At 46.1% G+C, this 72089-nt stretch overlaps 1 protein-coding gene across 2 annotated transcripts; it reads right to left on the reverse strand.

Moving 5' to 3' along the window:
• Nucleotides 1-30456: 30456 nt before the first annotated feature.
• Nucleotides 30457-58704, reverse strand: LOC308535770 (zinc finger protein 551-like). 2 transcript variants are annotated; one of them, XM_081114776.1, is made up of 4 exons: nucleotides 58368-58704; nucleotides 57507-57629; nucleotides 34416-34539; nucleotides 30457-33373 (listed from the first exon to the last, which is right to left on the reverse strand). In XM_081114776.1, exons 2-4 carry the CDS (start codon nucleotides 57588-57590, stop codon nucleotides 32292-32294), a joined length of 1290 nt encoding a protein of 429 aa, XP_080970902.1. In that variant the 5' UTR covers nucleotides 57591-57629; nucleotides 58368-58704; the 3' UTR covers nucleotides 30457-32291. The 2 variants fall into 2 exon arrangements, with proteins under 2 accessions (XP_080970902.1, XP_080970903.1); XM_081114777.1 differs by lacking the exons at nucleotides 57507-57629; nucleotides 58368-58704 and adding an exon at nucleotides 37559-42970 and having other exon boundaries at nucleotides 34416-35404.
• Nucleotides 58705-72089: the final 13385 nt, after the last annotated feature.

Raw genomic sequence — 72089 nt, forward strand, 5'->3', positions numbered from 1 at the left:
GGCCGCAGCCTCGCCGCGCGTTGTGGCGGACGGGCGGGACCGCCGCCGTGCGTGCCGCGGCTCGGGGTGGGCGGCCCGGCCCCCGGGGGCGGGCGGGGCCGGGGCCACATCGGGACCAGACCTCAGCCCCCAGCCCCAGCCACATCCTGGCGGCGCAGGTTACTGGCGCCGGCGGCGACCGCGGGGCGCTGCGCGCGCGGAGGGGGCGGGGGTTCCGGGAGCGCGCCCCCCGCGCCCCAACAGGGGGAGTGCCCAAGGGTAGGGGCGGTCCCCATTGGTCTCCACGGCCCGACCAATCCCGGCCGCTGGGGGAGCCCAGACCCCGCCTCGGGCCCGACGCGCGGCCATGGGCGTGCCCTCTGGCCCAGCCGGAGGAGGGGCGCACCTTGCAGTTGGGAGTCCAGCTCACCGACGCGCGTCACCCGCCCGCGGTGGGCCCGCCCTCCACCGCCTCGGGGACCCCGCAGGGTATTTTCTTGCCAGACCTTTTGTACTGTCACGGCCTGGACCCCGGTGTGGAGGCGAGCGCTGGGGAGGGAGAGGGGGGCACCCCTTTGTCCATCCAGCCCCTCTGGCCAGGGGCGCCGGGGTGGGTGAGCCTCCGCTGCTCCTTCCCCTCCGGAGCGAGGTTTGCACCACGAGGAGGCGCGGCCGCCGGGGTGGGTGCGGGGCCCTCGGCCGCGCCTGGGGCGGAACCACTCCCGCCGCCCCCGCTCCAGAAGGGCTCCTGGGTGGCCGCGCCCGGAGACTCAGACCGATCGCCTCCATCACGCTCGAGCCCTAGTCGCGTCCCGGTCTGGGGCGGGGCCGCGAGCGAGAGGCACCGGGAGCTGCGCCGACTGGCCCCGGGCGGCCGGGGACCTGGTGCGGGCCGCGCGCCCTGGAGGCGGGGGCCGCCGGAGCCGGACGGGCCCCGGAGCCGCGGCTGTTAACCTGGCGGCGTGGGGGTCGCGCCCACCGCCGCCCTTTGCTGGCGGGAGTGGACCTCGTGCAGGGGCGGTCGGTGCGCCGTTAGGGGAGTGCAGGGCGCCTTCCTCCCGCTCCCTCCCCCCCGCTCCCTCCTCCCAGTCCCAGGCCCGCAGCCACCTTCTCCTGGCCGCCCCTCTCCCGCCCCGGTCGGTCAGTGCCAGCGGCGGGGACTCCTCCCACTGCGCGCCACCCATCCGCTCCCCGTGGAAAGGCTCGGCTGCGCCCAGCTCTCCGTCTGCCCCACCCACTCCCGGGCCCCGTCAACTCGCCCTTGACTCTCCAAGGCGTCCGCACTCGCACCCCCTCCGCCCTCGCCGTTCAACTCCGGGACTGGGCTAGCACCCGAGGGGCCGCTGCCTAACTTTGCAGCGAGCCCCTTACCGGACCCTCGCCCGCAGCTCCTGACCCTGCAGCCCTGGATCATTTTTCTTCTCTACTTTTATTTCTTTAATATGTTTTTATTGATTTCAGAGAGGAAGGGAGAGGGAGGGAAACATCAACGGGAGAGAATCATGGATAGGCTGCCTCCTGCACGACCCCCACAAGGAGTGGAGCCCACAACCCGGGCATGTGCCCTGACGGGGATTCCAACCATGGCCTCCTGGTTCCTAGGTCGATGCTCAACCACTGAGCCACACCGGCCAGGACGGGAGTCAACTGTGTGTTTAATTCCCCGGGGTCTCAAAACATGTACCTCCTGTGCCTTCTTTCTCGGGTAGGAAGCTGCCAGAGATAACGCTTCACGAAAAGTGGAGACAGACGTTAACCCAGAAAAGAGAGGCAGGTGATCCAGGAAGCCGGTGTTCACCCCAGGAGGGTGTGGGGGGCGGTGGGAGGACAGAGGTACCACCAGGCCAGACTGGGGCCGGTCTGCAGCTGCAGGGACACGTCTCCAAAAGGTGGGAGAGAGAGGATTTCGGAGGAGCTGGGACATGTTGCCGCATCAGCGACTCGCCAATCCCAATGGCTTCTTCCTGGTCCTGGCTCGGCATCTGTCCGTCCATCTGACCGACCGACCGTCGTGAGGCACCTGGGGACCCAGGTTGGTGGAGCAGCCAGCGGTCGCCAACCTTTCAGACCTCAAGGACCACCGGTTGGCGACTGCTGAAAGGTGAGGCACACACCCACAGGGGGCAATTTGATGTTTAAGGGGGGCAACTGGAGAATGCGTTAATAACTGAATGTTTTGCATTTCTTATGGTTCGAGGGGCCTCGTAGACAGTCTATAAATACATACTGTGACATATTTATGCATCTCAGTTATCTATTATATGTTTTAAAACTTTATTTGCTATTTTTATATCACTTCAGATTATTATTTTTTAAACAATTTCTTAGTGAGTTCTTCCTCACTTCGTCCACTGTCCTTTCGTTCTTTTGTTTTTCTCTTTCATGGATGCCATGTTCTTTGGCAGCTTGTTTAGACCAAGTTCATGGCCTTTTAGGCTTTCTCCACGTGAAGGGGAGTTCACTTTTTTAAAAAAATATATATTTTTATTGATTTCAGAGAGGAAGGAAGAAGGAGAGAGAGATAGAAACATCCATAATGAGAGAGAATCGTGATGGACCGGCTGCCTCCTGCATGTCCCTCACTGGGAATCGAGCTTGAAAGCCAGGCATGTGCCCTTGACCAGAATCCAACCTGGGACCTTTCAGTTCACAGGCTGATGCTCTATCCACTGAGCAACACCAGCTTGGGCGGGAGTTCACTTTTTTAAAAAATTAAATCTTTATTGTTCAGATTATTACAGTTGTTCCTCTTTTTTCCCCCCATAGCTCCCCTCCACCTGGTTCCCACCCCACCCTCTGCCCTTATCCCCCCCTCCACTGTCCTCATCCATGGGTGTACGATTTTTGTCCAGTCTGTTCCCGCATCCCCCATATCCCTTCCCCCACCCCCTGAGAATAGTCAGTCCACTCCCTTTCTATGCCCCTGATTCTATTATAATCACCAGTTTATTTTGTTCATCAGATTATTTATTCACTTGATTTTTAGATTCACTTGTTGATAGATGAGTATTTGTTGTTCATAATTTGTATCTGTACCTTTTTCTTCGTCTTCCTCTTCTTAAAGGATACCTTTCAGCATTTCATTTAATACTGGTTTGGTGGTGATGAACTCCTTTAGCTTTTCCTTATCTGTGAAGCTCTTTATCTGACCTTCAATTCTGAATGATAGCTTTGCTGGATAAAGTAATCTTGGTTGTAGGTTCTTGGTATTCATCACTTTGAATATTTCTTGCCACTCCCTTCCGGCCTGCAAAGTTTCTGTTGAGAAATCAGCTGACAGTCGTATGGGTACTCCCTTGTAGGTAACTGACTTTCTTTCTCTTGCTGCTTTTAAGAGTCTTTGTCTTTTGCTCTTGGCATTTTAATTATGATGTGTCTTGGTGTGGTCCTCTTTGGATTCCTTTTGTTTGGGTTCTCTGCACTTCCCGGACTTGTAAGTCTATTTCTTTCACCAGGTAGGGGAAGTTTTCTGTCATGATTTCTTCAAATAGGTTTTCAATATCTTGCCCGCTCTCTTCTGACACCCCTATAATTCGGATGTTGGTACGCTTGAAGTTGTTCCAGAGGCTCCTTACACTATCTTCATATTTGTGGATTCTTTTTTCTTTTTGCTTTTTCGGTTGGGTGTTTTTTGCTTCTTCGCATTTCAAATCTTTGACTTGATTCTTGCGCTCCTCTGGTCTGCTGTTGGGAGTCTGTATAATATTCTTTATTTCAGTCAGTGTATGCTTAATTTCTAGTTGGTCCTTTTTCACAACCTCGAGGGTCTCCCTAGACTTATTGAGGATCTCATTAAATTTATCGGCGGTCTCACTAGATTTCTTGAGTGTCTTACTGAGTTTATCGGCGGTTTCCAGAAAATTCTTGAAAAACCTTAAAAGTGTGGTTTTGAACTCTATATCCAGTACAGTGGGGCCTTGACTTACGAGTTTAATTCATTCTGTGATGGAGCTCATAACTCAAATTACTTGTATGTCAAATCAAAAAGTGAACGAGTGAGACATGTGATGCTGGGCTGATGTTGTGGCATTCACTGTGATGTTCGCTGTGCCAACTAACGGTGGGGTATCTGAAGCTGGCTCGTAACCCGAATTTTAGCTCGCAACTCAAAGCAAAAAATCGGCCAAGAGACGGCTCGTATCTCGAAAAACTCGTTAGTCGGGACACTCGTAAGTCAAGGCCCCACTGTAGTTTGCTTTCCTCCATTTCTGTCATTTGTGACCTGTTTCTTTGTGTCTGCATTTTTTATGCTTCCCTATGTTGATAGAGTGGCTTTCTGTGCTAGGTGTCCTATAGGGCTCAGTGGCTCAGCCTCCCCAATGCCCCTTATGGGGCAAGACTTGCTTCAGTGGGGCTTTGGTGCTCACTGAGTCTGCCCCCTGAGTGTGTCCCTTATGGATCTGAGGAGATGTAATCTGGATGGTCTCACTCTGACCACTGGGTACACTGGCTCTTGGATCGCTAAGGAGGTGCTAATTTAGCCTCTGCCTGAGGCTACCCAGCAGGAGCTCAGCTGTGAAGGAATGCAAGCTGCTGTGGGGCCTTGGGCCAGCTGCAGTTCGTTAGGTAATTTTCAGATTGCAAAGTGCCAGGCCTTCCTTCTGCAAAAGCGGGTGCTCAGATTGGGCGGGGTGGGGTCCCAGGGTATCAACAGGGCGGAGCAAGCAGCTGTGGCTGCTCCTCAGTCTTGCCCTAAGAGGCCCCACTTCTCAGTGTCCCGGTAATCTCTGCAAGCACCTCTGAGAGAAAGCTGCCCTCGAGGTCTGACCGATGCCAGATAGTCTAGCCCAGGGGTCCTCAAACTACGGCCCGCGGGCCACATGCAAATACGAATATTGTATTTGTTCCCGTTTTGTTTTTTTTTACTTCAAAGTAACGTATGTGCAGTGTGCATAGGAATTTGTTCATAGTTTTTTTTTTAAACTATAGTCCGTCCCTCCAATGGTCTGAGGGACAGTGAACTGGCCCCCTGTTTAAAACGTTTGAGGACTCCTGGTCTAGCCTCTCCCCATATGAGTCTGGGTCCCCAGAGACTTGCCCGGAACTGGAGTTCAGAGCAGTCGGGAGCTTGAGACTCCCTCCCGATTGAAAAAGACAACTGTGTCCTCAGCCGCCAGCCCTTGCCGCGTGCGCCTCCAACCTCTGCACTTTACTTCCACACTGCACCTCTTCTGAGTCTTGGTATGCTTTTCTCTTTCCTTCTAGTTGTTGAATTTCCACTCAGCCAGCCTTCCTTTGGTTCTGGATGATGTCTGTTTTATCTTTTAGTTGTATTTTTGAAGTGGTTGTGTGAGGCAGCAATTTCCGGTGTTTACCTATGCCGCTATCTTGGTTTCTCCTCGAATTTTGGGAGTTCACTTTTTAATAACTTAAAAAAATATATTTTTATTAATTTCAGAGAGGAAGGGAAAGGAAGAGAGAGAAACATCCATGATGAGAGAGAATCATGGATCGGCTGCCTCCGGCATGCCCCACACAGAGGATCGAGCCCACAGCCCAGGCATGGGCCATCACAGGGAAGCAAACTGTGACCTCCTGGTTCCTAAGTCGACGCTCAACCACCGGGCCACCATCTTTAAAGTCGGAAGACGCCTGCTGTGAGAGGATCATCAGACGATGTCATGCACCAGGGTAGGTCCCATGGGACAGGTGTATGTGCCAGGCGGTTTGCTTCTCTCCTTCTAGTTCCCAGACACTGTTAATTCCAGGTGGACCTGGAGGCCTCATCTCACCAGTGGAGGTCAGTGAGGCTTGTCCCCCAGCCCTGTACTGGGTGAGCCCTGTGGCCCTGGCCATGTCCCTAGCAAGCACAGTGTGTAGATGGGGTGCAGTTTCGAGGCTCCTGGATGGGGACCCAGTGGGTAGATGCTGGCAGCTGCCAACTGCCCCACAATGGTTTAGGGGAGCGTTAGGGGGACTGGACACAAAGCAGCTTTGGCCAATGGCTTTTGATATGCAAATGAAGGGGGCATTTCCCAGTTCCCACCCTCCCATGCTATTTTGTGATGCAAATGGCCTGGGGCCTTTCAGGCAGGGTGGTTCCTAGTCCCCAGAGCTGGCCCGGCCTTGTCCCTACTGTCACCTCAGCCAGGCTAAGTGAGTACTGCCTGGCACCCGCCCACCCACCCACCATGCCTGGCTGGGACCTGGCTGTGGAGACCTCTTGGTTCAGCCTGGAGGGGACAGCCCAACCAGCGTGGTTCAGTGGTTGAGCATCGGCTGTGAACCAGGAGATCACAGTTTGATTCTGGCCAGGGCACATGCCCTGGCTGCACACTCCATCTCCCTGTCCCAGTAGGCAGTGTGCTGGAGGCAGCCATTCCATGATTTTCTGCCATCATTGATGTTTCTATTTCTCTCACCCTCTCCAAAAATCAATAAAAACATATTAAACACACACACACGCACACACACACACACACCAAAACAGGATGTTTTTACACCTGAAAAAAATTATATTACACTAGAGGCTTGGTGCACAAAATTTGTGCACTGGGGAGGGGGGGTCCCTCAGCCTGGCCTGCGCCCATTTGCAGTCCAGGACCCCTTGGCGGACGTCCACCTGTTGACTTAGGCCCACTCCCCGGGGGATCAGGCCTAAGCTTGCAGTCAGACATCCTTCTGGAAGCCAGGGAGCCCTCAGGGGATGGCCGACTAAAGGCTTAGGCCCCCAAGGGATCAGGCCTAAACCATTAGTTGGACATTCTTAGTGCTGCCACTGAGGTGGGAGAGGCTCCTGCCACCACCACTGCGCTGGCCAGCCATGAGCCAGCTTCTGGCTGAGTGGCACTCCCCATATGGAAGTGCACTGACCACCAGGGGGCAGCTCCTGCATTGAGCGTTTGCCCCCTGGTGGCCAGTGCACATCATAGCATCCGGCCATTCTGCCTTTCAGTCAATTTGCATATTAGCCTTTTATTATTATTATATAGGATGTCCCTATTTTCCCCCTTTGGCTCCCTCTACCCAGCTCTTGCCCCCCACTTCTCTCTGGCTATCACCATACTGTTGTCTGTGTCCATGGGTTGTGCATATATTTTCTTTGACTAATCCCTTCTTTAAATCCACTTCTTTAAATTTTTATTTTCAGATAAGTGCTTATAACTGCACTATTATATATTTTCTATTATATCATTTAGAATTAAGATATTTTTAATTGAACCCTTATAAATTTTAGCACAATTTAATAAATTATGCTAGAAGCAATTAGGAGATTTTTCATGTAATGAAGATACATTTCAATTAATATTTTATTAATTTTTAATTTTTTAATATATATATATTTTTAAAATATATTTTATTGATTTTTTACAGAGAGGAAGGGAGAGAGATAGAGAGTTAGAAACATCGATGAGAGAGAAACATCGATCAGCTGCCTCCTGCACATCCCCCACTGGGGAAGTGCCTGCAACCCAGGTACATGCCCTTGACCGGAATCGAACCTGGGACCTTTCAGTCTGCAGGCCGACGTTCTATCAGCTGAGCCAAACCGGCTTTGGCTTTTTAATATTTTAATTTGAAATAATCTCATACATGTAAAAAAACCTATAAAATACTACGGCATATTATATGTACCCTTCACCCAATTTCTTAGGTGTTAATAATTTAAACATAACCATTATACAACTAACAAAATTTGGAATATATTTTTCTTATAATCTCTTTAATGTTACTTAATCCATTTACTTTGTTTTTGTTAATCTTCACCCAAGGATATTTTTCCATTGAATTTTAGAGAGAGTGAAGGGAAAAGGAGAGACACATTGATTTGTTGCCTCCTGTACATGCTTTGATAGGGACTGGGGATCAAGCCAGAAACTGAGGTACATGCCCTTTACTGGAATCGAACCTGGGACCCTTCAGTCCAAGGACTAATGCTCTATCCACTGAGCAAAACAGGCTGCAGCTTAATTCATTTACTTTTAATCTTTATGTGTCTTTATATTTAATGTGGGTTTTGTTTTTGATTCACCCTCATAATCTGTCTTTTAATTGGTGCATTTATGCCACTGACTTTCAGAGTGCTTACTGATGGAGTTACTACCATATCTGGCAGCTTCTGGGGCTTCCGGGGCCCGCCAGTGGCCCGGGACCAATCTGGTCCTGGGCGGCAGGCAGGCGGTTCTGGCATTGCCCATGGGGGCCTGGATGGCGGCTCACGCTGGCAGCTCATGCTGTCCCACCCTGTCTGCAGTATGCAAATTAGCTGCCATCTTTGTTGGCGGTTAATTTGCATATCTTGCTGATTAGCCAATGGGAGGCATAGCGAAGGTATGGTCAATTACCATGTGTGGCTATTATTAGATAGGATAATACAATCGGCTTTGTAAAAATTGTCTGGGTTGCCCTTATGTTCTTGTTTTACCTAAATGTTTTGCTGGACCCTAGCTGGTTTGGCTCAGTGTATAGAGCATCGGCCTGCAGACTGAAGGGTCCCAGGTTCGATTCTGGTCAAGGGCACATGCCCAGGTTGTGGGCTCAATCCCCAGTAGGGGGCATGCAGGAGGCAACTGATCAGTGATTCTCTCGACATTGATGTTTCTATCTCTCTCTCCCCTCTCTGAAATCAATCAATCAGTAAATAAATGCTTTGTTGGGAGCTCTGGCTAAGCAGGCTGAGTAGCCAGTGGTGCCAGGGTGCCCTCCAGGTCCTGCTAGTTTGGGGTACTGCTGGAGGCTGCCCTCTCTCCTGGGGTCCCAGCCCAGCCCAGGTGATTCCTAGAGAGCGTTGGGCCCAGGGCCCTGGAGGGTTGGGCAGGCACATCTTCCAGCCCCAGCCTGGCATCTCCGGCCTCCAGGGCTGGCACTGCCGGCCGGCCAGGGCTTTCCCAGACATGTGAGTGTGCCCACCCAGCTGCCACACAAAGCTGCATTGTGGGCCTTGGCCTGGGGGGGCGGGCACGTGATGGCAGAGTGTGGGCGGTGGGCCTGCCGGGTGTGCTCGCCACCTTCCTCCTGAGCAGGACTCTGCTTCCTCACCTTTGACACCGAGATGCAGGAGCCTGGCCGGGCACAGTTCTGTGGGGAAGGACCAGGGGGATAGCTGTGAACACAGATGTGAAGCAAGAGGAGAATTGTTTTTTTCTTTATTTATTTTTAATACTCACCCAAGGGAAAGACAGAAAAAAACATCAATGTGAGAGAAACAAATTGATTGGTTGCCTCTTGCACACGCTCTGACCAGGGCCCGGGCCAGGGACGAACCTGCAACTGAGGTACGTGCCCTTGACCAGAGTCGAACCTGGGACCTTTCAGTCCAAAGGCGGATGCTCTAACCAGTGAGCTATACCGGCCAGGGCCAGAGGTATTTCTTCCCTTTCCCCGTGAGGACATAGAGCAGGCAGGCTCCCCTCGCCGCTCTGCCCTCCAGGCCCAAAGGACGCCTTGGTCTGGTAGGTTTTGCATCTGTCCACTCCAGGGGCTGCTGGCCACAAGCACCCATTGGTGTCGGGGAGAGTTTGCCAAAACAAAGCGTTTCTTGTAGAACTGCCCGTTTAGTGGGGGCGGGGGGGGGCCCTCCTCAAGCCCCTTGTGGTATCAGGTTTCTGAAGGAGGAAAACACCTCCCCTCCCCACCTCAGAGACTCATTAGCAGCTTCTATCACAGGCCCCACGGTGCCAAGTTCTAACGATTTATGAAAACCGCGGCTTTTCCCATACGTTCCTGGCAAAAGCATTTCTTGGCCAAACCTGACCTGGTCGGATATAAAGACAGGGAAAGGCTAAGAGTGAACATTGGCACATGTTCCTGCAGAAAAGCTTTTTAAAAAAAAATATATATATATATATATATATATATATATATATATATATATTTTAATGATTTCAGAGAGGAAGGGAGAGGGAGAGAGAGAAACATCAATGATGAGAGAGAATCATGGATCGGTGGCCTCCTGCATGCCCCACACTGGGGATCGAGCCAGAAACCCAGGCATGTGCCCTGAACGGGAATCAAACTGTGTCTTCTCTTTCTCCCTCTTCCTGCCTCTCTGAAATCGATAATAAAAACATGTATAAATGAGCCTGCTATATTTGGTCAAGCATTTAATTAACTCAGCCCTAATGCCTTGTCGGGGCCTGGCCACATGATTTCTTGGGCCTTACACGGCCCAAAGGCCGGATGCTCCCCACCCTACCCCCAAAGAGGGGACAGACATTATTCCAGGTGTCTCACAGTGAGATACCCCATTGCCAATGAAAACCACTGCCCAGCTGGTGTGGCTCAGTGGTTGAGCGTCCACCTAGGAACCAGGAGGTCATGGTTCGATTCATGGTCAGGGCACATGCCCGGTTGCAGGCTCCATCCCCTGTATGGGACATGTAGGAGGCAGCCGATCCATGATTCTCTCTCATCATTGATGTTTCTCTCTCTCCCTCTCCCTCTCTGAAATCAATACAAATAGATTGAAAAGAAAATCACTGACATGAACGTGCAGGGTGACATGACGTTGCAGGCTGGGCTGGAGGCTGGGAAGTCCCTGGGAGAAGGCAGGCAGGCAACTGGGAGGATGGGGGTGGGGGGGGGGTGGGAGCGGTTAATTTCTGGTTGTCACTGGGATCTGAGAACAACAGCGCAAACCCCTTATTTCTGTTCAGGCTAATATTAGCTTGAGAGGGATGGGAATAATGTCCTTTCCCCGAAGATGGTGTTAATACTTAAGGGTGAAGAGTACCAGCTTGAGCCCAGGCTCCTCCCCACCCCGAGCCACACCAGCTAGGGCTCATCATTGATGTTTCTCTCTCTCTCTCCTTCCCTGAAATCAATAAAAATTAAAAAAAGAAAAGAAAATGGGACTAGCATTGCTCATGCCCCGCCCCCCTGGATTACCTCCCCGCTGCCTCCCCAGAGCCCCTGCTGGGCTGTGTCCCGGCTCCCGGAGGGCGGGGCCTCCAAGCCCGGGCAGGCCCGTGGTGCATCTGATAAGGCTGGTGCCTGGTTCCTGGTGACAGGTCAGGGCAGGTGGCGCCCCAGGGCAGCAGGCAGGCTCCTGTGAAGACAGCATCCATCCAGCCAGAACCCAAAACAGCCTCCTTGTTTTTCCATGGAGCCGGACCGACCCAGGAGCCCATTCAGGAGAGACAGGCTTAACTCCTGTATAAGCGTTGATTCCAATCTTCCCGGCAGCGTCGGAGAGCCTCAGGGCACCCACAAACATCTGCTCTCTCCCCCCCACCCCCCATAAGCCAGCTGCTGATAGTGGGTAGAAGGACAAAGATTACATGGGAAGTCGGCAAAAGGGTGATGCCAAATGGGCAGCTTACAGGTGAGCTGGCTGGAGATTTGCAAAGGCCTGTGTGTGTACAAAGGCTGGGGTCCTCAAAGGCCTGTGGGTGTGCAAAGGCTGGGGGTTTGCAAAGGCCTGTGGGTATGCAAAGGCTGGGGGTTTGCAGAGGCCTGTGGGTATGCAAAGACTGGGGGTCCTCAAAGGGCTGGCAGCTCTGGTTTCTGCAGCAAAGCTATTCATCTTTCCATGATCACAGGCAGCTCCCAGTGGGGAGGACGGGCTGCGTTTCCAGGTGAGCTCCCAGGGCCCGCGTGCAGCTCCCAGCCAGGCCAGAAGGTGCCTTCTTTCATCAGAACAGCACAGCCATGGGTCACAGAGTGTGATTCATATTTCTGACAATCGAGCTGGTCCCCAACATTCTATTTCTACCCCCGTCAGCGGGACCCACCTGGGGGCCCCTCTGCAGGGAGGCAGGTTCCCAAACCACAGGGAGGCAGCTCCTCACTGAGCCCCCAGCTCCTCCACCTGCCTGGCCAGGTGAGGGCGGGAGGAGCAGGGCTCCTGGCTCAGCCCTACCCGGGCGGGCGGCCCTCACCCGAGGGATCCTGGCCCGACCTCACCGAAGGCCACCCCTTCCCCAGCATCCAGATTCCTTTTCTTTAATTTTTATTACTAAAGACTTTGTATTGATTTTCAGAGAGGAAGGGAGAGGGAAGGAGAGAGAAACGTCCATGTGAGAGTAAAACATCCATGGGCCGCCTCCTGGAGGTGGAGTCCGCCACCTGGGCATGTGCCCTGACTGGGAATCGAACCGTGACCTCCTGGTGCGGGGGATGATGCCCCACCCCGGCGGGGCTGGGATGAAGTCTTCACGTTCCCTCCATCCAGCCCGTCTCCCTCGGCCTCCGAGACCAGGCCTGGCACCCACACCGCCAGCGGAAGGAGCGCTGCCAGCTCCGGACCGCGGGGAGCTTGCGGGCGGCGGGGAGGGGAGACACACATGGCCTGGGCGCGTTTCGGATACAGTTGGGAGTATTTTTAGCAAGCTGTTCTGACTCAGTGAAAAACCTGGAAGATAGTGTTGATAACCATGCTGATCATAGCGCGCAGATGGCCCGGCTGGGCTCAGACGCCTGTTTCTGGGCGATGGTGCGGGCCCGGGAGAAGGCGGGCACCTTGCCCGCGGCAGAAACACGCACCCGAGGTGGCCCTCCGTGTTTCACGGTCCGGGCTCGGGCAAGAGGCCACTGATCGGTGTGTTTCTCTCGCATCGATATTTCTGTCTTTTCCTCGCTTTTCCACTCTCTCTAAAAATCAGTGGAAAAATATCCTCGGGGGAGGATTATTTTACAAAAATAAAATAAAGAAACATCAAGGATGAGAGAGCACCCTGGACCGGCTGCTTCCTGCACGCCCCCTGCTGGGGGTCAAGCCAGTAACCCGGGCCCGTGCCCTGACCAGGAATGGAGCTGTGACCTCCGGTTCCTGGTTTTTTCCCCAACACCACAGCTTTGGGAGGACGTCCAGGGAGCCTTGCCCGCCAGCCCTGTTCCTGCCGCTCTGACCACGACCAGATGGGCACTGACACCCCCCACAGACAGCCCCCCTCTCGTGTGACCCCCACGGAGGCCTACACATGCTGTCATGGCCTCAGAGGTCTGATGGCCATCTGGGGCTCCGTGTTTGGAGTTCACAGGACTGTGTGTGTTTCCCCCACGGGGTCTTATACGCTGAACATCAGAGCCCTAAGCCTTTGGCTCAGTGGATAGAGCATCAGCCTGCGGACTGAAGGGTCCCAGGTTCGATTCCTGGTCAAGGGCACATGCCCGGGTTGCGGGCTCGATCCCCAGTGGGGGGTGTGCAGGAGGCAACCGATCCATGATTCTCTCATCACTGATGTTTCTATCTCCTCTGAAATCAATAAAAAAATATATTTAAAAAAATTAAAAAGAGAATGCAAACAGGGTTGGGCTCTGTGGTGTGCCCGGGGCACAGGGAGTCCCCAGGGGGTCCCCCATCACTCTCCAGTCTCCTCCTCCCCTCCCCCCAGCACCTGGAGCTCCCTCGAAGGCCTCTGGGGACCCATCTCCCCTGCTTGTTTGGGTGAGGAGAGCCCTGTATTTATAGCTGAGAGCAGGTGTGCCAAGCGGGTACCCAAGCAACAGCTGGGCACAGGCTCCAAACTCCACACACGCCATGGGGGTGGGGTGGGGTGGCAGGGAGGCGGCCCTCCCCCCTCTGTCTCGGGGGGCGCTGCCTCCAAGATAACCCCTCCCTGGGCTCCAGGGGAGGGTGGGAGAACACAGCACAATTGTCCCTGGCCATGTGCTGGGGGGGTGGGGTGGAGGACCGGGGGTTACAGTGGGGAGAGCCCCACAGACCTGAGGCCTGGGGAGAGGGGGCCATCAAAACAGCCCTTTGCTGGGGCCTGGCTGTCCGCACACAGGGCTTGTGTTTCTCGGGGATGACGATGGGGTGAAACATTAGAGTGGGTATCAATTATTCACAGTCCCCTGCCAGGCCAGAGCGCAGCAGCCCGGCCCACCCCGCCCCCACGCAGAGCGGGGGAGGACGGGAAACCGGGGTGCTCCATGCCAAGAGGGAGGCTGATGATGGGGTTCAGGCAGACTCCAGGCCTCAGCCCGAGCCCCCTGCACCCCAGGTCTCAGCCGCCCGCCCCTATCGGATCTAACCTCCCTGCACCCTGCTATTCTCTGCATCCGGGTTGCACTGAAGATGATGCACCATCAGAGAGGAAGGGAGAGGGAGAGAGAGAGAAACATCCATGAGGAGAGGGAACCATGGATTGGATCGGCTGCCTCCTGCACACACCGCCTGCTGGGGATGGAGCCCGCAACCCAGGCATGTGCCCTTGACTGGGAATCCAACCTTTGGCCCTTCAGTCTGCAGGGTGACTGACACTCAACCACTGAGCCCCGCTGGTTGGACTCCATTGATTTTTAGAGAGAGTGGAAGGGAGAGGGAGAGAGAGAGAAACATTGATGTGAGAGAGACACATCGATTGGTTGCTGCCCCCAAGCACCCCGACCAGCGCTGGGGATCCAGCCTGCAACGGAGGTATGTGCCCTTGAGTGGAATGCAACCCAGGACCCTTCGGTCTACAGGCCCACGCTCTATCCACAGATCCAAACTGTCCAGAGCGCCATGGGGATTCTTGGTTGGTTGATCACATTGTAAAGGAGTGTCAGGATGGTGGTTCTCAAAGTGGGGTCCGTGGACCCCTGGGGGATCCTGAGACCTCATGGGGGGAACCACAAAGTCAAAACTCTATTGTAGGAATAACACAGAGACGTTTTTCGTCCCGTGGCCGTGGAACGGAGTTTTCCGGAGTGTGCATGATGGTGTGATATCCGATGAGACTGAAATAGAAGCAGTTGTGAAAAATCCAGCCGTCTGGTACACCAGACAGCGGCAAAGATTTCTTTAAAAAGATAAAACACGGTCGCTCTTCTTACAAAATGAACTATTCTTAGGGAAAAAATGGCTATTTTCATAACTGTTATTTGTGTTAACAAGGACTGGCTTGACTGTCATTTTAAAATAAATGCGAGCTAATTTTAAATCGGTCTCAATGTTAACTTCTATTGCAGGACATACTGATGGGTTTGCCCGTATAAATAAAAGCTTTCTGTCTGGCCTGTGTGGCTCATTGGTTGAGCGTTGACCTATGAACCATAAGGTCACGGTTTGATTCTCAGTCAGGGCACATGCCCGGGTTTCGGGCTCCATCCCCAGCGAGGGGCATGCAGGAGGCAGCGATCCATGATTCTCTGTCATCATGGATATTTCTATCTCTCTCTCCCTCTCCCTTCCTCTCTGAAATGAATAAAAACATATTTTAAAATAAAAGTAAATGGAAAAGTATCGTCAGGTAACGATTTAAACACACACACACACACCCCCCAAACAAGTGCAAGAGATCTCAGGAAAACCCCCTGGAGGAGGAGAGCAAGGCCTGCCCGTCTCTAAGAGGAACATGTCCCCGTGGCCGGGCTCCGTTCACGTTCTACTTTGTAGCCACAGGCCGGTTATCTCCTCGGATCTCCCTTCCTCCGCGTAAACCCTGGCTGAGTTCTGAGGCTCAGAAGTTTCAGGGAAGCCGATGTTGGACAATGACACCATGAAATAACCTTCCTTTAATGTCTGTTTACAGCCCTGCTGCACGTAGCAACGTCTCATTGCCCAACACAGCCGGGGGCGGCGGGCAGATACTCACGGCGCCGAGTCATGTTCCCAGGGGATGACTCATGAAAACTCCGCTCGTGGTGCATGTGTGGGAAGGGGGCCCCATGAATGCATTTTAAAAATATATACTAGAATTTTGTGCCAGAGGTTCGGCCCTCGTAGCCCCAGCTTCGTCCGGAAGGTCGTTCGGCTGTCCAGTCTAATTGGCGTATTACACTTTTATTATTATAGATATTTTTTTATTGATTTCAGAGAGGAAGGAAGAGGGAGAGAGATAAACGTCAATGATGAGGGAGAATCATGGATTGGCTGCCTCCTGCACGCCCCACACTGGGGATCAAGCCCACATCCCGGGCCTGTGCCCTTGACTGGGAATCAAACCGTGACCTCCTCCTGGTTCACAGGTCGATGCTCAACCCTGAGCCTCGCCAGCCGGGCCCCCTGGCTTCTTTAGAAGCGAGTCCCTACACATCAGTAAGTTCATCTGTAAATAGTTCAGAGTCCTGTTCCTCATCCATTGTTGTTGTCTGGTTGCTGGTCACAGCAATGGTCTCTGAGGTCCTGACTCGCGGGCTGGCAACTTGGTCTGGGCCCAGCCGAAGGCTCCTCCCGCAGGTTCTGCCCGGCTCCCTCAGGCGCGGGTGGAGTTGGCTGGTGACTTCGTTGGGGCTGGACCGACTCAATGGCCTCGCTCACACGTGCCTGACCGTTGGCCGGGAAGCCTCCGGCCTCCGCCCGGCCTTGCAGCGGGCTAGCTGGGGCTTGCTTCCCGGTGGCAAGAGAGGGCAGGCCCTGAGGGGCAGGGGCCTTACAAGCCTCTGCTCGCGTCTTTTTTGCTGATGTCCCGTTTGCCAAAACAAGTCGTGTACGGCCACGCCCAGGACCCATGTGGGAGGATGAGAGAGATGGATGAGGGCTTCAAAACGGGGGGACTCGCCTGGCCTGCCGGCATGGCTCAGCAGCTGAGCATCGACCTATGAACCAGGAGGTCATGGCTGTATTCCTGGTCAGGGCATGTGCCCGAGTTGCAGGCTCTATCCCCAGTAGGGGGGGCATGTAGGAGGCAGCCGATCCATGGATGTTTCTATCTCTCTCCCTCTCCCTTCCTCTCTGAAATCAATAAAAAAATATTTTTAAAAATAATCGAACACTGATAGAACCAGCACCCCTTAGATCAGTGGTTCTCAACCTTCTGGCCCTTTAAATACAGTTCCTCATGTTGTGGTGACCCCCAACCTTAAAATTATTTTTGTTGCTACTTCATAACTGTAATGTTGCTACTGTTATGAATCGTCATGTAAATATCCGATATGCAGGATGGTCTTAGGCGACCCCTGTGAAAGGGTCTTTCGACCGCCAAAGGGGTCTTGACCCACAGGTTGAGAACCGCTGCCTTAGATGCTGGGGGCCCACTCAGGCCAAAAGCAAGCTCCCCAGTGCATGGCAGCTCCAGAGCACCTGCAGTACCACATGCAGACACCAGAGGGAGCCAGACTGCCAGTTCCTGAAAAGGGCACAACCAGCAAACCTATGCAGTTAGCAGATCACACATGAATCCAGACAGGATGCATCTTTACAAAAGATGTTTTTTATTTTATTTTTTAAAAAAATATATATTTTTATTAATTTCAGAGAAGCAAGAAGTGGGAGAGAGAGAGAGAAACATCCATGATGGATCGGCTGCCTCCTACTGCAGAACTCGGGCGGAAAACGAAACCACACCAGGAAAGTGAGGCATGAACACAGGAGAACATCGACAAGGAGCAGGGCCACCTGTCTCTCGCCCCGTGACACGGGGGCAGGAGGGTGGCCAGATGGGCCCTGCCCCCTCGGCTCACCCTCCCGGTACAGGTGACCATCCCCAGCTTCCATTTAGGCGCTCAGCTCTGAGCTGGCCCCGCTGGCTGGCTGGCCTTTAATCCTGTGTGCAGAGGCTCCAAATGCAGGACGCTTAAGCCTGGGGATAGGCAAGAGTAATACCATTGGAGCCTCAGGGACAGAAGGGTCCTGGGTTTGATTCTGGTCAAGGGCATGTACCTCGATGGCAGGCTCCATCCCTGGCCTGGGCCCTGGTCGGGGCTTGTGCAAGAGGCAACCCATCCATGTGTTTCTCTCATATCCATGTTTCTCTCTGTGTCTCTCCTCTCTCTTCTACTCTCTCTAAAAACCAATGGAAAAATATCCTCGGGTGAGGATCAGCAACAACAGAAAATTAGAAAACAATGATAAGTGTGTTACAAAAGCTCTATGTGCACACCAAGGAAATGTGAAGAACAAATATGCATAAAAAATAATTTTTAAAAAGCAAATATGCATGTATTTACAGAAGCATGGCCAAAGAGTTAAAAATGTATTAAGCCAGACCAGGGTGGCTCAGTGGTTTAGTGTCCACCTATGAACCAGGAGGTCACGGTTCGATTCCCCGTCAAGGGCACAGGCCCTGGTTTCGTGTTCGATCCCCAGTATGGGGTGTGCAGGAGGCAGCCGATCTATGATTCTCTCTCATCATGGATGTTTCTCTCTTTCTCTCTCCCTCTCCCTCCCGCTCTGACATCAATAAGAATATATTTAGCTCATCTCATTGCCACCAAATAGACAGGGGGATGTGGACTCCTGCTGGCCAGGAGGAGGGAGCCGTGAGCTGAGGCTGGGCCTGTTATGCCCAGAATTCAAGATCCCCAAGAAACCACGCCAGGGAGCCAGTCCGATGCAAAAGCAGAAGGTCCTTTATTGAGTTAGCTAACCCGACCCGGGCCTCCAGTCGACGCAGCGACCGGAAACTGAGTGCCACCCACGAGAAAATCAGGGCCTTCAATAGTGAGGGGAGGGGAGCCGACTGTGGGCCCTCCAATTGGCCAGGCGCCAAGTTGGGTCTTGTTCCCAGGCGTGGCTAGCAGGGGCCTGGACCTACGGGAAGAAGGCACTCCTCTGCCTCTGCCCCAACATGGAGGATCCAGGGCAAGATAGAGGGCATAGCCCTCGCCCTTTCATTCCCCCCTTGTCTTGGAACTTCCGGCTCAATCATGAGACGGACTGCACTTTTATTTCACCGTCGCTAGGGGCCCATAGTGAGCACACAGAACTATCAACTGAACTATTTTATACACTTAACAAATGGTCCGGTGGAAGGGAAAGAAATCATTTTAGCTTTAACAACTTCTATTGAAATAGGATTTTTTCTTCTTAAAATTCCTCCATGGCTATCAAAAAGCCAAATCAAGATTAATTTATTTACTGTCCTGATGTTTGCATAAACACAACAAGAATGGTAACTGACTACCTTTGCTGGAATTTCATGGTTGAACCTTAATGTGCCCCGCAGGGCCAGGAAGCCAAGCCATCCAGCTGCCATCAGGCCTGCCTGCAGTATCTGCTGAGTTAGGTGAATCCCTCACCTGTAGCAACTCCACCTGAGCCCACGCTCCAGGCTTTAAGGCCCATCTCAGTAGCCCTCCTACTCGTTGCGGCCCAGAGTGTGTGGGGGTTCTGCAGGGATGCAGAGGCATCTTTACTGCTCCCCTTCTACTCTTACCAACCGCCAGTGATGGTAGGGCATGGGCCTGACGCTCCAGCGCCAGCCATCTTCAGGGCTCCCAGGCAGGATACCAGGCTTTCTTCGTGGCATTCTTAGTGGCTTCAAGTCTTTAGAGCTCAGACAGGGCTCTTTAAAACATGATACTCCAGTCAAAGTTTTCCGTTAATAAAACCACTATTAGGAACCAGTCTTACTGAATCTATGCAAAGACACGTACTTACTTAGCATTGCCAGATTTTGGAGGAATTACATAAGGAGAAAAACATACTGATTTACTCTAAGATTTTCTGATTTTCCTTGCTAATTTCTTTTCATGGATTTAAAACAAAACAGTAATTGTTGGTCCATGCCTCAGACTTTCTAGTCTAAACAGGCTTTTTCCAGCTTTAATACCCCTGACATGGGCATGGTGACTCAGGCCTGCAAGACGGTATTACAGGCTGTCAACTTAGCTGTCTCTCAACAGAGACCAAAACCTGATGGGCACCCTTCCCTGCCCAGTTGGGCACTTGTCCTCTTGGCAGCTAGACACCCTTTACTTTTGGGGGTCACCCCACACAGCTCCCTTCCAGGACAGCCAACATACATTCAAACCTGCAAAAGAATCAAAGGTTAATATAACATATCAATACAATGAAACATAATATTGGCATCATGGCCGCTTCAGGTAGCCAAATCTACCTCTAAACATGTGATCCTATAAATGGTCCTTGTCTCTTTGGAGCCATGTCCATGAAGATGCAGGCATTATCTAAGTGTATTACACAGTATTGTGGGGGCTCCTGGTGACAGGAGCGATCGCGAGTCATGTTACCGGCATCAGGCAGGTCAAGCACTCCGCAGCTTGAGCTTGAGCGGGTTGCGTTGATCTTGATCAATCGATGCTCCATTTGGTGATGAAGTCTCTCTGGATGGACCCAGGTCGTGATGCCGTCTACCTTGAGAGCGGTGGGGGTCTTCAGCACCACGGTGTAGGGACCCTTCTAACGTGGCTCTAGGGTCGCCCAGCAGTGCCTTCTGACGTAGACCCAATCCCCTGGTCTGTGCTGATGAGGAGTTGGGGTTGGGCTGGTCTCATAGATGGCACGGAGGCGCGGCCAAATGTCCTCGTGCGCCCTCTGGAGCCCTCTCAAGGAAAGAAAAACCGCCCAAGTCCCCTGATGGGGGGCTGACAGGAACAGATGTGGGGGCCTCCCTTTCCCACGTCCCAGGACGGGATTCTTGACCTATGTCTCATCCAGATAGAAACGGTACTCATATTGAACAAGGAAATCAAGACTAAATAGACACGATAACTAGATACATTTCCCATTAAGAACTTTGAGGTGCATGCCACATTTATACCACAAAATACCAACAAATCAGTTTCAGTTGTACACAGAAAAAAGAAAAATCTTTCTTGGGTAACCTAGGTAAAACTTAGGAAAACATTTTCAACACTAAAAGACAGTTCTCAACATAATAGGATTTAGTCTTGACCATGGAATCAATTACTCTTAAAAATGTCTCTATCTACAAGCCTTTTAAGAAATACGAGCTCTATTGTCGGCTCTTATAAAGCCAACTGCTCAAAACATTGGTCTATCATACCACTGAAATTATATTAAGACCGTGATTGCTAATTTATTAAGTATTAAATAAATCCGCGAGGCTAGCACACTTTTTGCCCCATCCGCATTTCCTCGGTAAAACTCCGCCTTAAAACTCCACCTCTGAAATTCCATCCTGCCCCAGTGAGCAGACACCCCCCTTGTGATTGGCCAAGTCAGAGGGCGGGGCTGTTCCAAGATGGCGGCCCCCAGGGGCGCGGCAGGCCATGCGGCCAACATGGCGGCTGCCAAGTCAGGCAGCTCAAAGTGGCGGCTGTCTAAACTGTTCTCTAACAGAAAAGATGATTTCCTTATTCTCACAATAAACAAGGGAAGAGGAAACCAAAATTCCTAAAAGATAGATGGCCAACATTATATTGTAGACAAACAGAAATCTCATTAGCTGTTTATACCCTTTATAATTATCTTAAAGAATATTAATCAAATTTAAACTGGTTTTTGTATTAAAAATCTTCAGTTGAGGTCACAAAATCAATCCTCTCTTCTCAATCAGATTAATAAGCAAAGGCATTTTCAATTAACAGATTAACTTCTATCATTTAGACCTCATATTAGGCATATTTAGATCAACATTTCAGTATTATAAATTTCAATGCTTTTAGATGATTTGAACTTAAAAGCTTTAAGTTTCCAGCCAATAAGCCTGGCATAGCTGCTAAAATGGTCACAATTTTCCTGTTGGGGAAGTCAAGAAACAAAACCATAGCTATTCACATGTTAAACTTGACTATCAACTTCCTGGTGGTGCTTGCCTCAGGGCGGGAAATTTCAAAAGCTACTTTAAATGGCCTTGAGAAACCAGCCTGTATTTCTTTCTTAGGTTCAACTTCGCCATTTTTAAGACCAAAACATCCCCGGTTTTTATTCTGTATGCAGCAAAAAGTCAAGTCCAGCTCAAAACTATGCGCACTCGTTTTCAAACTGGCCTTTTCCCTTTACATGTGCACAGAAATCCCGGATGCATTTATAAATTTGTAAACGCTTTTCAATTACAAGAAGGATTTTAATTTTAGAATACTTGGGGAGGGGGTGACCTGTTTCCACAGACCCTCACTCAGGCAGCCGCCCGACCGCCACACAAAGGAGGGGTGAGAGCAGTCCCCCTCCCTCCACATTCATACACTTTCACCAGACATTCATTCAGAGTTTAAACAATCCATTCAATTCCTAACAACTTCCCCATTCCTGAGGGAGCTCTAAAGCCTTCCCCAATCTCCCCGAAATTATTAATCCAGCAAGTCCACAAAACAAAACGGAAACACAAACAACCAAAGGGCCCCAAAAAGTACAGCCTTCCAACTCCATGGAAGCAAACAAAACAAAACAAAACAAAAACAAAACGAAAGCCAGACGTTGGCTGCGCGCCAACCAGCAGGAGCGACCTGCCTTTTCTCAGATTGAGGGGTTCGTACAGACCTTCCGACTCCGCGGAAGCAAAATTTCCCCTCTACAGATGGAGGATCTGGGCGCCCCGCGACTCCTCCTTGCCTGTCTCAGATTAAGGGGGTTCGTACAGACCTTCCGACTCCGCGGAAGCAAAGCTATACCCCTTCAGATGGAGGAGCGAGGCGTCCCTCGGCTCCTCCCACCTGTTGATCCCGTGCATCCACTCAGATCATTATTACAGGCATTTACAGGCATTTACAGATTTCAGAAGTGAGCTCACACCGGATAGATACACAAAACATACGACATAAACAAAACAAGAGACCTACCGCGGTCAGTCAGGCCCTCCGGACTGGGCGTCCCATCGCTGGTTTTGGGGATCCCGGCGAGCCCCCAAAATGTTATGCCCAGAATTCAAGATCCCCAAGAAACCACGCCAGGGAGCCAGTCCGATGCAAAAGCAGAAGGTCCTTTATTGAGTTAGCTAACCCGACCCGGGCCTCCAGTCGACGCAGTGACCGGAAACCGAGTGCCACCCACGAGAAAATCAGGGCCTTCAATAGTGAGGGGAGGGGAGCCGACTGTGGGCCCTCCAATTGGCCAGGCGCCAAGTTGGGTCTTGTTCCCAGGCGTGGCTAGCAGCCCTCGCCCTTTCAGGCCTTGGTGCTGATTTGGGTTGGTGCTCACGTGGGTACAGGGGGTGGGGGGGCTCAGACGCCAGCTGTTGGGACTGTCTGCCCTGGAGTTGTGCCTCTCTGGATTTCCACATCCCCCCATTTGACCACCCTCTCTACAGCCACCACTTGGCTTTCAATTTGCTAAATTGGCGCCCACTAAATCTCTGGGGGAGGAGGGATCACGGCTGATGACAGAGGTTATAGGAGGACGGGAGTCAGGCTGACCAGCTGCAGCCAGCGGATCTGGCCCTACCCACCAAGGGGTGCAGGAGACAGTCATGGGCTCCCCAAGGAAGATGAGCAGCTCTTTCAAGCGGGGCTTGCTCAAGAGCTCCACATTGGAGTCGCAGAAGGTGAGTGAGCCCTGGCTGGTGTGCCTCAGTGGGTAGAGCGCCGGCCTGCGGACAGAAGGGCCTAGGTTTGATTCTGGTCAAGGGCACGTACCTGGGTGGCAGGCTCCTCCCCGGCGTGGGCCCTGATCGGGGCATCCAGTCGATGTGTTTTTCTCACATCGATGCTTCTCTCTCTGTCGTTCCCTCTCTCTTCCAAATATTCAATAGAAAAATATCCTCAGGTGAGGATTAAAAAAAGAGGAAGGAGGTGAGTGAGTGTTGCCTGGCAGCCTGAGGGCAGAGGGACAGAACGACAGAGTGACCCTGGTCAGTGGGCGTCTGCCCTTCGCAGTCTGCAGCAGATGGGGATGGGGTGCCCTGCCTTCAGAGGTGCTGCATCCGAACCCCTTCTGGGAGGGGGAGGTCCCCCTTTCCTGCCCTTGTGACCAACCTCTGTGGTCTCCTGGCTGCTCCCACCCTCAGAGATGTAGCTCATGGCCCTCACCGGATGCGTTTGGGGTGTGAGCTGTTCAGATCCTCGGGCCACATGGCACCTGGCCCCCCACCCCCGGACGTTCTGGGCTCTCCCCATCGCTTCTCCTGTGATGACTCTCCCCGCGCCCTGAGCTCTCTGCGCCAGACCGTTGCCCCCTCTTTGGTCTCCATCACATGTTGGGGGGAGCGCCGTGTGGGGTCTGGGAGACCCTCCGTGAGGGCCAGGATCACGCTGAGCCCCTGGAGAGGGTCAGGCAGCTCCGGGACTCGGAGCAAATTGAAACGGTGCCTGGTACCCCGCCTTGTGCAGTTGGTGGGGTCTGGGTGCAAAGAATTCAACAAGAGGAGAGCAGGGGAGGAGACTTCAACGTTGGTCAAGATTGCAAACCAGCCCGGCTGGGTGGCTCAGTGGCTGAGTGTCCATCTAGGAACCAGGAGGTCAGAGTTCCATTCCTGGTCAGGGCACAGGCCCGGGTTGTGGGCTTGATCCCCAGTAGGGGGCGTGCAGGAGGCAGCTAATCAGTGATTCTCATCATGGATGTTTCTATCTCCCTCTCCCTTCCTCTCTCAAATCAATAAAAATGTATTTTAAAAATAAAAAGAGGTATGCCTCACAGGGAGGGAGGCGCAGCAGCTGGCAGGCGAATGCTCCTAATGTCTGCTTTCCTGTGATTAATGGTCCTGGATAAAACCTTGAACCCGGGGAAGCAGGCCCGGCTGCTAAACCAGCCAAGAGCAGCGCTGGGGGCCTGGGAGGCCTTTAAAGCAACTTACATTTTTAACTCGACTGTTTGGGGATAAGCCATCCTTTTAGAATCTGGGGAGAATAATAAAGAGATGGAGAACCAGCCCAGCCGGCCTGGCTCAGGGGTTGAGTGTTGACCTAGGAACCAGGAGGTCACAGTTCGATTCCCAGTCAGGGCACAGGCCTGGGTTGCAGGCTCCATCCCCAGTTGGGGGGGCGTGCAGGAGGCGGCCGATCCATGATCCTCTCTCATCCTTGATGTCTCTGTATCTATCTCTCTCCCTCTCCCTGCCTCTCTGAAAACAATATATACATATTTTTTAAAAAGAGCCCTGTCTAGTTAAATTCGTGGATAGAGCATCAGCCCACAGACCCAAGGGCCTGAGTACCTGAGTAAGGGCATGTACCTCAGTTGCAGCGTGTGCAGGAGGCAACCCATCAATGTGTCTCTCTCACATCGATGTCTCTCTCTCTCTCTCTGTCTCCCTCCACCTTCCTTCCACTCACTCTAAAACTTGATGGAAAAATATCCTTGAGTGAGGATCAACAACAACAACAAAATAAGGCTCTACAGCCTCAATAAAAAAAATAAATAAAATCCTATATAACAAAGAGGCAATATGCAAATTGACCATTACTCCAACATACAAATGGCCGCCCTCATGTGGTTAAAGATGGCCCCCCATGTGGACACAAGATGGTCAGCAGGGGCAGGCAGTTGGGGATGACCAGGCCTGTAGGGAAGGGCAGCTGGAGGTGACCAGGCCTTTTTAAAAAAATTTTATTTTATTTTTATTTTATTGCCCTTATTATTTTATTATTTATTTATTTATTTTTATTTTATTTTTATTTTTTTAGTTTTTATTTTATTTTTATTTTAGTTTAATTTAATTTAATTTATTTTTTTATTTTTTTATTTTTAATGTTTATTTTTATTTTGTTTTTATTTTTATTTTATTTTATTTTCTTTTTCTTTTTTTTTATTGCTTAAAGTATTACAAAGGGTATTACATATGTGTCCATTTTATCCCCCCGCCCTAGACAGTCCCCTAGCCTCCCCTACCCCCCAGTGTCTTATGTCCATTGGTTATGCTTATATGCATGCATACAAGTCCTTTAGTTGATCTCTTACCCCCCTACCTCTTGCCCCCCAACCCTCCCCGGCCTTCCCGCTGCAGTTTGACAATCTGTTTGAGGCAGCTCTGCCTCTGTATCTATTGTTGTTCAGAAGTTTATAATGGTCTCTATTATCCATGAATGATTTAGTTTTTATTTTATTTTTACTTGTTTAATTTAATTTTTTATTTTTATTTTATTTTTAATGTTTATATTATTTTTATTTTGTTTTTATTTTTATTTTATTTTTTAATTTAGTTTTTATTTTATTTTATTTTAATTTAATTTAATTTAATTTTTTATTTTTAATGTTTATATTATTTTTATTTTGTTTTTATTTTTATTTTATTTTTTAATTTAGTTTTTATTTTATTTAATTTTTATTTTATTTTCATTTAGTTTTTATTTTATTTTTTAATTTATTTATTTTATTTTAATTTTTAATTTTTAATTTTAATTTTATTTAAAAATATTTTATTTATTTTAAAATAAAAATATTTTTATTTAAAAATAAAAATAAAATTAAAATAAACTAAAACTAAAACTAAACTAAAATTAAATTAAATTAAAATAAAAACTAAATTGCCCTAACCGGTTTGGCTCAGTGGATAGAGCGTAGGCCTGCGGACTGAAAGGTCCCAGGTTTGATTCCGGTCAAGGGCATGCACCTTGGTTTCAGGCACATCCCCAGTGGGAGGTGTGCAGGATGCAGCTGATCGATGTTTCTAACTCTCTATCCCTCTCCCTTCCTCTCTGTAAAAAATCAATAAAATATATATTAAAAAAACCAATAAAAATAAAAATAAAAAATAAAATAAAAGTAAAATAAAAATAAAAAATAAAATAAAGGTAAAATAAAAATAAAAAATAAAATAAAAATAAAATAATAAAAACTAAAATAAAATAAAAACTAAAATAAAACTAAAATAAAAACTAAAATAAAAATAAAACTAAAATTAAAATAAAAATAAAATAAAAAATAAAATAAAAACTAAATTAAAAAATAAAATAAAAATAAACTAAAACTAAACTAAAAATAAAATAATAAAAAATAAAATAAAAATAAGTAATAAAATTAAACTAAAATAAAATAAAACTGAAATAAAAAATAAAATAAAAACTATATTAAAAATAAAAAATAAAAATAAAACAAAAATAAAAAAATAAAAACTAAAATAAAATAAAACTAAACTAAACTAAAATAAATAAAAATTAAATAAAAAATAAAACAAAATAAAAAATAAAATAAAAATAAAAATTAAATAAAAATAAAATAAAATACAATAAAAATAAAATAAAACTAAAAACTAAAATAAAAATTAAAAATAAAATAGAAAATAAAAATAAAAAATGAAATAAAAAATAATATAAATAAAATAAAAAACAAAACAATAAAATAAATAAATAAAAAAATAAAAATAAAAATTGTAGCTGCAACAGTCTCATTCCCACCAACAGTGCAAGAGGGTTCATTTTTCTCCACATCCTTGCCAGCACTTGTTGTTTGTTGATTTGTTGATGATAGCCATTCTGACAGGTGTGAGACAGTACCTCATTGTTGTTTTAATTTGCATCTCAGATGTCTGAGCATTTTTTAAAAAATCCTTACCTGAGGATAATTTTCCATTGATATTCAGAGAGAGTGGAAGAGAGAGGGAAAGACAGAGAGAAACATCAATATGGGGGAGACACATTGATTGGTTGTCTCCTGCATGAGCCCTGGCCAGGGACTGGGCCAGGGAGCTTGCAACCAAGGTACGTGCCCTTGACTGGAATCGAACCCCAGGACCCTATGGTCTGCAGGCCAACACTCTATCCACTGAGCCAAACTGGCTAGGGCCTGAGCAGACATTTTAACAATTGTGATAAAGGCAATGTAAATAAATGTAGGAAAAAATGCTCACCATCAAAAATTCTTAAGTAAATAGAATTAAAAAGAAAGTGAGTAAATACTATACTCATTTATGGTGTTAGTATTTAAAAAGATTAACCATTGCATGTGCTGGCAGGGTTGCAGAAACTGTGGAATTTTCATTACTGTGGGTGGATGGGAATGCAAAGGGAATGGCCATTTTAGATCACAGTTACACATATCTTACAATGTAACACATTCACCTACACAAAAACACTATATACTAGGTGTACCAGTTAATAATGGTGGATTTTGTAATTAAAGAAAACATGATAATTTCAAGAGAAACATCAAAAGTGCTTTATAGTAATGTCCATTGCTAGCTACACATTTCCCCCATCTTTCAGGTCATTTGTGGTTACCGTCCCAATAGAACTTTTCTTGTTTTGAGGCAAACCATTCAGACCCAATTTTCCACTTCTTCGTATGTTTTGAAGTGCTCCTCAGAAAGTGCATGTGTCATCTATAGGAACAAATGCTAATCTGAAGGAGCAAGGGCTGGTGAATATGGCGGGTGGGTTAATACTTCTTAGGTAAGATCTTTCAACCTGCCTTTAACTGGTTTTGAAGTGTGTGATGGTGCATTATCATGAAGCAAAATTACTTTGCTGTGTCTTCTGGCCCATTCACCATCAAAGCATGGTTCAAATTGATTATTTGTTGTTGGTAGTGATCAGTATTAACAGTTTCACCTGGTTTTAGAAGCTCATAATACACCACACCTTCCTGACCCCACCAAACGCAGAGCATTGTCTTCTTTCCAAAGCGATTTGGCCTTGCAGTTGATGTTGATGATTGACCTGGATCGACCTATGATTTTGTGCATTTGGGATTCTCAAAATAAATCCACTTTTCATCACCAGTCACAATTCGATGCAAAAAAGACATTCTTTCGTGCCATCTTAGCAACATTTTACTGATGACTTTTCGGTTTTCCATTTGTCTTTTGTTCAGTTGATGTGGCACCCACTTTCCTTCCTTTAAAATCTTTCCCATTGCTTGTAAAAGATCAAAATTGTTTGCTGAGCAACGTTTAATTTTTCTGCACGTTGTTTTTGAGTTTGACACGCATCTTCATCCAATAATGCTTGTAATTGTTGGTCTTCAAACTTTTTCGGTTGACCTGGATGTTTTTTGTCTTTCACATCAAAATCATCTCTTTTAAAATGTTTAAACCAGCGTTCACAAGTATCTTGAGATGGAGCATGTTCACCATAAGCTTCCCAAAGTATACAGTAACTTTTTCTTCAATATAATGAATTAAGACTTCCCCAAAATGCTCTTTTCTTGGCATGAAATTCAACTTTTTTAAGCATAAAAATATCTATGATGTTAACACCTTCAGCAAATTTGACATATGAAGTTTTGAAACTTGCTGTCAATACAACAAAATAGCATACATATAAAATCGCATATATCTCAACATATTAAAAAAAATCCGCATTACTAAATGGTACACCTAGTATATAAAAGGCTAAGTGATCAACCAGTACATATGATGTGCACTGGAAATTTAGAAATAAATGTTGACTTGCGCATGCCTGATACATATAAAGCTCTCACTGACACCAATTGCATGTGTGTTTCCATCTGTCATTGTTGATCATGAATTTGGTTGACACTTCTATTATAGAGAAAGAGTGAATAGCAATATTAAAGTATTTCTTCTAATTAATTTCCTTTCAATGTGCATGAATCTGTGCACCAGGCCACTAGTATCTATATAAAGAAGTGAAAGGCCCTGGCCGGTTTAGTTCAGTGGATAGAGCATCAGCCTGATGATTGAAGGGTCCTGGGGTTGATCCTTGTCAAGAGCATGTGCCCAGGTTGCAGGCTTGATCCCCAGTAAGGGGCATGCAGGAGGCTGATCAGTGATGTTCTCTCATCATTGATGTTTCCATCTCTCTCTCCCTCTCCCTTCCTCTCTGAAATCAATAAAAATATATTTAAAAAAAAAAGTTAATGCAAATATTCCTAGCTGATTTATTTATAATATCCCAATGCTGGAAATGACCAAAATCATAGACAGATCAATAAAGTGGTAATTCACAGATCACAATACTCAGCAGTAAAAAATTAACTATTCACATAAGCATTTGTATTGAATCTCAAAATAACTGTGCAGCATGAAGAAAACCAATATTTGTTAAGGAGTACACACATTATAGTGCTTATAAAATTATAAAAAATATGAACTAATGCATTGTAATGGAAGGAAAATCAATGCCTGCAAGGAGGACTGGGAAAATAAAGAGTGAGATTATAAAGGGGCAGGAGGTAAATATAGGGTGTGCCAAAAGAGTTGTTGGTATGGAAATTAATACAATAATTAACAAATAATAATACAAGAATGTACTCTGCCCTGGCCAGTGTCGCTCAGTCTGTTGGGCATCACCCCGACACTTAAAGATCACTAGAACAGGTCAGGGCACATGCCCTCCTCAAACCCCAGTAGGGGAGAGCAGGAGGCAGCTGATTAATGTATCTCTTTCATATAGATGCTTCTCTCATTCACCTCCCTTCCATTTCCCTAAAAGAAACAATATAAGTAATGTTTAAAATATTTTTTAAAAAGAATAAACTGCCGAAACCAGTTTGGCTCAGTGGATAGAGCGTCGGCCTGCGGACTGAAAGGTCCCAGGTTCGATTCCGGTCAAGGGCATGTACCTGGTTTGCGGGCACATCCCCAGTAGGAGATGTGCAGGAGGCAGCTGGTCGATGTTTCTCTCTCATCGATGTTTCTAACTATCTCTCTCCCTTCTTCTCTGTAAAAAATCAATAAAATATATATATATATATAAAAGAATAAACTCTGTTTTTTGGGTGCTCAAAATTGTAAATCTATTTTTGCTCCACCGTGTATATTGCTGACAGATAAGTTTGTTTCATGTTTGATGGTTTCACAGCTTTATATGTACATCAAAGCTCACCAAATAGAACACATTAGAAAAGGGCAGTTTGTTGCATGTCAGTTTTCCTATTCTGGGAGGAAGAGCCTTGTCTCAGTGGCAGGAAATACTGGCAAGCAGTGTAGACTATTGCCATCAGAACCAACAGGAGTGCTGAGTGGTTACAACAGACACAAACTGGGATTGATTATAGGATGATCCTTCCTCTATCTTTGAGTTCTTGCCTGTTGAGCAACAACCTTGAGGTGGACACCCTATAGGGGCCAGGGGAATCCACACCACTTTTATATTATTTTTTCTGCCAGTGGCTTCAGCTACAGGAAATAGTTATGGAGGTCCTCAAAATGTCCTAAATGATCATACAAGCCAGAGGCCCTGGAATAATTTTGGATTTATGTCCAGAAGAGGCACTTTTCATCTCATTTAACTAAAGTCTCTCCCATTTCCATGAAAACAGTGTTTCTGTCCCAATACTAATTCCACCTCAGAGTATTACAAGTGACAACAGTCTATGGAATTTCATACATCATGGCACATGACCTCTTTGGAGCATGTATAGAGTAGTTCTCTAAACATTGCTGAAACTTATATAATACACTAGAGGCCCAGTGCATGAAATTCGTGCACAGGTAGGGTCCCTAGAACTGGCTGGAAATCAGGGCCGATTGGGGCCTTCAGATCACTGGCCGGGGCCTTCCTTCTCCTGGCTGCCAGCTGGGGGCCTTCCTTCATTCTGAGCCGCCCCCTGGTGGTCAGTGAATGTCATAGCGAGCAGTTGAACTCCCAAGGGGATAATTTGCATATTAGCCTTTTATTATATAGGATACTGTGAACAGAGATCATAATTCATATTGTTTGTATAAGCACAACAAAGGCCTCCTCTTTAGGATGACCATTGACCTCACCAATAATGGAGACACCAAACTTCAAATTAAAAACAAAAAGTCATGTACACTTTCATTTAAGGCCTTGGTCAGCAATACAAAATTAGCCAATATTAGACAAAGAGGAATTTACTGCTATCATGCTATGACTTCCAAAGCACAAAAGTTTGGGACCACACCATATCCATTTATCTCTCCATGCTGAAAGATCACAACTTTCCATTCCAATCATCCCAGGCAGTGAGTAGAACCAATGAATTAAAGGTATAAAAGAAAAAAACAACTTTACAAAAACATAAAAGGAGCAGAGGATAGCAAGCAGTTTGCAGGTTGGTGAATTAGAACCTGAAATAATTCATCACAGCTAATGTGAGAACCACAATGTCCCTGTCAGAAGTAGCACTTCTTAGCTGAGGACAGGTGCTCTGGATGAACCCTGGGTCAGGTGCATTCCCTAGTCAGAGATAAAGGAATGAAGATACTGCTAAGAGGTCATAATAATCATAATTTCCTCAAGTACAAGTGAGAACACAGAATATATTTCCCCTGAGCACACAGGTGATGTTACCAATGCACATTCTTCAGGTGGTAGAAGTGAAATTGTTTCAGCCACAAATACATGCAGTGACATCAATCGGGTATTAGGTCTGGGCAGGTTGGCAAATGCAGATCCTTCAAGCCTCACTTGTACTTGAAGCTTATAAAGAATTTAGCAGAGTGTATGTTTTGACAAAAGGAGTTTATATTTGGTAAATGGGTCCCAAAGAATCTCCTTCAGTGTTTTCATTCTGAGTGAGAAAGATGAAATATGATCTGGACATTTAAAGCTTTTCTCCAGTGTGAACTCTCAGGTGTGTGACCAGACTATGTTTGTGGCTAAAATATTTCCCACATACACTAGACCAGCCGTGGGCAAACTATGGCCCGCGGGCCGGATCCGGCCTGCTTGAAATGAATAAAACTAAAAAAAAAAAAAAAGACCATACCCTTTTATGTAATGATGTTTACTTTGAATTTATATTAGTTCACACAAACACTCCATCCATGCTTTTGTTCCGGCCCTCTGGTCCAGTTTAAGAACCCATTGTGGCCCTTAAGTCAAAAAGTTTGCCCACCCCTGCACTAGACTCAAAAGGTTTTTCTCCAGTGTGAACTCTTTTCTGTTTAAGGAGGTGATTATTGTACCTAAAAGATTTCCCATATCCACTACATTCAAAATGTTTTTCTCCAGTGTGAACTGTGATGTTGAATGAGGTTAGAGCTTTGACTGAAGGACTTCCCTCAATCACTACATTGATACAGCTTTTCTCCAGCGTGAACTCTGTGGTGTTGACTAAGGTTAGAGCTTTGACTGAAGGACTTCCCACAATCACTACACTCATATGGCTTTTCCCCAGTGTGAACTCTGTGGTGTTGACTGAGGTTAGTGCTTTGAGTGAAGAACTTCCCACAATCACTGCACTCATATGGCTTTTCTCCAGTGTGAACTCTGTGGTGTTTAATGAGGTTAGAGTTATGACTGAAGGACTTCCCACACTCACTACATTTATACGGCTTTTCCCCAGTGTGAACTCTTTTGTGATTAAGGAGGTGACTATTGTACCTAAAAGATTTCCCACATTCACTACACTCATAAGGTTTTTCTCCAGTGTGAATTTTCTGATGTTCAATGAGATTATAGCTTTTGCTGAATGACTTACCACAATTACTACACTCATAGGACTTTTCTCCAGTGTGACCTCCCCTATGTTGATTGATGTTAATAATACATCTAAAAACTTTTCCACATTTGTTACACTCATATTTCACTTCACCAGAGCAGACATCCTGATATTGAACAAATTTATGTCTGTGGCTTGCAGCATTTTCACGTTTGCTACACTGTTGATGACTTTTTCCACTGAGAAATTTCTGTGAAATCTCACTGCCACTGTGAGGCTCCTCGGTATTAAGAGTTGCCTGGGACTGCAACAATCCTGAGCTGGCTGGCCAGTCTTTCCCAGCTTCCCTAGTGGTTGAAGGCACCTCTGATAAGTAGAAGGTGCAGCTGGTCACAAAGGAGGCCCCATCTATAGCTTCTTCCCAGGGCTTCTCTCCACGGGTATCCCTCTGTTGCTGGTGATGGTTTACATTGGAACAGAAGTCTCTCACAGATTTGTCACTGAAGAAGGCTTTCTGCTCAATGCATGCTGCTTGTGACTCAGTCAGGTGCAGAATAACTTTTAAAACTGAGAAACACTGTTTACAGAGACGGGTCCTCTGGGTTGCTGTAGCTGTCTTAGAAGCCATGAATTTTGACTCTCCTTGTACAGAAACACTCTCAGCAGAACAGGCGTCCTCCTTTTCTGTTTTATGCCAACAACCTGAAAAACAAAAAATGATGAGAAAATGAATGTTGACTGTGGTGACGGGGGAAATTCAATTACAAAAGTGTGTTGCACACGTTACCTTGGCTTCATGCAACTGGCTGAAAATAAAAGATTTGCAAGAAGGATTGACAAGATGCTGCTATGAAGTTATGGGCTACTGAAGATCAAAAACCTCAAATGAAATATGATACAAACATGGCAGGCACTACATGGAACACAAGAGGGATCACACACTCATTCTTCTGCTAACAGCATTCAGCAGGGCTTCTCTGCTAGTGACATGAGCAAGCTGTGTAGAATGTTGGTTACATCTTATTCCAAGTAAAATTCAATAAATGAATAGCTTGTGTTTGAGGTCTACTTAAGCATGTATGTGCACCTTATAACACATGTGCAGGTCAATGTTGGAGAATAATGCAGAGAAAGCCTTGCAGGGAGAAAGGTGATGCAAAATGTTATCTTTTCCCCATTTGCCACTCAACCGGGCCAGGCCTCCTCTGAGATCATCCTGCATGTTCACCTTGTAAAAAAACCAGGGTTCTCCCTGCACTTCCACTGTAAAATTACGTAAAACCTAAATATTCCAAGTATTAATGAAAGATAACAGAGGTGAGCAGCCAGCACTGGCCCAGGGCAGCTCAGCATGCAACAGTATTTGGGGAACTGAATATTACAAAGAATGGAAAGAGAGTCTCACAAGAACTGCCCATGGTTCGTGTAAATAAAGACCATAACCAGGCACAGGCAGTCACCAAGGATCTTTAGCAGGAGGAAGGGTGCAGAAGTGGAAGCCAGGGATCTAGACATAGTCACTCTCCCAGGAAATGGAAGTTAAGTTGGGTCCCATTAAACTGTCTCCAAGACTGGGGACTTCTACATACTTCCTACACACTCTGAGGCACTGAGCACATTTTACAAGAATGTGGGGAAAATTGGCAGAGCCCCTGGTTTGGCTGTGGGAGGGAAAAGTTACATCTGGAGAAAAAAGGTAGAGAGGCCATCACCTCAGGACAGTAGGAGAATGTGAAAGTCTTACCTACAGATGATACAAGTGCAAAAACTTCCAGCATCACATCGCAGTATAGATGTCTCTGATCCTCATCAAGGAGCCCCCACTCCTCCTGAGAGAAGGCAATGGCCACGTCCTCAAAATTCATATCCTGTTATAATGGGGACACGTGACCCATGATCAGCATCTCTCCTATGATTTTATGTTTATCATACTCCCCACTTTCCACATCCATCCCTCCACATCTCTCCCTCTATTACCTTCATCAAAGGAGGTGTCAGGCCTCCGTCCCATCAAAGTAACTCTCTTCTTATGTTCCAACTGATACTTTGTCTTCCCACAACAATAAAGGCTGATAAGCAGATTAGAAGATATCTGAGTTCTGGGCCTCACATGTAGGCCATACTTCCTCTTATCAATACGGTTGATGTCCCCAACATAAGGTAGGGAGAGATTTTGGCCATGAAGAGAGTGTGAATGATTTGTCATTGGTTTTATCAGGCATTCCCTTGAAGTGCCCCAGATTGTCCTCCAAGACCCAGAAAAGCATGGCATCACACTTCACTATTTGGAACTCAATTCCAGGATGCTGAGTCCATCACTTTGCACTAATTCTTTGAAATATAGTTCTTTGAAACATGCTCCTCTCACACAGCCTATTTCCCAGAGTCACAACTTCAAAGAAAACAAATACATTGTAATGAGGCCAGGTTTTGTCCTAATCACCTCTTTCCCAAAATTCTAAATCACCATTCTGTAACGTATTTCTCTCCTACCCTCTGCCTTCCTAATGCCAGTGGAGATTTTCAAGCCCAGGTGACACTGATGTATGCTATCATATTCCTAATGATCACTGTATCAGCCCTCAACAACTGACAGGTGTGCACATACATGACACCTAAGCTCTGCATATTGCATGTAGCATGGCAACACTCCTCTTTTCAGACAATTACACTAAAATTCCACTTATTATATCAGCCAAGCACCACCAAAAATGGATTCACCTTTCATTCACTCTTTTTTTTTTAATTAAATCTTTATTGTTCAGATTATTACATTTGTTCCTCTTTTTTCCCCCCATAACTCCCCTCCTCCCAGTTCCCGCCCCACCCTCCGCCCTCACTCCCCACCCACTGTCCTCATCCATAGGTGCACGATTTTTGTCCAGTCTCTTCCCGCATCTCCCACACCCCTTTCCCCCCCAAGAATAGTCAGTCGATTCCCTTTCTATGTCCCTGATTCTATTATAATCACCAGTTCATTCTGTTCATCGGATTATTTATTCACTTGATTCTTAGATTCACTTGTTGATAGATGCATATTTGTTGTTCATAATTTGTATCTTTACCTTTTTCTTCTTCTTCCTCTTCTTAAAGGATACCTTTCAGCATTTCATATAATCCTAGTTTGGTGGTGATGAACTCCTTTAGCTTTTCCTTATCTGTGAAGCTCTTTATCTGACCTTCCATTCTGAATGATAGCTTTGCTGGATAAAGTAATCTTGGTTGTAGGTTCTTGGTATTCATCACTTTGAATATTTCTTGCCACTCCCTTCTGGCCTGCAAAGTTTCTGTTGAGAAATCAGCTGACAGTCGTATGGGTATTCCCTTGTAGGTAACTGAGTTTCTTTCTCTTGCTGTTTTTAAGATTCTCTCTTTATCTTTTGCTCTTGGCATTTTAATTATGATGTGTCTTGGTGTGGTCCTCTTTGGATTCCTTTTGTTTGGGGTTCTCCGCGCTTCTTGGACCTGTAAGTCCATTTCTTTCACCAGGTGGGGGAAGTTTTCTGTCATTATTTCTTCAAATAGGTTTTCAATATCTTGGTCTCTCTCATCTTCTGGCACCCCTATAATTCTGATGTTGGTACGCCTGAAGCTGTCCCAGAGGCTCCTTACACTATCCTCGCATTTTTGGATTCTTTTTTCATTTTGCTTTTCCGGTTGGGTGTTTTTTGCTTCCTCGCATTTCAAATCATTGACTTGATTCTTGCGCTCCTCTGTTCTGCTGTCGGGAGTATGTATAATATTCTTTATTTCAGTCAGTGTATGCTTAATTTCTAGTTGGTTCCCCAACAAAGCATCGAGGGTCTCATTAGTTTTCTTGTAGATCTCATTAAGTTTATTGGCGGCTTCTAAACAGTTCTTGAGAGACCTTAAAAGTGTGGTTCTGAACTCTAGATCTTCCATTGACAATTTTGTCCTGTTTCTTTGTCTCCGCATTTTGTTATGCTTCCTTGGTGCACCCCCTAGTGGTCTTTGTTCGTGGTCTTATAGTTAAATCTTGATTGTTGTAGCTAATTCCAGGGAGGGTTTGACCTCCAGGCCAAGTGGCTATGAGAATCAGCTGTGTCAGCAGTGAGAGAACTTCTGTCCTCTAGGGAGGTGCTAATCTGGCGTTTGCCTGAGGCTATCCGGCAAATGCCTCTGTGCAGGGCTTGGGCGGGGCGGGTCGCACAGGATCAACAGGGTGGGCTGGAGAGAGCAGTTATGGCGGCTCTCAGTCCTGTCCCCAGGGACTCTGCCTCTCTGAGTCCCAGCACCCGCTGCAAAGCTCGGAGAGAAAGCTGCACTCGCTCTGACCGAAGCCAGGCAGTCCCGCTTCTCCCGTTTGAGTCTGGGTCCCTAAAGACTCGCCCGGATCTGGAGCTCAGAGTCTGTGACTCCCTCCCGATTGAAAACGCCAACCGCACCCTCCGCCGCCAGCCCGCTCCGCGCACTCCGCACCTCAGAATTTGACTTCAGCACTGCGCCTCCTCTGAGTGTCCGTATGCGTTTCTCTTTCCTCCTAGTTGTAGGACTTCCACTCAGCCAGTGTTCCAGTGGTTCTGGGTGATGTCCGTTCCGTCTTTTAGTTTTACTTTTTTTTTTTTTTTTTTTTAAATATATTTTATTGATTTTTCACAGAGAGGAAGGGAGAGAGATAGAAAGCCAGAAACATCGATGAGAGAGAAACATCGATCAGCCGCCTCCTGCACATCTCCCACCGGGGATGTGCCCACAACCCAGGCACATGCCCCTGACCGGAATCGAACCTGGGACCTCTCAGTCCGCAGGCCGACGCTCTATACACTGAGCCAAACCGGTTTCGGCTAGTTTTACTTTTGAAGTAGTTGTTCAAAGCAGCAAACTCCGGCGTTAACCTATGCCGCCATCTTGGTTCTCCTCATTCACTCTTTAGTCAATGTAAAGACCCTACTGTCATGAGCTAACATACCCTTTCCAAGTGCACATTAGTCTTTTTAGCACAACTCTCTCACACCTGCACTCCCATAGCCCTCTCCCCCATAATCATATTCTTAACCTCGTACTCGTTATTTGGCATGTTGTGGCCCAGAGAATGAATGCCTGGTCAATTCAAAATGGATGAAGTACTTCGTCAACTTTGGTAGTCCACACTCATAGAAGCAGCCTTGAATCCTTATATAAAGCCCTCCCTCCCTGAGAGCAGGGTAACGATTAAAGAACCAGCTCTGGGGAGTTGACCTCCCCAAACCAGTTTTAAGTGCAATAGAAAAAATAAACCCTTGCTTCTGGATAGAGAAGCCATATAGCCTCAGAGGCCAACCCAAAAACACTGCCACCCAGAGGCTGAGCCACAAACTGACTCTTAGCTAAATACAAATTAAGGCAGTCTGGGACACAAATACGGCCTGCTTTAAAATCAGGACTGTGGTTTACAACACCGAGGAACAGTGTATTGCAGTGAAATTCAACACCCTCCTGAATACCTGGAAAGACCAAGGCGAGCCAGACTGAAGAGTAGAAGAACCGAAGGACCTTCACTACTGCAATTTTTTTTTCTTTTTTTCACCTTTTAACTAAGAAACCAATTTCTTTTTCTTCTTTTTCTGCTTTTTCCATCACCTGATTTTACCCTTTTAATTACTATATATTTTTTTAAACCAGTATTATTACTGCTACCATTTTACCATTTTTTAAAATACCATTTTATTTTCTCTTTATTTTATTTTGGGATTTATTTTATTTTGGGATTAGTGTTCTCCATTCTATTTTCATCCTTTTTTCTCTTTCTTATCTTTTCTTTTTTCTCTTTTATCTTTTTCTCTTCTTTCTTCCTTATACCCTAATACTCTTAATTCGGGCAGTCACCTTTATTTGAGGTTATTAATATTGTGAATATATTTGTGTTCAGTGCCTGGTACGTGTGCCTTGTTGTGTTGTATTATGTGCCCTTAAATCAACACAGCAGATCCAAGCAACAGCAGCCTCCTGATCACCACACCCTCTGAGGATCAGCAGCTGTACGTGAAGCCTCCCCCCACCAGCCAGAAGAGCCACCAAAGCTGTGAACAGCACCCACCAGAGGAGCTGCTGCCAACTGAGGAGCAGCTGCTACCGCAACCACCCGAGGAGCAACCACAGCCCAAGGAGCCACTGCCACCCAGGGAGCAGCCACTGAACGACTCAACGTCTAGATATGTCAGTGAGATCAAACATGGGTAGACACAGAAACCCCCAAAGGAAAGAAAAGGAGGACTCACCAGAAAAGCAGCTAAGTGAAACCAAGGCATGCAGCATGACAGAAAAAGAATTCAGAATAAGGGTCCTAGAGTGCTTAAACCCAATGGAGGAAAAAATCAACAACATATACAAGAAGCAAGAAGAAACAGATGAAAAAATCAACTACTTATGCAAGAAGCAAGAAGAAACAGATGAAAAAATCAACAACTTAAGTAAGACCCAAGAAGAAATGAAGAGTGATATAGCTGCAATAAAAAACACCATTGAAAATATCAACAGTAGACAAGGAGAAGCGGAGGACTTAATTAGTGAATTAGAAGACAAGGAAGCAAAACACACCCAAACTGTACTGCACTTGGAGCAAAAAATTAAAAGACAGGAGGAGAGCCTAAGGGACCTTTGGGACAACATGAAATGAAACAGCATATGAATAATAGGGATGCCAGAACAACAGAAAGAGGAACAAGCATTAGAAAACCTATTCGAAGAAATAATATCAGAAAACTTCCCTGAGGTGGGGAAGAAAAAAGTCACACAAGCACAGAGAGCCCCAAACAAGGTGAACCCAAAAAGACCCACAGCAAGACACATCATAATTACCATGGCAAATGTTCAGGAAAAAGACAGAATCTTACAGCCTGCAAGAGAGAGATGGAAAGTTACATACAAGGGATCTCCCATTAGATTATCAAATGATTTCTCAACAGAAACACATCAGGCCAGAAAAGAATGGACAGAAATCAACAAAGTGATGCAAAGCAAAGGACTGAATCCAAGAATAGTCTATCCAGCCAGGCTATCATTCAAAATTGAAGGGGAAATAAGAAGCTTCACAGACAAAAAAAGGCTAAGGGAGTTTATCACCACCAAGCCAGCAATGTAAGAAATGCCAAAGGGACTGGTATAATAAGAAGAACCAAAAAGCTCAGAAAGAAAACAGCCACACACAAAAAAAGAAATGGCTACAAATACCTTTCAATAATAACTTTAAACGTAAACGGACTAAATGCTCCAACCAAAAGACATCGAGTGGCTGAATGGATAAAAAAACATGACCCATACATTTGCTGTCTACAAGAGACCCACCTCATTAGAAGGGACTCACACAGACTGAAAGTGAAGGGATGGAAAAATATCTTTCAGGTAAATGGAAAGGAAAAGAAAGCTGGGGTAGCAATACTTATATCAGACAAAATAGACCTCAAAATGAAGGCCATAACAAGAGATAAGGAAGGCCACTTCATAATACTAAAGGGATCAATACAACAAGAAGATATAACCCTGGTAAACATATATGCACCCAATGCAGGAGCACCCAAATACATAAAAAAACTCCTGGAAGATATCAAAGGAGAGATCGACAACAATACAATCATAGTAGGGGACTTTAATACACCACTGACAGCACTGGATAAATCCTCTAGATAAACACTCAGCAAAGAAATAGCAATTCTAAATGACTCACTAGATCAGATGGACTTAATTGACATCTTCAGAACGCTTCACCCCAAAGCCACGGAATATACATTCTACTCAAGGGTTCATAAGACACATTAAAAAATAGACCACATATTGGGTCACAAACAAAGTCTACCCAAATACAAGAAGCTTGAAATCATACCAAGCATCATCTCAGACCACGATAGCATAATATTAGAAATAAACTACAATTAAAACAACAGAAAATCCTCAAACACTTGGAAGCTGAATAGCATGTTATTAAATATTGATTGTGTTACCATGAGATCAAAGAAAAAATTAAAAACATCCTGGAAAATAATGACAATGAAAACACAACAATCCAAAACCTATGGGACGCAATGAAAGCAGTCCTGAGAGGGAAGTTTATAGCTCTACAGGCCTAATCAAAAAACAAGAAAAAATGGTAGTAAATCATCTAACTCTACAACTCAAAGAATTACAAAGAGAGCAACAAGAAAACCCCAGAGTGAGCAGAAGGAAGGAGATAATAAAGATTAGAGCAGAAATAAATGACATAGAGACCAAAAAAAAAATACAGAAAATCAATGAAACCAAGAGCTGGTTCTTTGAAAGGATAAACAAGATTGACAAACCTCTAGCCAGGCTCACCAAGAAGCAAAGAGAAAGGACCCAAATAAACAAAATCAGAAACGATAGAGGAGAAATAACAACAGACCCCACAGAAATACAAATGATTGTTAAAAAATACTATGGACAGCTCTACTCCAACAAACTAGACAACCTGGAGGAAATGGACAAATTCCTAGAAAAATACAACATTCCAAAACTCAATCAGGAAGAACCTAAAAATCTCAACAGGCCAATAACTATGGAAGCTTCCAGAAGCAAACAAAAGCCTAGGACCAGACGGATTCACTGGGGAGTTTTACCAAACATTCAAGGAAGAACTAAAACCTATCCTCCTCAGCCTACTACAAAAAATTCAAGAGGAAGGAACACTTCCAAGCTCATTCTATGAAGCCAGCATCACCCTAATACCAAAACCAGGTAAAGACAACACAATGAAAGAGAATTACAGGCCAATATCCCTCATGAACATAGATGCCAAAATCCTCAACAAAATCTTAGCAAATCGGATCCAGCAGTACATCAGAAAGATCATACACCATGACCAAGTAGGATTTATCCCAGGGATGCAAGGATGGTACAATATCCACAAATCAATAAACGTGATACATCACATAAACAAATTGAAAGAAAAAAACCACATGGTCATATCAATTGATGCAGAAAAAGCATTTGACAAAATCCAACACCCATTTTTGATAAAAACTCTCAGCAAGGTGGGAGTAGAAGGATCATACCTCAACATAATAAAAGCCATATATGACAGGCCCACAGCCAACATCATACTCAATGGACAAAAACTAAGACCATTTCCCCTAAGGACAGGAACAAGACAGGGATGCCCACTCTCACCACTCCTGTTCAACATAGTCCTGGAAGTATTAGCCATTGCAATTCGGCAAGAAGAAGAAATAAAAGGCATCCAAATTGGAAAAGAGGAAGTAAAACTGTCCTTATTTGCAGACGACATGATATTATACATACAAAACCCTAGAGACTCTATCAAAAAGCTACTAGACTTAATACACGAATTTGGCAATGTAGCAGGATACAAAATTAACCCCAAGAAATCTGAGGCATTTCTATACACCAATAGTGAACTTTCAGAAAGAGAAACTAAAAATACAACCCCATTTACCATCGCACCAAAAAGATTAAGCTATGTAGGAATAAACTTAACTAAAGAGGTGAAAGACCTCTACTCAGAAAACTACAGGACATTGAAAAAAGAGATAGAGGAAGACATAAACAGATGGAAGAACATACTGTGTTCATGGATTGGTAGAATCAACATCATTAAAATGTCCATACAACCCAAAGCAATCTATAAATTCAATGCACTTCCCATTAAAATACCAACGGCATACTTCACAGATCTAGAACGAACTCTCCAAAAATTCATCTGGAATAAAAAAAGACCCCGAATAGCTGCAGTGATCCTGAGAAAGAACAAAGTAGGTGGCATCTCAATACCAGATATCAAGCTGTATTACAAAGCCACTGTTCTCAAAACTGCCTGGTACTGGCACAAGAACAGACATATAGATCAATGGAATAGAATAGAGAGCCCAGAAATCGGCCCGAACCAATATGCTCAATTAATATTTGACAAAGGAGGCAAGAACATACAATGGAGTCAAGATAGTCTCTTCAATAAACGGTGTTGGGAAAATTGGACAGATATATGCAAGAAAATGAAGCTAGACCACCAACTTACACCATACAAAAATAAACTTAAAATGGATAAAGGACTTAAGTATACGACAAGAAACTATAAAAATTCTAGAAGAATCCAAAGGCAATAAAATCTCAGACATATGCCGAATCAATTTCTTCACTGATACAGCTCCTAGGGCACTTGAAACTAAAGAGAAAATGAACAAATGGGACTACATCAAAATAAAAAGCTTCTGCACAGCAAAAGAAACCATCAACAAAACAACAAGAAAACCCACTGTGTGGGAAAACATATTTGCCAATGTCATATCTGATAAGGGCCTAATCTCCAAAATTTATGGGGAACTCATACAACTTACCAAAAGGAAGATAAACAATCCAATCAAAAAATGGGCAAAGGATCTAAATAGACACCTTTCAAAAGAGGACATTCAGAAAGCCAAGAGACATATGAAAACATGCTCAGAGTCACTAATCATCCTAGAGATGCAAATCAAAACAACAGTGAGGTACCATCTCACACCTGTCAGACTGGCTATCATCAACAAATCAAGAAATGACAAGTTTTGGAGAGGATTTGGAGAAAAAGGAACCCTCGTGCACTGCTGGTGGGAATGCAGACTGGTGCAGCCACTACGGAAGACAGTATGGAGTTTCCTCAAAAAACTAAAAATGGAACTCCCATTTGACCCTGTGATCCCACTTCTAGGAATATATCCCAAGAAACCAGAAACACCAATCAGAAAGGATATGTGCACCCCTATGTTCATAGCAGCACAATTCACCATAGCTAAGATCTGGAAACAGCCTAAGTGCCCATCAGTAGATGAATGGATTAGAAAACTGTGGTACATCTACACGATGGAATACTATGCTGCTGTAAAAAAGAAGGAACTCTTACCATTTGCAACAGCATGGATGGAACTGGAGAGCATTATGCTAAGTGAAATAAGCCAGTCAATGAAGGAAAAATACCACATGACCTCACTCATTTATGGATAATAAAGACCATTATAAACTTAAAAAAAAAAAAAGCCCTCCCTCCCTGATTGGTTTTTAGTTCAACCTCATCTATTGAGAACCACATCAGATCTCAGACATCCAGAGCCCACCTTCACCTGTGCTGCACTTAATGTCCCTTCACGAGTCACAGTCTTCATCATGCAAGTCCCATCACCTATGTCTCTCTACGCCATGCTCAGTGAGTCTCATGCCCCTAAGCAATTCCACCAAACTGACTGCAACTCCCCAGGCCATACCAATGATAACCAAAAAAATCATGGTAAGAGTTTAGAGAAGTAAATATGAACCAACCCCAGTTTCATCATCTTTGAAATACTATTTAGCATCCAATTACACACAAACATAACAAAACACAAAAGCTGATCTAGAACTCCCCCCATAAATTTTCCACTACCTTTTTTTTAAAGAAGTCTTCATATTGAACTGTTCATCAGAGTTCTAGATGCTCATGAAATGCTCTCTGAAATAATTTATCAGATTAAAAATAAAAGTTTTTGTATCCCCAATAAACATTAATCTATGACTTTCTCCATCTCAATTGATGTTGATTCCATACCTCCAGCTGCTAATTTCATACCTTCACTTCATTATTGAATATTACCTTCCTCTTTCCCAAACACAAAATTAGAAAATCCAGGTGTCCACACCTAAAATACTAATCCAGAATGCAACTGCGACTTCCCCTCCACAAGGCCAAGTTACCATCACACTCACCAAGACCAACATAGCAACTTCTTTCGTTGTCTTCCTACCACCTCCCTCAAAGGCATATTGTTCATTATGCTGCAGACACAGCCTAATGACACCTGGGTCAGATCACCTGACTCCACTGCTCTAATTATCCCAATGATCCCATCACCTGGAGAACCAAATCCCAAGTTGTTACAAAGCTCCTCTAGGCCTGACTCCTGTCCCATTGTTACCACTTCTCTTTTTTTTAGAAAAATAAAAAAGGATGCCTGCATGTACCTAAACCAACTCAGTCTTTACTCCAAGCATTTGCACATTTGGCACATTTACCTGGGAGGACCTCCTGCATCTCATTCCACAGGTTGCCAATATCTGGGAGCACTTCATACAACTCGAGACCTGGACTTAGGGTTCTGGACTTGGTGTGTTTGTTCAAGGTTCCCAGGCCCAAAGACTGGAAGAGTGGCAGGACAGTCCCAGGACTCCACTATCTCATACACCACAGGAGTGTGAGGCCCTGAAATAAGCTGCACAAATCAGTATCCCTAAGCGATTCTGCACTAGCAGGAATCTGTGGAAAGAAAAATGTCTGTTGAGAACTTGGCAACCACCGCCAGGATCCGTGGGCTCAGGCTGCTCAGTATGTTTGCCAGCCTCAGGCCAAGTCACCTGGAGATGCCTGCATTACCTCAGGGCTTCAGCCTTCAGTGCACGTTCTTGCCTAGTTTGTTATCTTTCAAAGGAGTTCTCCTTCCTGTCCTCAAAGGTATCCTGTCCCTTTAGTTTGTTCCTCCTCTGAGCCTTTGGGAAGAGTTTAGAACCCTACTTCAGACAGTGTCCCTCTTTTATTCTCCACCATCCATGGTCCTAGGTTCCTGAGAATGAAAAGAAAACTTCTCATTCAAAAATTTGCTTTATTTTCTCTGTTGCCCTTAAGTACAAAACAGGCCTAGGATTCCGGAATCTTCCCAACTCAGCCACATCGACCAAAACCTTACAGAGTGACATTGCAGCCTGTCACCCTCTTTCCTCCATCACAACATGTATCACCCACAAGCGACTCACTGTTCTGGATTCAGTGACCTGGGTTTCAAGACCTGATAGGCACCAGCACCCAAGGATGGCGGGTAAATGGACTGAGGCTAGTAGAACTCTGCAAGCAAAACAGAGTCTGGGAGGCACAGAGGCCTCAAGACTGGCTGTTGCTGCTCATCAAGCTACAGACAAACCACTGCACGAAGGGGATGCTGCTTCTGATGTCTCAGCACTGGAGCCTCTGACTTCGTTAACAGAACAAAGAGCTCAGAATGACCACTTTGAGAAAGTAGCGGTAATACCCAAACCAATCAACACTGGTACATAAACCTGTCCTGGGCTCTCATTGGCTAAACGCAGCCATCAGTGGGTGCATTGTCCTTTGGGTAACTAACTTTTTCAGGCCCAACAGAAGGCATTAGGCTCCTAGTCACTGACTGATCAATGCAAACATTGGTGTTGGGGCGCTTCAGTGGCACTGGGAAATGACAACTGTAGGATTTGGGGACTGGTCACAGATTTCTGGGAAGTGTCTGCAACTGATCTTTTGGGATACTATTTCAGATTCCATGAAGCTCTGAATTTTCCCACATGTGAAAAGCATTATTTTAATTATTCCCAAGGACCACAAATCTAAATGGATATGCTGTTTAACTTTTTATTTCATTTTTAGGGAGAGGGGAAAGGAAAGGTAAAGAGATTGAGAAGGCTAACCCCTATTTGGTAAAACTACTGTTTGGAGTTCTCTGCTATTCTTTCTAATTTTTTAAAATTAAATCTTTATTGTTCAGATTATTACAGTTGTTCCTCTTTTCCCCCCCATAGCACCCCTCCACCCTCCCCCATTGTCCTCATCCATAAGGGCATGATTTTTGTCCAGTCTCTTCCCACATCCCCAACACCCCTTTCTCCCCCAAGAATAGTCAGTCCACTCCCTTTCTATGCCCCTGATTCTATTATAAACACCAGTTTATTCTGTTCATCAGATTATTTATTCATTTGATTTTTAGATTCACTTGTTGATAGATGTGTATTTGTTGTTCATAATTTGTATCTTTACCCTTTTTTTCTTCTTCTTCCTCTTCTTAAAGGATACCTTTCAGCATTACAGATAATACTGGTTTGGTAGTGATAAACTCTTTTAGCTTTTCCTTATCTGTGAAACTCCTTATCTGACCTTCAATTCTGAATGATAGCTTTGCTGGATAAAGTAATCTTGGTTGTAGGTTCTTGGCATTCATCACTTTGAATATTTCTTGCCACTCCCTTCTGGCCTGCAAAGTTTCTGTTGAGAAATCAGCTGACAGTTGTATGGGTACTCCCTTGTAGGTAACTGAGTTTCTTTCTCTTGCTGCTTTTAAGATTCTCTCTTTGTCTTTTGCTCTTGGCATTTTAATTATGATGTGTCTTGGTGTGGTCCTTTTTGGATTCCTTTTGTTTGGGTTTCTCTGTGCTTCCTGAACTTGTAAGTCTATTTCTTTCACCAGGTAGGGGAAGTTTTCTGTCATTATTTCTTCAAATAGATTTTCAATATCTTGTTCTCTTTCTTCTTCTGGCACCCCTATAATTCGGATGTTGGTACCCTTGAAGCTGTCCCAGAGGCTCCTTATACTATCTTCGTGTTTTTGGATTCTTTTTTCATTTTGCTTTTTGGGTTGGGTGTTTTTTGCTTCTTTGCATTTCAAATCTTTGACTTGATTCTTGCGATCCTCTAGTCTGCTATTGGAACTCTGCATAATATCCTTTATTACAGTCAGTGTATGCTTAATTTCTAGTTGGTCCTTTTTCATAACCTCGAGGGTCTCTCCAGATTTCTTGAGGGTCTCACTACATTTATCGGCGGTCTCACCAGACTTTTTGAGGGTCTTACTAAATTTATTGGCGGTTTCTAGAAAATTCTTGAAAAACCTTAAAAGTGTGGTTTTGAACTCTATATCCAGTCATTTGCTTTCCTCCATTTCTGTCATTTGTGACCTGTTTCTTTGTCTCCGCATTTTGGCTGCTTCCCTGTGTTGATAGAGTGGCTTTGTGTGCTAGGTGTCCTATAGGGCCCAGTGGCTCAGCCTCCCCAGTTACCTGAGGTGAACACTCTTGGTGCACCCCTTTGTGGGCTTTGTACACAGTCTTGTTGTAGTTAAGCCTTGATTGTTGTAGGTATCACTGGGAGGAATTGACCTCCAGGCCAATTGGCTGTGAGAATCAGCTGTGTCTATGATGGGAGAACTTCTGTGCTGAAGACACCCTTATGAGGCAAGACTTGCTTCAGTGGGGCTTTGGTGCTCACTGAGTCTGCCCCCTGAGCATGTCCCTTATGGATCTGAGGAGTTGTAATCTGGATGGTTCCACTCTGACCACTGGGTACACTGGCTCTTGGATCTAAGGAGGTGCTAATTTAGCCTCTGCCTGAGGCTACCCAGCAGGAGCAATGAAGCTGCTGTGGGGCCTTTGGTCTTCTCTTGGAAGTTCTGGGTCTGTCTGGCCCAGCTGCAGTTTGTTAGGTAATTTTCAGATTGCAAAGGGCCAGGCCTTTCATAAAGCCTCTGCACACAGCTTGGGTGGGGCGGGGTCTCAGGGGATCAACAGGACAGAGCAAGCAGCTATGGCTGCTTTTCAGTCCTACCCTACGAGGCCCGGTGTCTCAGTGTCCCAGTAATTGCTGCAAGTACCTCTGAGAGAAAGCCACCCTCGATTTCCGATTTCTGCCCGCTTCCAGACAGTCCAGTTTCTCCCCGTATGAGTCTAGGTCCCCAGAGACTCACCTGGAACTGGAGTTCAGAGCAGTCGGGGGCTTGAGACTCCCTCCTGATTCAAAGCCAGCCGCGTCCTCAGTTGCCAGCCCTTGCCGCGTGCGCCTCTGTACCTCTGCACTTCCACACCTCCTCTGAGTCTCAGTGTGCTTTTTTCTTTCCTTCTAGATGTAGAATTTCCACTCAGCCAGCCTTCCTGTGGTTCTGGATGATGTCCATTTTGTCTTTTAGTTGTATTTTTGAATTTTTTGTGGGAAGCAGCAATTTCTGGTGTTTACCTATGCCGCCATTTTGGTTTTTCCCCTCTCTGCTATTCTTTAGATGGCCTCTTATTCTAAAAAAATACCTTTGCTTTCTAGCCTGCTTGAATAATGAGGAAGATAAACTTAGCTGTCTGACCTTGTAGGCCAGAGACTAGATATGCCCAATGCCATGCCAGGTGCATTTTTTAATTGGATAGAGCTGTGTGGTTTTCAAGGCTACCAGCGAGATAACCACTAAGTGCACATAGGGCTGGCTCTTTCATAAAAAGGGAAGTTCTGCTTGTAGCTCTGCTTAGAATTTGAATTCATTTTCTCTAAGCCCACCACGGTGAATAAAGTGTGACTCCAAACTCTCAGAGCATTGCTTGGTTCTTCTCCGGGTTTTTCTGTAATGTTATTGGTTCTCTGACTTGGAAGACCAACCCATGGTTGGCCTTTTTGGCCTCCGGTTATTGGACCGTGTTTGGGGCCCGGGGGGCACTGGACAGGCCTCTGAAAGGCGCGTCCTGCTGATCTTAGCAGAATTAAACCGGGGAATCCGGGTGCTCCCGGACCTCAGCCAGGACCCGGCTGGCATCTGGAGAGTGTGGATGGACACTTCTGGACTTTTTGACAGAATCGGTAAGGTGGGGCCCCAGTCAGTCAGGCCCACTCTGAGTGAGTGAAAGGAGAACTTGATCACCTTCCGGGAAGCCATAGGGCTTCCTTAGGCAATTAGTCAGGTGGATTGTTTAAACTCTGAGTGAATGTCTGGTGAAAGTGTGTAAGTGTGGAGGGAGAGGGCCTGCCCTCTTCTCTCCTTTGTGTGGCTCCACGACTTAGGTTACGGTATCCAAGTGGGCCCCAACCTGTGGTTCCGCAATTCGTCATATGGCATAACAGTGACTCACCCCCACATGGAGGTGACCAGGCCCGGGGTTTATACGGGTGCACCTTAGCTAAGATGAATCTAAGCTCCCAAGGGACGCAGCCAGGTGGGCATCTGAGTGAGGATCTGTGAAAACAGGTCCCCCCCTCCCTTGTCTGTCTTTTGCCACTGATCATCATGAGGTTGGGACAAAGTAAACCTACTGTTCTCAATTTCATGTTGAAAAATTTTAAAAAGGGATTCAATGGGGATTATGGAATTAAAATGAATACTAAAACATTGAGGAAATTCTGTGAAGTAGAATGGCTAGCCTTTGGGGTCGGCTCTTTATTTTTTTATTTTTTATTTAAAAAAAAAAAAATATATATATATATATATATATATATATATATATATATAATTGATTTTTTACAGAGAGGAAGGGAGAGGGATAGAGAGTTAGAAACATCAATGAGAGAGAAACATCGATCAGCTGCCTCCTGCACACCCCCTACTGGGGATGTGCCCGCAGCCAAGGTACATGCCCTTGACCGGAATCGAACCCGGGACCCTTGAGTCTGAAGGCCAATGCTCTATCCACTGAGCCAAACCGGTCAAGGCCAGAAGGCTCTTTAGATGAAGGATTGGTCAGGGCGGTCTGGAATGTAGTCACAGGAGACCCTGGACACCCAGATCAGTTTCCCTACATAGACAGCTGGTTAGAAATTGCTCAAGCTTTGCCACCTTGGGTCTGGTTCTGCATGTGTAAGAAGGGACAGAGTAAGGTTTTAGTAGCAGGAGTGAAGAGGCAGGTAGGGCAGGAGCAGGTTAAGGAAAAGCAGGCAGGAGAAAAGAGAATACAAAGAAGGGCCAATGTAATAGCAGTGGCTTTCAGAGGTTCGAGCCCCCAGACAGCCCAAAAAGGGAAGCAAGAATACAAATCAGGAGGGAAAGGAAGAGCAAGCCTGAGACAGGACCCATGGACCTATTGTAAGGAAACAGGGCACTAGAGAAAGGAATGTCCTGAACAGCCAAGCAAGAAAACAGGGTCCCTTTTCTATCCATTCGCTATCAACCAGAGCCACCTGAAGCAGACCTTATTGGGCTGGCAGCAGCTGACTCTGACTAGGACAGGCTGGGCTCTTTTCAGCTGGGCTCCCAGGAGCCCATGGTCAGAATGAAAATTGGGGGCCAGACTGTGGACTTTATGGTTGGTACGGGAGCGGAGCATTCAGTAGTCACACAGAAAGTAGCACCTCTTTCAGGAAAGAAAGTCACCATTATTGGAGCTACTGGAGACCAGACCCGTAGACCATTCTGCCGGCCTTGCCGATGCCAACTTGGCGGCCACCAAGTAATTCATGAATTCCTGTACTTGCCAGATTGCCCAGTACCTCTGATGGGTAGAGACCTTTTAGCCAAAATGGGGGCAGAGATCACCTTTGCCCCAGATGGCTCGGCACAGCTGCGCCTAGGTGAGGAGACTTCTCCAATGATCCTGTCCTTAGTAGTGCCCCGGGAAGAAGAATGGAGACTTTATGCCCCTCAGTCAAAGGCAGCAACTTTAGAGCCTGAATTAGAGGAAGAATTTCCGCTGGTCCGGGCAGAAGGAAATCCCCCTGGCCTGGCCAAAGACCTTGCCCCGATACTAATTGACTTAAAGCCTGGAGCACAGCCTGTCAAAATCTGCCAATATCCAATTCCAAGGGAGGCACGCCTAGGAATTCAGGTCCACTTGACCGGCTACTTCAGTGGGGACTCCTTAAAAGATGCCAGTCACCATGGAATACTGCCCTCTTGCCTGTCAAAAAGCCTAGAAGTTATAACTACCGGCCGGTTCAGGATTTGCGGGCTGTTAATGAGGCCGTTATAACCTTGCATTCGGTGCTGCCAAACCCCTACACGCTTCTAGGACTCCTTCCATCAGAAGCAGAATGGTTTATATGCCTCGATCTGAAAGATGCCTTTTTTCTGCCTCCGATTAGCTCCCCCCCAGCCAGCCCCTTTTCGCTTTTGAGTGGGAAAACCCAACTGTGGGGGCCAAGGAGCAGTTCACCTGGACCAGACTTCCACAAGGATTCAAAAACTCCCCTACACTTTTTAGTGGAGCACTAGCATCTGATCTAAGTTCCCAGGACAGGACTTGGGGTGCGTTCTACTTCAATATGTAGACGACCTCCTACTAGCCAGCTCTACACGAGCTCAGTGCTGGGAGGGGACATGAGCCCTCCTGAGACTATTAACTGAAACAGGTTACAGAGTGTCCAAGCAAAAGGCACAGATTTGTCCGAAGGAAGTCAAGTATCTAGGCTTCCAAATCACCCAAGGAAAATGAAGGCTAGGGACTGAAAGAAAGCAGGCAGTATGTGCCATACCAGTCCCTAGCACCCAGCGGCAGATTCGGGAATCCCTGGGAGCAGCAGGGTTCTGTCGAATCTGGATCCCAGGGTTTTCAGACCTGGCCAAGCCTCTCTATGAAGCTTTAAAAGGGGAAGAGAAGGCACCCATTGAATGGGGCCCCGAGCAGAAGAAAGCCTTCATCAGCATAAAGGCAAAGCTCACGGAAGCCCGGGCACTAGGGCTACGGGATGTGACACGGGACTTTAATCTCTTCATACATGAGAACAGCGGGGTAGCCCTAGGTGTTCTAACCCAGGAGTTTGGACCCTGGCAAAGACCAGTAGCCTATCTCTCCAAGCAGACTGACCCAGTTGCCTCCGGGTGGCCCCCGTGTCTCAGGGCCCTTGCAGCCACGGCATTATTAGTCAAAGAAGCAGATAAGCTTACTCTGGGACAAAACTTAAATGTAAAAGTACCTCATTCTGTTATTACCCTAATGGAAGTTAAGGGGCAGCACTGGTTAACTCATGCTCGGATGACTCAATACCAAGGACTGTTATGTGAAAATCCAAGGGTACGACTAGAAGCATAAGAACTCTTAATCCTGCTACCTTTCTACCCATTGCTGAGGGGGCCCCTGAGCATGATTGCCTGGAAGTCCTAGAGGAGGTTTACTCTAGCCGGCCAGATCTAACAGATAAGCCCCTAAAGAATCCAGACTTAGTATTTTTCACAGATGGCAGTAGCTTCTTAGATGAAGGAAAAAGACGAGCCGGATATACAGTGGTATCAAACTTTGAGATAACTGAGGCACAGGCCCTGCCTGAAGGATGGTCAGCGCAGAGGGCAGAACTTTGGGCCCTCACCAGAGCCTTAGAACTCAGTAAGGATAAGTGGGCCAACATCTACACTGATTCACGCTATGCTTTCGCTATATTCATGGGGCTATGTACAAGGAAAGGGGGCTCCTGATAGCGGGAGGAAAAGGAATAAAAAAATCAAAATGAGATTTTAAAGTTACTAGAAGCAGTTTGAGAGCCTAAAGAAATAGCCGTCATTCATTGCAAAGGTCACCGGAAAGGGAAAGACTCAGTGTCAGAGGAAACCAGCGTGCGGACGCAGCAGCAAAGCAGGCTGCCAAAGAACAAGCAGCACCGGCATGGATCATGTTGGCCCCGAATCACCTGAACCTCCAAAGTACACTCCTCAGGAGGAGGGAATGGGCCCAGCAAGAAGGGGGCAAGAGAACAAAAGAAGGTTGGTGGATATTCCCAGATCATAGGGTCTATGTCCCAGGACAGATAGCCCATAAGGTAGTCCTCCAGCAGCATGAACTTACTCATTTAGGAAAGACTGCTCTAGAAGCCATGTTAGGCAGATACTACCTAATTGCCCATCTTCCCTCCTTGTGTGCCTCAGTTCCTCAGCGTTGCCTCCTCTGTTCACAGAACAATGCCAAACAGAGTCCTGTGGGACCAATAGGAGTTCAGCGCTGAGGGCAAACTCCCTTTGAGCACTTAAAAATAGACTTTACAGAAGTAGAGCCTAGCAGAGGAAATAAATAACTACTAGTCTTTGTTTGCACCTTTTCAGGCTGGGTCGAGGCATATCCCACTCGCACGGAAAAGGCGAGAGAAGTCACTAAGGCATTGCTAAAGGACATAATTCCGAGGTATGGAATGCCTCTGACCATAGGGTCTGATAATGGCCCAGCCTCTGTAGCAGAAATAGTACAACAGGTAGCCAAGGCTTTAGGAATTAGTTAGAACCTACATACAGCCTACCGGCCTCAGAGTTCAGGGAAAGTGCAGCGCATGAACCGGACTCTAAAGCAGGCTATGGCTAAGCTATGCCAAGAGACAACCCTACCCTGGACAGATATCTTGCCTCTTGTACTCCTGCGGGTATGCTGTGCCCCGAGGGCCAGGGTAGGTTTCTCTCCCTTTGCAATTCTATATGGTAGACCCCTCCCTTAATTCGGCCAGAGGGAGATTTGGGGGAAATAGGAAACTTAAAAATCCAGAAGCAACTACAAGGACTTGGAAAAACTGTCTTTGAGGTCACAGGTGGGTTACATCTCTCTAGGAACAGCTGTGCATCCTTATAAACCTGGAGACCAGGTTTGGGTAAAAGACTGGAAAAAAGAGCCCCTGCAACCAATTTGAAAGGGATCCTATCCAGTCATACTAACCACCCCCATAGCTCTCAAGGTTGCAGGACTGAACACCTGGATCTACCACTCCAGGGTGAAGGCAGCCAACCAGCTGAGCGACACCCAGCCTGAGTGGAAGGTGACCTCTGACCAGAAACACCCCCTGCGGATCACCCTCAAGAAGATAACGGACCTGGCCGATCAACCTGCTCCAAAGAATTCAGATAACACCCTGCTGAATTCTTCTTTACACTAATTTTTCTTTCTTATCTTCTCTTAAAGGCAAAATGCTCTGGTATTTCTGAATATCATTGTTTTTATCTTTCTAGTAATTTTCATTTTGTCTTTTTATGAGTGCCACCAGAACCTGAGGCTAGTCCCAGGAGGAGAACTCTTCTGCCCTTGCTGGAACACAGAAGCACCATAAAATTACTGCTTCCTACACAGCAAAGGAAAAAGATAAAGCTAAGGCCAATTCTTTTACTGCTACTGAACTCTCTCAATCTCGACCACTCTCAGGTCTACACTCTGCCTCTTGAGAGCTTCCTAAGTCCTCACTATCTCTATGGAACGCTTAACCTCACCCTCTCCCTCTTAAATCAGACCAACCCAGCCTTAGCCAGGGAGTGCTGGCTCTGCCTTCCCCTCTCATCTACAAGCTACACGGCAGTCCCCACCTCCCTGCATGCATGGTCTGATTCTAGTCTGTCTTTCCATTATAAAATACACGGAGGGCCTCCATTCCAACTTACGCACCTCAATGAACTTTATAACACTCGGCATTTCAACAGGGGTTAGCACTGGAATAGGGGAACTGGCAACTTCCCACTCCTACTATCAGAGCCTATCCAAGGACCTTGCTGACAGTTTAGAAAAAATAGCCCAAAGTATTGTTGCAGTACAGGATCAGATTGACTCACTGGCAGCTGTTACTCTCCAGAATCAAAGAGGACTAGACCTTCTCACAGCGGAGAAAGGGGGGCTGTGCCTGTTCCTTGAGGAAGAGTGCTATTTTTATGCTAACCAGTCTGGTATTGTAAGGGATGGGGCCAAGAAACTAGCTCATCGAGCTTCAAAAATAAAACAGGAATTATCTGAGACCTGGGCTACATGGGGGGGCGAGGGGGGGGGGCGGAGTCTGGAAATGGCTCCTTCCATTGACAGGACATCTTTTAATGCTACTCATAGCCATAACCCTAAGACCATGTCTTCTAAATCTGTTAACTCGCTTTACCTCATCCCGTCTAGATACCTTTCAACTTCAAATGGTCCTACAAGCCAGAAGAATTCCCTACAAACCTCTCCAAGAGGAAGAAATGGGATGTTAACCCCTTGAACGTCGTCCCTTTTCAGCAGGATGCAGTAAAAGATCGATCGACACCCCTGTTCACCGTAACATCCCATAGTTATTGTACCACAAAGCTAAAAAGCTTGTGGGACAAGGGGGGGGGAATGAGAGGGCTAACCCCTATTTTGTAAAACTACTGTTTGGAATTCTCTGCTATTCTTTAGACGGCCTCTTATTCTGAAAAAATACCTTTGCTTTCTAGCCTGCTTTAGCCTGCTTGAATAATGAAGAAGATAAACTTAGCTGTCTGACCTTGTAGGCCAGAGACCTTGTATGCCCAATGCCATGCCAGGTGCATTTTTTAATTGGATAGAGCTGTGTGGTTTTCAAGGCCACCAGCGAGATAACCACTAAGTGCACCTAGGGCTGGCTCTTTCATAAAAAGGGAAGTTCTGCTTGTAGCTCTGCTTAGAATTTGAATTCATTTTCTCTAAGCTCACCGCAGTGAATAAAGTGTAACTCCAAACTCTCTGAGCATTGCTTGGTTCTTCTCCGGTTTTTCTGTAACAAGATAAACACCAATTGTTGCCTCCCGCATGGAATCAAACTGGTAACCTTTCCCTGCCTGGGACTATGCTCAACCAACAGACCCACTCCATCCATCATATTTTTTATTTTTACAAAAAAAAATCATATTATTAAGAGGAAAAGCAGGCTATGAGAAAATATACATAATCCTACTCTGTTTGTTTAAAAACAAAAATTAAAAGGTTACATAGTCGAACAAGTTGACATTTCCTACACTGTCTGAATGTTTGTAGCCAGTACACATTGTGAAGCTATGGAGCTAAGAGTTACTGAATGGTTACTACATGTGCAGTTCCTGGACTCAATGCTTTGCATGCATTATTATTTCAATGTAAATTGCATAAATGCTGTTAATAAAAGTCAAGGCTGGAAGTCAAACCCATGTGTCTCTAATAACAGAAGCTCTGGTTTCTAATGTTAGGCTCTGCTGCCTCCTAGAGAGTAGAGTTGGCAATGTATAACCGTTAGGATTGGGTAGGTGTTATTATAGATAACAAACAGCCATGAAGATTTAGTGGCTTATATATATTAAAGAAAGTATCTTGTTCATAACACATGTCCGCCCTTGTTCTGCTGGGACTGGTATAAAAAGGAAGCCACCGTGGAGATACCTCCTAGGTATGTGAGAGATGGACAGCGATGGTGGGCAGACTCAGTGGTTCCAGACTGTGAATGGTGACAAGATTCACTCCACCACCTTTCATTGGTCAATGCACATCACAGTGCTGCAGCCAACTTCGTGGGATCAGGAGGAGAACCTGGCATTCTTTTTTTAAAAAAAATATATTTTATTGATTTAAGAGAGGAAGGGAGAAGGAGAGAGAGAGATAGAAACATCAATGATGAGAGAGAATCACTGATTGGTTGCCTCCTGCACACCCCCTACTGGGGATCGAGCCTGCAACCCAGGCATGTGCCCCTGGCGGGAATCGAACCTGGGACCCTTCAGTCTGTAGGCCGATGCTCTATCCACTGAGTCAAAACAGCTAGGGCAGAACCTGGCATTCTTGATGGGCCCCATTAAGGCCACCACATGGTGCCAGCCTCTTTTGGGGTTGTGCAGTGGCAAAGGAGATGAGTAGGGATTGTAGAAAATGACAGTGTTAGTCAGGATGGTTCATTTTCTCCTCATCCAGGTGAACTTTCTCCCTGAGCTGCCCCAAAACTGTCATTGTCAAATTTCAAAGTGAACCTCAGAAGAAGGTGTCAGATGTCATTGGCAGAAAACTAAGAACCCACTTCTGAGTGTGACCCTGGGTAAATACCTGGCTGCCTCAGTTCCCCCGCTGTGGAGGAGGTGAAGACCCACATGTAAACAGTGTCTATTGGGAAGGGTGCAAGCCTGCAAGCATTCCAGCACCCATGTTCTTTTACATTAACACCAGTCTCTACCCTGATTCCAAGCCTCTCTAGCATCTGCATTGCTCAGGTGGGGCTGATTGTAAAAATGCTGACACGAACAGCAATGGTGATCCTGTGGTTTCCACTCAATCTGTGCATGAACCTGTGCTAAATGCTGTCCCTCTATCTTTCTCCCTATACCCACTGGAGAGAACTGGGCCTAATTCTCTCTCCTGGTCCCTGTGTTCCTGTGCAGCCACGCATGTACAGTTGACCAGGACCCCCAAGTCCAGGAGTAATGCTCTGAGCCGCCCCAGGCTCCCTCCTCTATTAGCTGTCAGCCTCGCTTACACACGGGCAGCTGACTGACCTGCTCTGCAGGGGCCAGGATATCACCGGACTCCTCCAGCCCTCTCCATGTGTATCCATGCAGGGGGCCTAGGGGCCCAGGAGTCTTCCCCCTTAGTTGTCACCATATGCATACATTCATTCTTTTCTTTCCAGGGATCCAGGATCCTTCAGCTTTTCCACAAAGGCACAGAGTCCTCCACAAACGCCCCCTCCACACGCTATTACCTCTTGTCTGTCATCAGAGTCCTCCAAAATTCTCCACCTCGCCACAGCCTGGGATTCTATGAACTGACTCTTCACTTCATCCATCCCTGGAGCCTGAGATGAATCCCTGGGGTCACCAGACACCTGGAAGAGCAGAGGCATTAAGGGCGCAGCCTGCGGGAGGAGGAAGAGCACACTGTCCTCTCCATAGCCCCGAGGAGATCGCCTGTGCATCTGCTGTTTCCAGGGTGCACAGACACACACACTCACCGGGAGATATACAAACACCACAAGCACAGAAACACACAGGTCACAGAACACCCCAGACACAGCTGGGCACTCAGATGCAGGGCTAACGGGCAGGCTCACAGAGACCCACTCTATAGACAGAGGACACACACACACACACACACACACACACACACACACACACCAGGACAGACATACACGGACACAGACTGCAGACACAAAGAGGAAGCACACACAGACACAATCAGGAACCCCCAAAGGAGCAGCAGATTCACACATACAACCAGCACTCACACATGCAAAACAGACTCCCACACACGCTGAGTCTTGAAGGAAAGATGAAAAATTAAGGTGTCGGTCGCTCACTCCTCACCACGGCGGCAGCACAAAGCCACAGGCCCCGGAGGCCGCTTCCTCCCAGAGGATTGGCTCAGGCGCCCGCGAAGGCGCAGGAGGAGGAAGAGGCGGAGGAAGAGGAGGGGAATCGCCGCTAATCAGACGCTCTTCGCGGGCCTGTGCGCGGCTCGGGGCTCCCGGTCCTCGGAAGCCCGCCCCTCCCCCACTCCCCCCCCCCCCCCCCCCAGTCTGACCTGGGCAGCCCGCGACCCCTCCCCTTCCCCGCCCCGCCCGAACCTGGAACAAAGTTGACGAGAGTGACCGGGCCCGCGGGCTGCAGTCCGGGCCCAAGAGGAGGCAGCAGCGATCGGGAGGGCCGGCCGAGCCCCAGAGACGATCCGGAGCGGCTGGGCCAGCGGCCGCGGCGATCGGGCTCCGCGGAGCCCGGACCTGAGCCAGGCTTCCCCGCGGCGCCCCAGTGTCCGAGGACGGGGGGCGCGGGCGATCCGAGCGTTTCCCGGAGACCCCCGGGCGGTGGCGCGAGCCCCTGAGAGGGGGGGCCACCCTCGGCGCAGGCGGGGAGGAGAGGCCCCGCCTGCCCGCAGCCCTGCCCGCAGCCCTCCCGCTCCTCGCCGGCGCCCGTACCTCCCGAAAATAGCTGAGGCCCGCGGGGGCCGGAGGAGCGGCCGCCCGGTCTCCCGCGCGCCTGTCCCGCGCCCCGCGCCCCGGGCCCCGCCGCCGCCTGAGGGCCGAGCCGCGCCAGGGCGGGCGGAGCGCGCAGGGCGGAGGCGGCGGCTGCGCTGGGCCCGGAGGAGGCCCCTGGGTGCGGCGCAGCCCCGGCCCGGTCCGAGGGGAGAGATGGCTTCCTCCGTGGGTGACAGCCGCAGCCAAGCGGGGACGAAGAACCCCGTGGAGAGGACCTCCCAGGGGCTGCCTGCAGAATGACGCGTGCTCCTCAGCGCTGGGATGGTGACTACGGGACATACCTCTCTGCCAACCCTCTTAGGACAATAAGCCCTTCTGATCCGCGGGACCATCAGACATGTAGGATGTAATTCTTGAAAGAGTAGCTGCTCTTGTTGTGTTGTTGGATGCCATCTGTTCAGATCCAAACGCTCTTCCCTGACGTTCATTACTGTTACTGAGTGCGGGGGAGAACGGAGTGAAACAGAACCTTCCATTTGGCTGCCTTTGGGCAGGGCCCAAGGATGGCACCTGGGACCGTTTTTTTGATTTTTCATTCTTCTTGACGGAGCCATCACATCTGGAGGAAATCATGCATGGCATGTATTTACCAAATGTGTCGTGTGCCTTTCCTATCCACCATTTGTTGTAAAATTGACCATGGAATCGGTCGTCTGCATTTGAAAATGCTCGCTCCCAGTTAGTGTGGTGGGAAGCACATTCCAATGAAAGGATTCCATTGTGAAGTGCCAAGTGAAAGCACACATGCTGGGAATATTAGAACCCAGCAAGATGAGAGGGGTCAGAAAATGATGCCAGGCCTTTGGTGGAAGTTAGAGATGGGGGAAGTGGTGTTGCCTTTTGTTGGTTAATCAGAATAGCAATGGTTGGAAACCTACTCGGGGAGGAGGAGGTATTTCACCAAACACGACAGTAAGAGACAAAACCTGCACTGTGACAGCATGTGGACTGTGCCAAGTCAATGAACTGTTAAACTTTCCTGTTCCTGTGCCAGTTGTGTAGAATAAAAACCCGGCATAGAACTTGGCCTGAGTCAGAAGTGGGCCAGTGACTACTGGAACCACATGATGACAGCCTCATTGACAGTGGGAAAATGCACATTCCCCCCACCAACCTTCATGGACAAAAGTAAACAGAGGAAAAGCTACCAAATGCTTCCTTCATTCTTAAGTATCAGCCCTATTAACATTGATGTTCAGTTGGTTATTACTAATGCAAACCCACCTGCTTATCTCTTATTGTTTTAAAGAGAAAGTAGGTTTGAATGTGAATGTTTTCCATCTTCCTCTGGCTTGACAAAAAAAAAAAGAAAAAGAAAAAGATCTTCTGAACATTTGAAATGGACTCAAGTCAAAGTTAAAAAATGTTTTGGTTGAAGGTGATTTTTCAATGGAGTGCCCTGTTAAATGCCAGGGCTGGGGTTTTTTCTGTGCTATCTTTGTCATGAACGCGTGAGAGTTAGAATTTTGTAATGTAATAAAAGCACACATTAAATAGGCTTAATATCACGAACAGAAGGATATGAACTAGGAAAGTTTTGCTGTCATGTTTCCTTTTGTTCCTCAGGATAGACTCGGTAAAGGAGTTTGTATGATTCTCATTATAGGTGAAAGGAAGGGGCTTAAAAAGAAAAAGGATACAGGAAAATATAGAAATAATTTTTGTTAAATTAGGTTTCTTCCTGTTAGGTCGGAGAGAGCCCAGGATCGGATACATGCAGACATGTGATGAGACGATGGACTGTCCCTGGCATTTCTAACAGATCAGGTGCCAGACACAGATACAGGCTTCTCCCTGAATCCACAACGACCCCCACACAGATACTGACTCATTCCTGGATACCTCGCTGACCCCCTGCAGCTGAAACTTCCTCAACTGAATACCTCAGCTCATGTCCCCACCCCTCACCCAACCACAGTATAAAAAAAGCGCCCCCCTCCCTGTTGGCGTGAATCCACGTGCCCTGCCTTTGCGGGTACGTGGGTCTCCCGGGGACGCAGAAATAAACCTTTTCCTTTCCTTTCTTTTCTGATTCACTGGACTCTCTATTTCTTGCGCCGCCTCCTGAGCCACCTAACCTAACACTTCCTTTTTTTTTTTTTTTTTTTTTTAAACCCCAGCAATTCAGTTTCTCTCCAAAACTCTGTGAAGACACAGTTTTGTATTTAGGTCAATCAATTGCCTAGAAGTCATGGTGGTGTTGCTAGTGTCACCTAAGTAACTAGAAGAGAATCGGTGTGGGGAGAACCCCAATGTAAACACGGGGCTTTGACAATTAGGGAGCTTTTCAGACCCACCTGGAAAATAGGAACACATTTTATTTAGGCTTGTCATTAGAGAGGAGGAATGGTAAGGAGAAATTAAAAAAAATTGTCACCTGAACTTGCAGCGACATGAACTATTTCATGAACCTTTTGGTCGCTGTCACTATTTCACCTGATATTCTGAGAGGAGAAAAAAAAAGTCGTATTTAATCCAAGTGTGTCCCATATTATGTGTTTGGAAACCTGGCTAAGTTCTAGTCAATGGGGCGCTGTGTTCTGAATAACAAACCTTCTTGAACATAATGAACACTAAACATTCTGTTGATACTTTTCAGTTCACCTCTGTTCAAAAATAGGACTCTTAAGTAATTGCTTTATTAAACTCTTTGGGTTATGTCTTTAATCACTTAAATGGGAGGTGTGATCACCAAAGCAATTTAGTGAAGTAAAAGACGTAAATAAATTACAAATAACTTTATTCCCCCAAAGCTTTACACAATAAAATGATTTTTCTAAACCATTAAAAAAAAAAAAAGAACTAAAGTGTTGCCCTGACCAGTTAGCTTGAACAATAGTGGGTTCAATTCCTGGTAAGAAAGAGCACATACCTAGGTTGCTGATTCAAACCCTGGTCAGGGCATGTACCAGAAGCAACCAATCAATGTTTCCTCTCACATTGATGTTTCTTTTCTCTCTCTCTCTCTCTCTCTCTCTCTCTCTCTCTCTCTCTCTCCCCTTCCTCTTTCTCTAAAATAAAAAATATATCTTCTGCCCTAGCCAGTTTGGCTCAGTGGATAGAGCGTTGGCCTGTGGAGTGAAGGGTCCAAGATTCTATTCCAGCCAAAGGCACATGCCCAGGTTGCAGGCTCGATCCCCAGTAGTGGGTGTGCACAAAGTAGCCAATCAATGATTCTCTCTCATCATTGATGTTTTGATCTCTCCCTCTCCCTTCTTCTCTGAAATCAATAAAAAAAATATTAAAAACATGTATATGTATATACATACATATATATAATATATTTTTTTGTGTATTAAAAAAGAAAAACAGCCGAAACCGGTTTGGCTCAGTGGATAGAGTGTCGGCTTGCGGACTGAAAGGTCCCAGGTTTGATTCTGGTCAAGGGCATGTACCTGGGGATGTGCAGGAGGCAGCTGATTGATGTTTCTCTCTCATCGATGTTTCTAACTCTCTATCTCTCTCCCTTCCTCTCTGTAAAAAAATCAATAAAATATATTTAAAAAAAAAAAGAAAAACAAAGAGTTGACGTTTTGAGTTTTCAAGAATATATGGTTAAATCTATAGCCATCCCCTAGAACAGTGGTTGGCAAACTCTTTAGTCAACAGAGCCAAATATCAACAGTACAATGATCAAAATACCTTTTGAGAGCCAATTTTTTTTAAAATATATATTTTTTATTGATTTTTTTACAAAGAGGAAGGGAGAGGGATAGAGAGTTAGAAACATCGGTGAGAGAGAAATATTGATCAGCTGCCTCCTGCACACTTCCTATTGGGTACGTGTCTGCAACCAAGGTACATGCCCTTGACCGGAATCGAACGTGGGACCCTTGAGTCCGCAGACCGATGCTCTATCCACTGAGCCAAACCTGTTAGGGCAAGAGCCAAATTTTTTAAACTTAAACTAATTAACTTAATTAGGATACTCCTAAGCTGGCCTTTGCTAAAAGCGTCTTCAATCTGATTGAGGTACGTTCGCTGAGGTCGACCCCTTCCAACTCTCCCATCCACACTCGTCTTGTATACTTGTTTCGTCTATCTTTTGTCACCCACGCGCGATTTGCGGACGCGACTAGCACTAACCACTGCACAATGAGACTGCTGACTGACTGGCTCACTCAACTCGCGCATGAGTATCCCACGGCCCCGCCTGCGCTGCGTCTCCTGTCACCCCACCGACAGACACCCCCCACTTCTTCTAACACCGCTTCTTCAAAATAGACTCGCCCAGGCCGAAAACCGACTTCTGCACATGGGCCACGAAGTTTCAATAGCACTGTACGTGCGTCCCCGCATGTGGTATTTTGTGGAAGAGCCACACTCAAGGGGCCAAAGAGCCGCATGTGGCTTGCGAGCCGTCGTTTGCCAACCACTGCCCTAAAACAAGTTACCAGAATCACCTGAACTCAGTGGAAGACTGTGTTCTTTCACATAAGAGGCTAATAGAATCCATATCATGGACCTCAGAAAAATCCCACATAATTGGTGTTATAGACATGTTCCCCCCCCCCTTGCTTTTAAGCACAGAAATTCCATAGTTTCTGAATAAAATCATCTCTTTATTTTTTATCTTTAGTCTTTGATTGATAAAAATTAACTTACCCATTGGAGAAGGTAATTCTTAAGGAATTCCAACATAGCTTTAAACACTGGAGTGAGTAGAGTCCATAGTGAGCTAGAAACTGTGCTTTCCCCAAAAAATAACACAATTGATTGCCTCCCACACGTGCCCTCACCTGGGCTTGTGATTGAACCCACAGCTGACGTATGTGTACTTGACCTGGAATGGAACCCAAGGCCCTTGTGTCTTTGGCTTGAAGATCTAACCAAATGAGTGAAAATTGGCCAGGACTTACAGCTCTTCTTAAAGCAGAGAATCCCCTGGAGACTTCTTGGAGGCTGGTGTTGGGATTCTAAAGATGCTTTATTGAAGCAGATGTATTGTAAATGTCTAAGGTTCCTCATTATCTAAAATATTATGAAATATGGAATATCCTGCCCCATTATTGTGAACTTTGGCCATATTATTTTTTTTCCTATGGACGCCTTCTTAGGGGAGCATAAATCATTCCTGCTCAACCATGTCCACTCTCTCTGTGCTTATAGGTCTCAGCTGTGACCCCCTTGGCTGCTGGCCCTCCATCCAGCCTGATTCAAGTTCTCACCCCTACCACCTCCCCTCAGCCCACCCACTCAAGGACCCAAGTGCTGGAAACCAACACACCAAACCTGTCCAAGGCCCCAAACCTCTCTGCTCCCTAAACCACACACCCCAGCCCCACACTTTCCCCCAGAGTCCAGGGTCCATCACTTCACTACAGGGGCACAGATCTCATCTGAACAGGCCACACTTGGGGAGGGGGTCACCACCTACAATGCATCCCCCCAATATTGTAACATGTTGAGATCAAGCCTCTCCTTCTGGAAACGCTTCTATTGCAGAACGTTCTCAATATTGAAAAAACACAGCACCATTTCCTGGAGAATTCATTCTACCTCCAGGACTGGCTGAGGGTGGGGGCTTTATTTTTAATATAACCAAAGTGGAAAATTACCCCCAAAATGTAAAAAAGAATATTCAAACAACACTCGTGGGGCTCAGGGATCAGGTGTGAGTTTGGGTTAACCAGAGGCAGTGGACTGATATGGGGGCCAAAAGCATCAGGGGACTGCTCTAGGATACAGAAGTAGGTTCAGTTGCAGTGGGCCAGGTGCCTGGGGGGTGGGGAGGAGCAGGCTGGAGAGACCTCTGGATGGAGATAGAAGAGCCCTGACCAGCTCCTCTCAGGCAGACACAGGACCCAAATCCCTCCCAGGGCCTTGCCCCTAGATCCTTGCAGCTAACTCCTGGAGAAGGTCAGTGTGCCCCAGCTACAGTGGGAACATCCCAGGCAAAGGCAGTAAACAGTGAGGGGGGTGTGCTGTGCAGGCAGGGACCCCATCTCAGCACAGCAGGGTGGATGCTTCTTTTATTTTTTATTTCTTTATTTTTTTTATTGTTTTATTGCTTAAAGTATTACAAAGGGTATTACATATGTGTCCTTTTTTTTCGCCCCGCCCTTGACAATCCCCTGGCCTCCCCTACCCTCCAGTGTCTTATGTCCATTGGTTATGCTTATATGCATGCATACAAGTCCTTCGGTTGATCTCTTACCCCCCTCCCTCCTGCCCCCCAACCCTCCCTGGCCTTCCTGCTGCAGTTTGACAATCTGTTTGAGGCAGCTCTGCCTCTGTATCTATTATTGTTCATAAGTTTATAATGGTCTTTCTTATCCATGAATGAGTGAGATCATGTGGTATTTTTCCTTCATTGACTGGCTTATTTCACTTAGTATAATGCTCTCCAGTTCCATCCATGCCGTTGCAAATGGTAAGAGTTCCTTCTTTTTTACAGCAGCATAGTATTCCATCGTGTAGATGTACCACTGTTTTCTAATCCATTCATCTACTGATGGACACTTAGGCTGTTTCCAGATCTTAGCTATGGTGAATTATGCTGCTATGAACATAGGGGTGCATATATCCTTTCTGATTGGTGTTTCTGGTTTCTTGGGATATATTCCTAGAAGTGGGATCACAGGGTCAAATGGGAGTTCCATTTTTAGTTTTTTGAGGAAACTCCATACTGTCTTCCGTAGTGGCTGCACCAGTCTGCATTCCCACCAGCAGTGCACGAGTGTTCCTTTTTCTCCACATCGTCCCCAGCACTTGTCATTTGTTGATTTGTTGATGATAGCCAGTCTGACAGGTGTGAGATGGTACCGCATTGTTGTTTTGATTTGCATCTCTCGGATGATTAGTGACTTTGAGCATGTTTTCATATGTCTCTTGGCTTTCTGAATGTCCTCTTTTGAGAGGTGTCTATTTAGATCCTTTGCCCATTTTTTGATTGGATTGTTTATCTTCTTTTTGTTAAGTTGTATGAGTTCGCTATAAATTTTGGAGATTAGGCCCTTATCAGATATGACATTGGCAAATATGTTTTCCCACGCAGTGGGCTTTCTTGTTGTTTTGTTGATGGTTTCTTTTGCTGTGCAGAAGCTTTTTATTTTGATGTAGTCCCATTTGTTTATTTTCTCTTTAGTTTCAAGTGCCCTAGGAGCTGTATTGGTGAAGAAATTGCTTCGGCATATGTCTGAGATTTTATTGCCTTTGTATTCTTCTAGAATTTTTATGGTTTCCTGTCGTACATTTAAGTCCTTTATCCATTTTGAGTTTATTCTTGTGTATGGTGTAAGTTGGTGGTCTAGTTTCATTTTCTTGCATATATCTGTCCAATTTTCCCAGCACCATTTATTGAAGAGACTATCTTGGCTCCATTGTATGTTCTTGCCTCCTTTGTCAAATAATAATTGAGCATATTGGTTCGGGCCAATTTCCGGGGTCTCTATTCTATTCCATTGATCTATATATCTGTTCTTGTGCCAGTACCAGGCAGTTTTGAGAACAGTGGCTTTGCAATACAGCTTGATATCTGGTATTGAGATCCCACCTACTTTGTTCTTTCTCAGGATCGCTGCAGCTATTCGGGGGTCTTTTTTTATTTGAGATGAATTTTTGGAGAGTTCATTCTAGATCTGTGAAGTATGCCGTTGGTATTTTAATGGGAAGTGCGTTGAATTTATAGATTGCTTTGGGTAGTATGGACATTTTAATGATGTTGATTCTACCAATCCATGAACATGGTATGTTCTTCCATCTGTTTATGTCTTCCTCTATCTCTTTTTTCAATGTCCTGTAGTTTTCTGAATAGAGGTCTTTCACCTCTTTAGTTAAGTTTATTCCTAGGTAGCTTAATTTTTTTGGTGCGATGGTAAATGGGATTGTTTTTATAATCTCTCTTTCTGAAAGTTCACTATTGGTGTATAGAAATGCCTCAGATTTCGGGGTTAATTTTGTATCCTGCTACATTGCCAAATTCATGTATTAAGTCTAGTAGCTTTTTGATGGAGTCTCTAGGGTTTTGTATGCATAATATCATGTCGTCTGCAAGTAAGGACAGTTTTACTTCCTCTTTTCCAATTTGGATGCCTTTTATTTCTTCTTCTTGCCTAATTGCAATGGCTAATACTTCCAGGACTATGTTGAACAGGAGTGCTGAGAGTGGGCATCCCTGTCTTGTTCCTGTTCTTGGGGAAATGATGTTAGTTTTTGTCCATTGAGTATGATGTTGGCTGTGGGCCTGCCATATATAGTTTTTATTATGTTGAGGTATGATCCTTCTACTCCCACCTTGCTGAGAGTTTTTATCAAAAATGGGTGTTGGATTTTGTCAAATGCTTTTTCTGCATCAATTGATATGACCATGTGAATTTTTTCTTTCAATTTGTTTATGTGATGTATCACGTTCATTGATTTGAGGATATTGTACCATCCTTGCATCCCTGGGATAAATCCTACTTGGTCATGGTGTATGATCTTTCTGATGTACTGCTGGATCCGATTTGCTAAGATTTTGTTGAGGATTTTGGCATCTATGTTCATGAGGGATATTGGCCTGTAATTCTCTTTCATTGTGTTGTCTTTACCTGGTTTTGGTATTAGGGTGATGCTGGCTTCATAGAATGAGCTTGGAAGTGTTCCTTCCTCTTGAATTTTTTGTAGTAGGCTGAGGAGGATAGGTTTTAGTTCTTCCTTGAATGTTTGGTAAAACTCCCCTGTGAAGCCGTTTGGTCCTGGGCTTTTGTTTGCTGGAAGCTTTTTGATGACTGCTTCAATTTCTTCCATAGTTATTGGCCTGTTGAGATTTTTGGAGTCTTCCTGATTGAGTTTTGGAATGTTGTATTTTTCTAGGAATATGTCCATTTCCTAGTTTGTTGGAGTAGAGTTGTCTATAGTATTGTTTAACAATCATTTGTATTTCTGTGGGGTCTGTTGTTATTTCACCTCTGTCATTTCTGATTTTGTTTATTTAGGTCATCTCTCTTTGCTTCTTGGTGAGCCTGGCTAGAGGTTCATCAATCGTGTTTATCCTTTCAAAGAACCAGCTCTTGGTTTCATTGATCTTATGTATTGTTTCTTTCGTCTCTATGTCATTTATTTCTGATCTGATCTTTATTATCTCCTTCCTTCTGCTCACTCTGGGCTCTCCTTGTTGCTCTCTTTCTAATTCTTTGAGTTATAGAGTTAGATGCTTTGCTACCACTTTTTCTTGTTTTTTTGAGGTAGTCCTGTAGAGCTATAAACTTCCCTCTCAGGACTGCTTTCATTGTGTCCCATAGGTTTTGGATTGTTGTGTTTTCATTGTCATTATTTTCCAGGATGTTTTTAATTTCTTCTTTGATCTCATTGGTAACCCAATCAATATTTCATAACATGCTATTCAGCTTCCAAGTGTTTGAGTATTTTGGATTGTTTTTTTATTGTAGTTTATTTCTACTATTATGCCATCATGGTCTGAGAAGATGCTTGGTATGATTTCAATCTTCTTGAATTTGTGGATTGTGGGAAACTGTTTATTGCCTTCACTATCTGATAAGCATAGACAGAGAACTCCCCGGAACCCCCCCCCCACCCCCCCAAGGCTGGGTGCCTTTGAAGCCCTAGCAAAGCTCGGAGCTAGGCGCCACCTCTGTTTGTCCAGACAGTGGTGGCTGAAACTACTCCCCCATTTATTATTATGTAAATCCTTGCTGATGGGCTAGTCTGCCTGTTAATGGGGGGTCGCCTGCCTAAGGGCTACTCCGGATCAATAAAAGATTGGAGCAGCCTGAGCATGGGTGGAAGTCCCTCTCCTTGAGTTGGATTTGCCAGCCTGGTCCTCCAATATTGCAACATTATCTCGTGTCTTTTTCTCTCATTTGTTGTGCGGCTCCTCTTTCAGATACCGAACCCTACTCCACGCAGGACGTGGAAGGAAACACTCAACATTTGGCGCCCGACGGGTAATCTGGAAGTGCAGGGCTCGCTGGAGCGAGAAAAGGAAGTTTTCACCAAAATGGTGTGGAAAACTCACCGAAAAAAGGTGAGGGGGATTCTACTGCCTGCAATGCCCAGGATCAACTACAGAAGCCCGGGTCTGTAAGTACACTGGGAACGTTTTCTTAACCAGGCTAACAAACGGGGCAGGATTTGGCTTTAAAAAAGTAGATTTGGCCGAAACCGGTGTGGCTCAGTGGATAGAGCGTCGGCCTGTGGACTGGGGGGTCCCGGGTTCGATTCTGGTCAAGGGCATGTGCCTGGGTTGCGGGCACGTCCCCAGTGGGAGATGTGCAGGAGGCGGCTGATCGATGTTTCTCTCTCATCGATGTTTCTGGCTATCTCTCTCCCTTCCTCTCTGTAAAAAATCAATGGAATATATTTAAAAAAAAAAAAGTAGATTCGGCTTTAAAAAGGTATATTTGGCTTTTAAAAACTAAGAAACTGTATTATGTGCTTTTGATTTGCATGTTTAAAGTGTTAAAATTTTAGAAGGTAATCTTTTACAGTTTTTGCATGTTATTATAGAACATGACCTTTGCTTTTCTTAAAGAAGGTACATTAGATCTTAAAAGGTTGCCAAAAAAGTTAGTTAGAACTTGAAAAAAGGTTAGCAGCAAGAAGAACCTCATCTCAAAAAACTTTTTCCATGGGGAACATAATGGCGCATTTGCCAAAGCCTTTTCCAGAGGCCGAGGAGGAGTCTCCTCAACTGGTTCCCTCCGCCCCTCCTGGTGAGGAGTGGGAAGACACGTTAGAGGAATGGCCTTCACGGTCCTCTCCACCTCCGCATGCACGTCCCAATTCTGATATGCTTAATTCGCTGTCATTTGAATCACCTGTGCAAAAAGCCATCAGAGAAGGATTGAGGGAAATACCGGTGGAAGAAAGGCTTGCTTTCCCTATCATAGAGGTACCTGATCCACAGCTACCGCATCAGGTAATCAGACAGCATGTAAAAATTGACTTTAAAATGATAAAGGCCTTATGTGAAAGTGTAGTCCAAAATGGTCCAACAGCTCCTTTTACAGGAGAAATTATGCATAGTATTTCTGAAGCTTTCCTAATCCCTCATGATTGGTATTCTCTAGCACGTGCAACTCTGGATGGAGGAGATTATTTACTATGGAAAGGAGAATTCTTGGAGAGATGCCAGGAGCAAGCCCAAATAAACCGCGGGCTGAATGCTCAAATAACTTATGAAGTGCTAGCAGGACTGGGACAATACAATGATGTTCAAACCCAGTTAGATTATGTGCAACGGGCATATGAGCAAATTAGAGCTTGTGGAAGGAAAGCATGGTGGACTTTACCAGCAAAAGGGGACCCTGAGGGAGTTTTTAGTAAATGTTTGCAGGGGCCTTTAGAATCATTTTCTGATTTTGTGGCTCGTCTCACTCGAGCAGTGAGACGACAGATTCAGCATGAGGCAGCAGGAGACATTTTAATTCAACAATTATCCTATGAAAATGCCAATGATGATTGTAAGAAATGCCTGATGTCTCTGAGAAAAGGTAGTACCATTACAGAAATGATTCGAGCGTGTCAGAATGTGGGGTCAGGCACTTTTCAAGTGAATTTACTCACTGCCGCCGCTACTGTAAATAAAAGGTGTCATAACTGTGGAAACATAGGACATTTTAGAAAAGAATGTAGACAACCAAGAAGGACACAAGGAGGCGCTCCAGGGAAAGGCGCTAACATCTCGCCTCGTTAGCGGATCAAACAGATCCAACCTCTCTGTGTCCTAGATGCCAGAAGGGCTACCACTGGGCCGGCCATTGTCAATCGAGATTCCACAAAAATGGGCAGCCGTTAAATCAAGACACAGAGTATGGCCAACCGCAGGGAAACAGCCAACGGGGCAACCCCCAGCCTCGTCAATAAAAGGGGAGCTCTGCCCTGCAAAGCCCACAGTAGAATCTCTGATTTGGGTCACTCCAGGAAGTGCAAGCCTAGATCTTAACAGTACTATAGTGGTCACTTTGACCCCTGATATGGCTCGGCAAGCTGTTCCTACAGGAATCTGGGGACCTGTGCCATCAGGAACTTAGGATTAATTTTAGGGAGAAGTGGAAACACTCTGAAAGGATTAACTGTTTTGTCTGGAGTCATAGATTCAAATTATGAGGGAGAGATTAAAGTTATATTGGAATGCAATCATATTATGCAAATTACTCCAGGACAAAGAATTGCTCAAATATTACTTCTACCTTATGCTCAACAAGGCAAGGCTATAAATAGGAAAAGAGGAATGCAAGGACTTGAAAGCTCAGACATCTATTGGATACAGGAAATTAGCAAAACTTGTCCTATGATTAATTTGAGAATAGAAGGAAAAATGTTTAAAGGCCTAGTAGACACTGGGGCAGATGTCAGCGTTATCAGCAAAGAATTCTGGCCTCCTAGTTGGTCCATGGTAGAAGCTATGGACTCAGAGGGGTGGGTGTTCCTGATAACACACAACGTAGCGCTGCAGTCTTAAAATGGCAAGATGAGGAAGGACAGACAGGATGGTTTCAGCCCTACATTGTCTCTGGAATTACAGTCAATTTATGGGGCCGGGATGTCTTAGAAGGTTTACAAGCTTGTATTATTACCGGCAAAGGTCAGCAGCTTGTAACTCAGATGGGACATCAGACTGATCAAGGTGTAAAAAACCCAGGAAGGCGAGGATATCAACCTTTTTAGGAGTGGTCACTGCTCAGTCTCCTCGCCCCCATGCTGATCTTATACAATGGAAAGACGATAAACCCATATGGGTGGATCAGTGGCCATTAACCAAGGAGAAATTAGGTCATATTCATGGATTGATACAGGAACAAATAGAAGCTGGCCATATAGAGCCTTCCAATAGCCCTTGGAATACGCCTATATTTATTATACCTAAGAAGGTGGCAGGGAAATGGCGAATGATACATGATCTCAGAGTAGTTAATGCTACTATGCATACCATGGGAGCTTTGCAACCTGGACTCCCAGCGCCTTCACAAATCCCTTTAAATTGGTCTCTCATAATAGTAGATCTTAAGGATTGTTTTTTCACCATTCCCTTGGAACCTCAAAATAAAGAAAGATTTGCCTTTTCAGTGCCATCTATTAATAATATAGAACCCATGAGAAGATATCAGTGGAAAGTTTTGCCTCAAGGAATGGCCAATAGCCCTACCTTGTGCCAAAAATATGTGGCTCAAGCTGTTCAACCTTTAAGGGACAGATATTCCCGATGTTACATTATCCATTACATGGATGACTTGCTCTTAGCAAGTCCACGGGAAGAGCAGACTTTGGAAATGTTTTTCCAATTAGAGAAGGAGCTCCCTAAATGGGGCTTAAAAATTGCTCCGGAAAAGGTACAAAAACTAACACCTTTTAAATATCTGGGAACCATTA

Source organism: Myotis nattereri (genome assembly GCF_964212035.1).
Source record: "Myotis nattereri genome assembly, chromosome: 21".
Lineage (NCBI taxonomy): Eukaryota > Metazoa > Chordata > Mammalia > Chiroptera > Vespertilionidae > Myotis > Myotis nattereri.

Coding starts and splice junctions, on each gene's coding strand:
- LOC308535770 (XM_081114776.1), bottom strand. CDS start 57,590: ATGGATGAAGTGAAGAGTCAGTTCATAGAATCCCAGGCTGTGGCGAGG. Junction 34,540..57,506: donor ACTCTGATGACAGACAAGAG/GTAATAGCGTGT, acceptor CCATTATAACAG/GATATGAATTTTGAGGACGT. Junction 33,374..34,415: donor TGCACTTGTATCATCTGTAG/GTAAGACTTTCA, acceptor TTTGTTTTTCAG/GTTGTTGGCATAAAACAGAA.